This window comes from Sardina pilchardus, chromosome 14 (assembly GCF_963854185.1).
Source record: "Sardina pilchardus chromosome 14, fSarPil1.1, whole genome shotgun sequence".
Classification (NCBI taxonomy): Eukaryota; Metazoa; Chordata; class Actinopteri; order Clupeiformes; family Clupeidae; genus Sardina; species Sardina pilchardus.
The window spans coordinates 26,081,956-26,154,044 of NC_085007.1; the positions used below are offsets into that span (position 1 = coordinate 26,081,956).

Below are 72,089 nucleotides of genomic sequence, written 5' to 3' on the forward strand. Positions count from 1 at the left end.
TCAACAGTAGCGCGCTAACCCAAGCGCTAGCATGTGTTGTCACACACAGCAGCAGCAGCCAGCCTGCTGTATTAGCCGCGCTGGGAGGCGGATGCAGCGCTAGCCTGATCAGAGGGAGGCCAAATGCCCTGTGAAACGCGGCTGTGCGGTGGGCTGGGGGGAGCCAGGAGGTCCCTGTGGTGATCTGCTGCCATGCCGACGCCTCTGCGTGCCTGACGGCGTTGCTTAATGACTGCCAAGTTAATTAGCCCTGTCAGTGTCTGCCCCCGCACCTGACTGTGCCCACCGCCCGCAGACTGAAATGAGTTAAGCACCAGACGCGGCGGTGACATACCCCGCACTCGCACAGCACAGCAACACACAGACAAACACAAGCACATATAGGCCTACATAATACTCAATCCTCTGAGTATTCTGTCACACACTCATAACACACACACACGTACACACGTAGGCTACACACACACACACACACACACACACACACACACACACACACACACACACACACACACACACACACAGCTAAGCCTGTTTCCTATATTTTCCTCCTACTTGCGCTCTACTGCTATCTACTTGCTAATCTGAAGGCATGCTCTTTAATTGCACCATGTGTTTAAATGTCACAGATGCACAAAGCGCTCAGTGCCATGGCAGGCTGAGGTCACTCTATCCCTCTTGGTGAAAATAACAACAGCACAGTCTGTTGGCAGCACCAGGCCAGTCTATGTGTTATGTACGTGTGAGAATGTTATGTCATTTTGTTCCGAAAACAAGATTTGTACATTTGTCTATGAGTTTTTGCTATCCGCTAATGGACTCGGAAATCAATGACCCATCGATTATCTACAGTCACGCCATGCCACGCGGAAAAATAAATAAATAAATAAAATAAATAAAAGTAGACGAACTCATCTTATTGCTGTTTCTCTTTCTCTCTGTAGGTGATCCAGCATTCTGGGCAGAGGAAGGTGAGGTGAACACCTGGGCTGAGAAAAGCGGACGAGGCCAAAGAGAGAAGAAAGAAAGAAGAGACAGCCAGCGAGCAGCACCACCATGGAGAGTGCTAAAGTCCAGTCCTGGCCGTCTGCTGTCGGAGGGAAGGAGAACATGGAGGGGGTCAGGGGTGGAAAGTAGGACAAGCCAGGTGTAACACACCAGCTCGCCGTTACCCATAACCCCCTCCTACTAAAAGCGTCTCTCCCTCTCCTGCCTGGGATATATTTAGGAGCGATGTGCTAAGTGCACCCATCACACCTCTTTGTGATAGTCCAAACTCCATAAAGATTTTTGTTTTTTTCCCCTTTCCTTTTCCTTTCCCTCAACACACTCCCTCTCTATTTCTTTTGTCAAGGGATTATGTGGAGCGTGAGAGTCATAAAACAGCCCAGTGAGTGCCTCTCATCTCCTGGTTTTCTTAGCTGAGCTGTAATGCTCTCTGCAAGTCCAACTGCGCGGGGGGGAACATGACGTGTGTGCGAGCACGTGTGTGTATGTATGCGTGCGAGCGTGTGTTTGAGAGGCCGTGACCACTGTCGAGCTGCACCGTGACGCTCTCCGCTTCTTCGGGTTGACTCATGGGACAAAAGCTCAGGATGTGTCATATCCCACACTGCCCCAGAACTGCCCTGAAGTTGGCCATCCGTCACAGCGTTCTGCGTTGATTCGATTACTGTGGACATACTGAGGCTTCACAAACTCACACACACTGACACACACGCACCACTGAGTACACACGTTCAGTCATGTGACCAAAGCACAGGACCAGTCACACAGACTGCTGAGAGCGACTGGTCATCTTCAATGTGGTGTCAAGCCTCCACACTGTCACCATAGCAACCGTCGGTCATACAAAAAAACACAAAAAAAAAAGCGGTCACGCCGAATTTCTGTGCGTATGTGATGGTACTGGAGTTTTTTGTATATCATGTATGCAGGCTTGATGTTTTTCCGTGTCATTGTAGTACTAACGTGAGCGACACAAACATTCTGACTCACTTCCTGCCCTAGGTTCTGGGCTCTCTGGTCAAGAGACTGCTTGTCAGAGTGGAGGGTCCAGGGAGCCCGCTGGCGTCATGGTGAGCAAGGAGCCAAACTGCCTGCCCACCGCCAACAGCCACAGCAACGGCAATCCGGAGAAATCCGCCACCATGACCGTGCGCTCCGTCCTGCTCAACCGCAACTCGCCGGACATCGAGAGTCGCCTCAAGCGCCGTCGGAACCGCACCCAGCAGGTCCGCTTTAAGGACCTGGACGATGGGGAGGTGCCGGGGATTAAACCCGAGAGACGCAGTCCTCACCCCGGCCGCAAGAGCCCGACGCGCTCCACTGTGTCCAGCTGGCGGGATGAGGTGGCCAACGGGCCGTCGCTCGTGGGGTCAGTGCGGGGGGATATGGAGAGCACCATCGGCGCCGTGGAGGAGTTCCTGAAGAGGGCGCCGCGCCACCCTCTGACCCCGGGGCCGACGCGGCGCAGCTGGGCCCCGCCGAGGCCCTGCTCGCTCACGCTGCCTCTGCCCCGCCAGCCCTGCATGAGCACGGCCATCCAGACCTCGCCCAGTCTGCAGAAGCCTCACAGCCTGCCCCGCAGCCAGAGCCTCGGGAGCTCCATCAGGGCGGACTGGGACGAGGATGACGATGAGGAAGATCTGCTCATCGGCATCGTCACTCCCATGTCCTCCTCCAAGGATGGGGGCCGTGCCGCTGCTGACTTGGAGGCTGCTGGCTTTGCTCCACGACGCACACAGGGCGATAAGCCTCACTGTAGGTGCTCAGGTGAGGATTCTGCTGCCCCCTTTGACCTGGGGGAGCGGCCCTGCTCTTGCCCCACAGTTGCTCCAAAGTTAATACCCGGCAGGTACAGGGGCAGAAGGAGGCGTATCACCCGGACATCGAGTGATCCGGGACGGGCCGAATCGCCAGCTGTGTCCCCCGCTCGAGCTACGTCTCCCAGTGACCGACCAACACGTGTTGAGTCACCCAGTAGTTCTCCTCCCCAAAAATCCCCACTTAAGAGCTCCCCAACCCAAACTGACATGTCTGCTTCTGCCTCCCCTGAAAATGCTACTTCCTGTGTCCAACCAACAGCTGATTCCTGTGCCCAGGTAACAGCAGCCTGCACCCCACAAGAAACTGTGCCCACATGCATTGCTCCAACTACCCCAGTTTCACATAATATACCCGTTCCAAGCATGCCCAACTGTGTGCCCTCGCCACAGAGCCCTCCATCCTCTGATGCTGTGCTTCCACTTAGCAATGATTCAGCTGATTCGTCTACTTCCCCTGTCCCACCCACTCTCATGACACCAGCTCAAAAACTCAGTTCAGCAGCTGAAACTTTGCCACATTGCACCAATCTGACACAATCTGTGCCAGCGTGCAAGACTCCAAAACAACCTGTGCCATCTTGTCAGACTCCCATGCAGCCTGTGCAAGTTAAGACACCTACACAATCTGTGCCATCTTCTATCCCCGCTGCTAAATCTGTGCCAACTCCTCAAAACAATATAGAAACTACACCACCCTCAGTTGCCCTTACACAATCCTTGCCAACTTGCGAGACTCCTAAACAAACCATTGCGTCTTGTGAAACTCCCACGCAATCTGTGAAAGCTAAGACCCCTAAACAAACTGTGCCATCTGCCGTTATTGCTATGACACCTTTGCCAACAAGCCAAAATCCTATGGAGACAATGCCACTTTTAATCACCTCCACACAAACTTTGCCAAATGCAAATACTTCTGTAAAGCCTGCACCAGACAGCACAACATCACAACACACTACACTTTGCAAATCTCCCACACAGCCTATGCCTGTTTCAAAGACTCCATCCAAGCCTGTGTCAGTTTGTGAAACTCCTGAGACAATCTGCAAGACTCCAACAAAAACAGAACCAGCACCATCTCAGAATTTTGCACAGACCATACCACGTTCTAAGACCCCTACACAAATGGAACCATCTTGTAAAACTCCTGTACAGTTTGTGCCAGATTGTATAACTCCTTCACATCCAACACAACTTATTCCAGTTTGTATGTCCCCAACACAAGCTTGTACAACCACACCTTCCTTGTCAGATTGTACATCTCCCACACAACCTACAATGTACAAGACCCCAATACATATGGCACCTACCACACCTAAGTCTCCTACCAACTCTTTGTCAATTTCTAATACTCAACCTGTGTTGGATTGTACAACTTACACAGAAATGGCAGGGCCTTGCAACACCTCTGATAATACAGGGCCATCATATCCAGTTGTTGCACAGGTAATGTTGCCCTGTAATGCCATTACACACATGCCTCCATGCATTTCTGAGAGAAAACAAGCACCGTCTTGTCCATCAAACACACAGGCTGTGCCACATTATTTCAACACCACACACAGTGTTCCCCCATATGTAGCCCCTGCTCAAATCATGCCACCCTCTGCTCCTGCTACTAATACCCTGCCAGCTTGCATCATCCCTGAGTCCGCTGTGCCCCCTTATGTCACTCAACAAACAATCCAAGTTTGCACCTCCCCTTTTAAAATGGTCCATCCCGGTATTATGCCCAACCAGACGTCATCCCCAACTATTTGCGTGCGGCAGGTGGCCTTCTCCCAAACTGTGATCCCAGCTTCCTCCCAGCCACCGTGCCCCGCTGCCTACCTGCCCCACGCGGCGCCCCCCTATAGCTCCTCTCCCAGAGCTAGCCCTGCTCCCTCTCAGGCCCCTCCTTACACTACTCAGGACAGGAAGCTCCCTCCCCCACCTCCGCCCCCTCCTCCATACACACCCCGCAAGGAAGGAGCTACTGCCACAGGGCAGACTCGCCGCCCACCAACCCCAAAGGCCGCAAGCACTGAGAAGGAGGCGAAGGCGAAGGAGAAACAGAGGCTGGGGAACGGCGTGCTGATGCGGCAGCTGGCTGCAGGCGGACACATTTGTGGGAAGGGAGCAGGGGGAGCAGGGGGCGCTGAGGGCGGAGTGGGAGTCGGGGTGCCATGTGTGCCCCCCAAAAACACTGCTCAGGCTGCCATCAAAGCTGCCACTATGGGCGCCCGCAGGGCTCTCTTCTGCTCCGAGGCCCAGGCCTGTGCCTCCCAGTGCCCACGACCCCGCACCCCCTGCGGGCAGCAGCAGAGCTCCTCTGCCCAGGCCGAGGGCCAGGCGGACACGCTCCGGCACGTACAAGAGCTGTTGGGGGGGCTCATGTCTGGCGCCAGGTGCAAACTGGACCTTACCCGGGCCAAGGAGAAGCTTCTGGGCCCCAACGGCCCACTGTATGACATCAGCAGCCTGCAGTCGCAGCTCCACAGCCTGGAGGGAGTGCTGGAGACGAGCCAGAACACCATCAAGGTCCTGCTGGACGTCATCCAGGACCTGGAGAAGAAGGAAGCTGAGAGGGATGGGTGAGTGTCCGGCACTGCATGGCATGTGGCTAATGGCTAGCAGCAGATATGTTCACATCACACACTATACAAACTTTACAGGATGATGGGTGTCTTTGTAGCTTGTGGTTGGAGAAGTGTTGGTGAACACTGATGTGAAAGGCCAAATACCAAGCAATCAAACCGAGCTGATGCACCTGTGTGGTCACTGTTGACAGATCAATTTCCCTCTATTAAAGACTTATGCATGGCCCTGTTTACACTTGGTTTTCAATATGCGTCTTAGGTGGTAGGATTTAAAAAACGGCTAAGAGTGTCATGATCCTACCCAATCAATCTTACATAGTGTACTATCAAGCGCTCCAGGTGGGCATTGGCAATGTCAGAGACTTCATTCTCTGTATTTTAAGTCGGTGAAGCATCAGAATGATTTTTTTAGCCAACATACTGTACTAAGATAAAGGAACAACATTTGTTGCACTGAGTACTGTCCTCTTGTAACAGGATCTACGATGCTCAGAAGTTACAGGTGAGATTTGCGGTCTCTCACACAGCAAGAGCTATACTGAAAGTCACCTTAAGATGTCTTTGCCTTGATGGAATTGAGTTTTACACCCATTTCAAAATGGCCACCGAGGTGACACCAGAGTTGATTCCAACTTTCAAGATTGCCTCCCAGCCAAGCACATGATTCTATTAAGTCATTCGAATATCATTTTAAAGCTGTTCTTCCGCAGCACATGCAACAATTTCACAGCAGAGGTCAGACTGCTAATCACATTAGCAATGATACAACAGAGAAGCATATTTGTTGGGCAGCAATATTCACAACATGAGCACGCTGTACTTCTTTTGTTTATCCATCATGCACAATTTTCCACAGTGCATTGAGCTAGTGATGAAGTCAGTCACCCCAAATGAAAGGAAGCTTAACCAATTATGTTCCCTGGCAGAATGAAACACCAGTGGAAAAACAAAAACGTCCCCAACAACTAGCACTGATGAATAAAAAATGTATGCGGCAACACTCCTTTCATAAACAAATGCCCATGCCAATACCATTCACATGCAGCCTACAGATGTAACTCCTTTGTTGGAGGCTCAGCTCAAAATTCAGATGGCAGACAAAGGGGCGCAATCAAAGCTTGACCATTGAGGTGGATGTATAAATCGTATCAAAGCCCCCGAGAGAAATGAGTTTCCCTATTCATAGATACGGCTCTGCTCATGAGCAAATAATCCTCCCAGGCTTTGTGGTTTTGTTTTGCCCACTGAATCGTCAACAGAAGTTTTTTTTTTTAATGTTTTATTCTTGCCTGTTTGCGCCTGTTCTAAGTTTCTATTTATATCCATTTTGCAGTGTTGCAGGGGTTTTTCGGCATCCGTGTGGTGCAGAACACAATGTGAATTTAGAGAGCCAAGGTATCGAACAAGGCAGGGAATACATGAATTGATGTGGTAAACCTCCCTCCCACCCGACAAGCATGTAAATTGCAGGTTGTTGGAAGTATTTTCATTCCCCCCTCAAATTGTGCATGCTTGCACAACAACCTCTCATCCCAACCACACACCGTACCTAAACTCACACAAACACACACACACACACACACACCACTTTTCAGCCGTGGGAAAAGAAAAAAAACATGAGGATTTTCAGACTCTGCTAGCTTTTTCCACTAACATTGATGAGGCTGAATATGTGAGCATCCCTAAAGGAGGCGACAAACATTTTCTAAACTTAAGATGGCTGTAAACATCTCCCGCAGTGGCAGCTGAGATGGTCTTACCTTTAGCCTGTGACAGGCTGTCATGGGAATCCCAGTGTGCTTTTCACCCTTTGGTTCCATTCTCTTAGCAGGGGCATTTTCACAGTGAATGTGTTGTCTGCTCCATGCAAATACTGTCACCATCTGAGGTGGAGGTCTCATTAAGAGTCCTGACAGCCACAGCTTGCTGTCACAATGAAGATAGTGGCGACTGACTATGAGGAGTGAGTATTTGGCAAAGCCACTCTCATCCTCTCTAGTCATTCCTCCCGCCAATCATGCAGCATCAAGACGGTAAAGGCTCAAAGCCGAACCGGACAGTAGGTTTTTAAACACACCTGTCAATCCCAATCCACCACCACCCCCGGCCCGGTTGCCAGGTCATCCGTCACTGTGACTGGAAGGGAGCCAGATTTCTTGCGCCGGATAGCAAACAAACTAGCTTTTCACGTCTCCCGGGGAATGTTATCGCAGGTACTGACGGCGAGTCGAGTGAATGAATGCCGGGAGGCTTTAAACACAACACAGAAGCTTGAAATTGGATACCAGTGAATCGGCAAGGTCTGGCCCTTGCATCCCTCGACCTGGGAGCGGATCCCAAGGGACTTGCATCAGAGAAGTGAGGAGCGATTCGTGGCCTACTTTATGGCATCTCTCATCTCGCGGGGTATTTACAGAACTGCAGAAGTGGGCCAGAGCTCAGGAGATGGAAGAACGCCTGTACACAAGGAACTCGCAAACCACGCCACTCTTGCGAAACGCACATCTAATTTTCTCGTTTCCTTGGACTCTCACACACATACACGAATATGCATGTACGTACACACACACACACACACACACACAACAAACTTTCTGTCTTTGTTCTCCGTAAATAGACCTATTTTTGTATGTAAAAATGCATTCCCACAAACTCATATATGCCCCACTGAGTACACATCTGATTCATGTAAACATTCACTTGAGGTTTGTTCTTGTTGTACATATACAATATAAACTGGGATTTCAGATGTATTGGGATCACCAAGATAATTATTTCTGAGATCTTATTAATATTCTGAAACAGTGGATTTGAATGAAGATATGGAGAGTTGTCCCCTAAAAAAAACCACATTAAAAGCAATTATTCTTCTTGGCCTGTTTATTTTGGCATATTCAATTCTGGCATGTGTGTTAATTTTGTTCTGTATAAGTTTCAGTGTTTTAGCTTTTTCATCAAACACCAACCCACAGGACTGTGAGGTTGTCAATAGCACATTGACGCCAGATTCTGCCGCAGGAGGATTGTGTACTGGTTCATTTGAATCAACTCAGTCACACAAGAGACTGTACAGCAGTGGCCATTACTTCAGACATGCTGCTCTAGAAAAGTAAATATGTTATTAACTATTGGACTCTCCAACTTCTTGTGCTGTAACATGTCATGAAGTTTCAATCCCTTGCCTACAACAATTTCAGTGCCTCCAACTTGGTTTGTGTTCAAACGTGATGTCAGGGACTCTCACAGTAAATCTATTTAGATTAGCCTTTTGAATGTGGTGTTTTTGACTGGGTTAACAGATAATTCAGTACGTAACAAATGACTTCGATGTGCTTGGCTCTAAGAGACCAAAACAAAGAGAGACCGGCGGAAATAGAGCGAGCAAAGGAGCGAGAAAGAGATGTGTAGCACTGCGGAAATATAATGTATATGCTGCATTTATTCCTTGTAACAGCTTCCTCTCCTTGGGCATAGCATGCCGTTTGAGAATTTGAGGACGGCTCATTAAAAAGAGGGTGGGGTGGGAGAAGATGGGGGGTGCAACACAAACTCTGAGCCTAACCTCCAGCTTCCCAGCTCAGTGCAAAGGGCCCCTCTCATTCCTCTCTTGAAAAGAGCTGGATAATCCTCTGCCAAGAAATGCACCAAAATGATATTCAAATACAGCACATTATGATTCACATTAGAGCGTGTGGCGGATGCACCGTCTGCATCTCAGCCCCAGAACATTTCTCTTGGGTTGCAAATCAATTTCCTTCCTTTTCTTGGTTGCCATGTTTTTTTTTGTCTCTCAACCCCCCCCCCCCCCCCCGCCCCCCCAGTTTGGTCAATATGATCGCTTCATTCAAACACTAACTCTCACTGCCAACTGTTATTGTTGTGTTTGCGTCTCTGAGGCGACTAATATGGACACGTTAACAATCAACATAGGCCTGTTTTTTTTCCTTTTTTTTTTTTCTGCACACCCACATTTTTCCCCCCTCCCCTCATGGGTAAGTCTGTCCTTGGAAACAAGAGGAAAACACAGATGGGCGTGGGAGATGGAGAACCAACAGCAGGCCGGCGCGGCGAAGTCATACCGCGTCAGAAATCGGCGCACACAAACAAGCCCTGTAACCGCGGAAACTCCCCATGCCCACGAACGGAGGTTTACTGCCTGTACTCCGGCCTAATAATAATGCAAAAGCAACGATGCTATGAAGTGTGGCGCTACCAGAACGTGACGCACGGAGACAGCACCATGAATTGCAATTCATCTCTCCGCTGACTTGACTACATCTCTATTATGTCAATCAACAGATGGCACTTACATCAAAACTATTTCTCCGTGTGGATCTGAACAAGTGACCTTGATGGCATCACCATTACATTTTAATAGCTCAAATGCTATCAGCTGCATTGATATGAATGCGAAATCACTCGCCAGTTTACATAATGTTCCGGTGCGTGACAAGAGGGCAGAGACGTCTCGGCTAATGTGAGCCGACGCAGTGAGTGCTGTCTGGTCGGGGGTAGCGGCTGAGGCTGCATCCCCACACCATATGGCCGAGCGTAAGTCTCTCTCCCCTAGTCTGTAATCATTACACACGCTTAAATGCCATTCGCATGCTCTTAATTTAGCATGACTCTCAGCCAGAGCCAAATAAAGGCAATAAACAGCCCAGCTCCCCTGCCAAGTGAGATAAACCTTGCCCGACGAGACTATTCTGCGCCGGATTTTCATGATGGGCACTCATGCGGAGTTGTAATTCCTGAAGTGTTTGGAGCGGAGCAAACGAGAGCGGAGGGGAGAAGTTTTACAGCCCCCAGGTGATGGCCGGAATGCTGATGTCACAGCTAATTTGCTAATGGGGCCGTTACGGCACGACAAACGACAAGATCCCACCCCGAGCACACAATAGCCACTAACCAGACCGCAAGACTATAGAGGCGGTCCTTTCTGATTCTGAAAGGCGGAGTAGACAAAAAGACCAAAGGAAGGAGAGACTTCATGGAAATGAAAGGAGACGAGGACTCGAGGGGGCGGGGGATGGGGTGCTGCTGTCATAGATCTGAATGTCACCTCACCTGTCACCTTACCTGACCAGCGATATGAGCTGGAAGAGGGAAAAACAAAACAAAACAAAAAAAAAAACAGATCACATCAAAGCAGCACAAGGAAGTACATGCTCCGGGGCTGGCCTCCAAACAGTGTCACGTTAACGCGGGGCAGCAGAGCAAAGAGGGGACCCAGGTGCAGCCGAGCTGAGCTCTAGAAGGCCCTGCTCAGGAGCAGCAAGCCATGCCCATTAGGGCAGGTAAGGACAGAGGAAGACGGATAAACAAAGACAAGGATGGATAGAAAGAACGAGAGAGAGAGAGATGTAGGCAGCATGCCCCTGTACCTTCCTTCAGTGAACACCACCAGATTAAGTGATCAGGATTCCCTGATGAACACTGAAAAACAAAGAGAGAGAGAGAGAGAGAGAGAGAGAACAAACAGTCGAGGTGTGTGGCTGTATCGCCCACAGGCAGGTCAGGTGTGGAAGGATAAACATAGAGGGAACACACACACGACACTTTGTCATTGTACCTCGCCATGTCAGGTCAACTAAACACAGAAGCCTCCTGTAGTATCAGCTGGGTGGAAAGTTACCCTGCGTTCCCACTCCCATTTGCTCCCAGTGTAAGACTCACGCATGTATATCTGGCTTACATGCGTTTCTGTGACTGAATTAGAGGTGTAACGAACCGTAGCTGATCCGTGACGCACAAGGAGCCGCCCCCATAGTTTGGCAGGCATGCGAACTGTGGATTAATCAATGTTTAACCATAATTGTGTGAAATACAGTTGTGTACTGCCGATGTTGCATGTCAAGGTAATGATTCCTTACGCTTTGATGCTGTTGCTGTGGAAGATACAGATAAAGCAGTTGATCATGCCCACATGAATGGGGCATGTTAAAAGCAGTTAGCAGCGAAGACCAATGTCTATTTCTGCATTGAATCTATATTGTACGTACTGCATTGGCTGGCAGTCAGTGTTAGTGGTAATAAGTTACATTCCAAGAAATGGAAAGTCATTCCATTACTTTTCTATGTAATTAAGTAATGCATTATAGTTCAAATTTCAGTAGCTACAGTTACTGGATCAGAGACTAGCTGAAAAGTAAAGCAATATTGTATATCTAAGAATCTAAATATCCACTCTCTAAGTTTCTTTTCAGATGGAGAAGCAAATAGTAATGTCATTACAACTTAAAGAAGTTACTGGTAACTATTTTTTCAGTAACTATGCCAACACCACTGATGTTTAATTATCATCAGATCATTCAGAAAACAGTGTCTTTCTCAACACAATTGTTCAAGGAATTTGTTCCGCAACCTTTGTTTTGGTTAATTGCAAAGCTAAGCAGACACATCGATGCACTTGTATAAATGCTCTCAATGGAGTAAGCCACTTGCGTAGCCTCTGCGTAAAGTCAATGTACAACTGTAACTCAAGCTGGATCCTACTGAATAGTTCAGTAGAAGTTCAATTGAAAAGCTTCCTGCATTATTTGAGTAGTATGGGAGACCTTTGGCTTCAGCAAAGCCCACAATTTTTCAAAAGGAAGAAGGTATCATCATGTGTCATACTGCACTTCAATTCAACAGTCGTTGAATTTTTTATGATCTGGAAAATGGTCCAATTTGTGACTCAAAGTATGTGCCATGACACAAACCATGTATTTTGTGATATATTGAGCCCCTGGTGTAACTATGAAGAGACAAATATGCCTGCTGTGCAAGTGTAGGACATGCCCATTTGAGATGCGTTTATCTACACTGCGTATACAAGAATCTGTGATTGTGTGTGTGTGTGTGTAAATGTGTGTCTCTGCATCTGAAGAATACCTCTAAAACAGTGTGTGTGTGTGTGTGTGTGTGTGTGTGTGTTTGTGTGTGTGTGTGGGGAAACAGAGTGTGTGTGTGTATGTGTGTGTGTGTGGGGAAACAGAGTGTGTGTGTATGTGTAGGGAGAAACTGGTAGATGAATGTAGAGCCGTGGCATCAACCCTTTGGCCCATAGCGTGACTCAGCTGCCCGTTTCAGCTCCAAACCTCAGCCAGTGGGCTGCTCTGAATTCACTTTAGACGTTTAAAAGCCTGCACCTGCAGCTCAGGGAAAGCTCTCTGTGTGCTTCCCCTCTCTCTCTCTCTCTCTCTACTCTCTCTCTCCTCCTACACAAGTTCTCTTTCACAGGACTTTTTTTTTTTGGCTGCACTGCTCTCTCAAACGTCTCTGGCAGTAATGAGCACAATAGCCCCATCTCTCCACCCATCCAACAGAACAAACTTTCCGAGTCGCCTGACCCAGAAGAGGGAGGTGAGGCAATCCAACACAACTACTTTCCACTGACGAATACATGAATACTTAATATAAGCGTTCTTATTAGTCAGCTAACTGGGTCGTTTTTAGTTGAAAGCGTTCGGCACGCCGTTTTCTGGAGAAATTTAAGACAGAATAATATAACACAAAGACATTTTCTCATGCAATTTACATTAAGGTGCGCAGCCAGATGGTACAATATTTTTAGAATCCAAATCTCCATATAGGAGAGATTCAGAGGGATGCTTCTCTGGCAAGGTTCTCCCGATATGTTCTATGACTAAAAGTAGCTTGGGAATTTCCCTGAGCGTATTTTTATTTTTTTCCTCTGCTCACTGAAACACAGCATCCTTATCTTTGTACGTGTGACAGTTTTCAATGACCCCTTCCTTTTAAGAAACTCTCTGAGAGATAGATGACTCATCGTCAGTCCTGTTCAATTTGCAAGGGGGACTCAAAAGACTGAAATAAATAAATAAATAAATAAATGTAATTGGACGACGAGGCAGACAGGCCAACGGACAAACAAGTGCGGCGAGAGCAGAAGGGGAGTGCTGTTTGTTGATGGCTCCCTGTCCCTCTGCCAAACGCATGATAACTCTTCCGAGCGACAGAAGGTGTATGAGGTGGGTGGGGGTGGGGTTTGGGCGCAGAACTGGCGAGGAACCCAGAGAGAGGGAGGAGGGATGGAACGAGAGAGAGAGAGAGAAGAGAGAGTAGAGAGAGTGGAGAGAGAGAGAAAGAGAAAGTAGTGAGAGATGCGACATATTGTTATTCTATACCTCAAGTAGACTTCATCGTGCTCAATAAAGGTGGTTTGTCTTGTTATTTGTTTTGTAGTTTTAAATATACAATCACACACCAAAATGACACCACATATGGTGTGTGGCAGTATGGAGGTTGTGTGAATGTTTGTGTCTGAGTTGGAGTGGGTAACAGAATTGGATAGAGAGAAGAGGCAGTGAGAACAGATATTTTGGAGTGAGAGACAGAAGAAGAAAGTGAAAAGGGCAAGACAATCTTTCACATTTTCTTCATTTACGTCTGTAGACTTGCTCACGCTCAGCAATGTGTTTCCAGTTTTCTCTCCACATTATAGCCCACTTAAATACTTGCAAACTCCGGCTGTAGCTTCGAATACACCACCCTTAATCATTCCTCTTGTCAGTTTTTTGTGTATTCTCTTACATTTGCTTCTGCTCACAAAAACACCATTAACATTTCTAAAACTTACACAAGCAGTAATGGGGTACAATGCTATGAATTATTGATCATCTAGCTGTTTCTACGCACATCTTGTTAAGAGATGTCTCGAATGCCTGCCTGGTTTGCCTTGTGGTTTATGATGCACACAGCGAGCATGGTACCCTTCATTGAGGTTGGTTTGAACTCTTGCAGAGCAGGGAATGTCGATATATGGAGTGACGCATCCAGGAGGCGGGAGTGGGAGAAAGAGATGAATGGGAAACACGGTATAGACGGAGGGAATGTGAGAGAAAGAGAGGAAACAGGGGAACGTGAGCGCTCTGAGACCGCTTTTATACGGCTGACCGGCACCCGTGGACGGTTACATCGCGCCAGAGCTATTTCTTCGGCCCTCACTCCTGTTTACGCGCCGCAGAGAGAGAGAGACAGAAAGAGAGAGAGAGAGAGAAAGAGGAAGAGAGAGAGAAAGAGAGAGGGAGACAGGAGCAAACGAGGAGGCCTGCTGCTCCCAATCTGTCCTGTCACCACTCTGTCACGCCGCGGCTATATTTACCTCCCATTGTAACCCGGCCGACCCACACACCAATTACAATGTCACCCCGTTCGCCAAAAAGGACTAGTCATTTTTCAATCTCATAAGTACTTAGAGGGGTTTTTAACAAGCAAGTACACTAAGACAAGATTGTTTTGTTCTTTTTTTTTTTTAAAATGCTTAATGCTTTGTCACGTAAGATACAGCGACTGCCGAAGTCCTCTTTTTAGGGGATTGTTTTCTTTTTGGACATGGTTTAGCCTGTGTACAGAACACAGAAGCCAACACCGATAATCCCTCTGGGAGTAAAGCCCCTGCCACTAACAACAGTCTCCTGACTCCCACAGATCCATTCTGTATAGGCTTTGGCCCCGGAAACTCACTTTGCACTCTCTTGGGAGAATAGTTATAGCCAGCAGAGAGGTTGGTCCACAAAGCCAGATCGCAACTCTAATCAGCTTCTGGAAACCAGGTGCACCATTGATCCGCATTTTCTTTCTTTTTTTTCCGGGGAATTGGAGTGGGGTGGGGTGGGGATGGGGGTGGATGTTGGGGCTTGGGGTTGATTCCACTCCGATTCATTTCCCACCCAGCTCTGTTTGCTCGAGGTGTGAATGGTGTTTATCTTGTGGCTGTCAAACAGAGTAATTGGAGGGTATTCTGGGACGCCAAGAAAGGTGCATGGAGCCCGAAGTCAATTACAGGAGCACCTTGACACCCGGGGGGGAGTTAGGGGACAAGAGAGATTTATTTACCTCTAAGTGACTCGTTAATGTCGGCAACAACTCAAAAGACGTGGGAGAGGGTGCGCGACAATTACCACGCGTCTCAATCTCAACAGTGGTGAGTAAATAAAGCTGTGATCTGATGCAGGGCCTGGGTCGTGTAATTGGGTAAGAATTGATGGTTTTCTTGGGGAAAAAGGCGAAGGGAGCAAGGCCCGTGTTTGCATTTCAAAGGGCCTGACACTGTGCTGATCTGGCCTCCGATGCTCCGTGCGCACGTCTGGGCTTTTTTTACATGATGGGTTTAGAGCACAAATGGGTTTTGGATCAGCTTTTCTTTTTGCTGTGTGAGTGGGTCCTAAAGTCTAGTGCCAAAAGATGACCTAATGGGAAATGGACCAGTAATGGTCTCCTATGGATGATATATGCCAAAGAATATTCAACGCGCTGCCTGAACTATTCTTGCTAATTGCTTTTTTTGTGTACTTTGCTTTTTAAAAATTATTTTTATCTTTCCTCACGAGAGCACTAGACCTGTGCTTTTCAATCTCCCTCTTGGCGACCAACAACACTGCCCATATTAGGCCTCTCCCAGGCCTCGCTTTTGCTGAGCACAACTGATTCCGCTAATCAAGAGCTTTATAATTGCCGTATCTCGCGGGCGCAGTGAGGTGCACCGGACCAAAGGGAGACCTAAAACAGTTTGGGTGTGTTGTGGGTCCCCAACGACGGCTTTTGCGTGCAGGTGCACTACATTTGAAAAAACGCAGCTTTTCAGAAGGGTCAGCTTGCAGTGGCAATGGTTGTTGTGGCTACGTTTGATGTAGGGAGTTTAGGGTTTAGCAACGTTTTTTAGAGGTTTGAAGCCTCTCCACAAATAATTGATGCTCAGCACAAACAACGCAAAAGAGAGGGCGTGAGTGAGTGAGTGAGTGGCGAGTAATGGAGGCTCGTGATTGGCTGCCTTGTTCCACAGCAGTACATGCGCAGAGAGTTGCTGAGTCAGACAGGAGCCAGAGGACACGCCAAGCGTCCCGCCCCGTCACTGTTTGTCTTTCACTCTTTCCCCCTGGCTGTCGCGTGTGTTTCCTATCGTTCAGCGCCGTGGCAACAGTGGCGCGGCAACAGCGGCCATGGCAGCATGTCTCACGCTAGAATGCTGATGGATGTGGATGTGTGTGCCAAGAGAGAGGCAGACGCAGAGGGTGCTGTCACCCACCACACACACACACACACACACACAGTAGATACATCGACACCCACAAGCCTATACACTGATTGAGGTATAGTGACCCTTTTACACCCATACACACCACCTGCTATTGCCAGAACCCCCCCCCCCCTCCAGCACCATTCACACCACCTTTCCTGGTGTATGAGAGGAAGTGGGAGGAGTATAGAGCACTCTCCAAACAGCCTGTTATTAGTAGCTGCCTATCTCTGATAGAGTTATTGGAAGGCTTTGGGTTATATCAGGACAATGCATTCCAGTATCCCCAATGGACAAAGGCGCGCGCGCACACTCACACACAGACAGTCATAACCATTTAGACGCTGAAATGAACACGATGCAGGAAACTTAGCCTTTATTTACTACATTTAAAAAATGGGCATTTCTTGAAAGTACTTCATGGTCTGCAGGAACCAAGGCCTAAGCCCGGGCTTTGTGTATGTCTACTACATACACACACACACACACACACACACACACACACACACACACACACACACACACACACACACACACACACACACACACACACACACACACACACACACACACACACACACACACACACACACACACACACACACACACACACACAAGCAGAGACGGGCGCTCTTCGATAGACTCACCCTCCTAATGCGGAGCCGAGTGTTTTCCCCTCAACCCCCTGTGGTTCCCTCTCATCATCTCCGCTCACCCTCCACTGAACAATACAGCCTGATGAAGCCTCATATCTTAGCAATACTGACAAGGGGATTTGGAGTGTAATAAGAGTACTGCTGCTCGTCCTAATATCAGTGGATGCTTGTGGTTGTGAGCGTCCTCTGCAAAAACGATGCAGACTTTGCCAAGGATGCCATAGTGATTGTGTGGAATCGAATTAATGAACATTTAGAATTATTTATAGCTATTAAACAGACTAAACACTATATTTATTTGCGGGCTTATCGTTATTTCGTGGCCTGTTAATTGACGACTTGGAAACATTAGCTAATTAAAAATGGCACTTTATTTATCTCCTTACCTGTCTTGTTTGTGTTTTCTCTTCGTTTGCGCACTACTTCTTGCGTCTCGCATCGATACAGTTCAATAGTGAGCGGAGCGGAGCGGCGGGCAGGAGTCAATAGCATCTCTCTCGGCCCCTTTCCCCGCACTGACAGCTCCATCTCCATTCACCTCCTTCCACAGTGACCAGGTGGCTGCCGCCCTGATCAGAGTGGCCGGAGGATCAGGCTGTTTGCATTGGCGCGCGCCCGGCTGCTTATTTAAACAGGGGAATCTGTGTCTGCCCACCTGGAGAGAGCGAGGAGACAGGCGATGATAGGGGAGGGTGGTGGCAGAGGCAGAGGCAGAGCCCCGTGCACTTTGTTTGCCTATATGTTTAAACTCAGGGGGGCCCCATTTGAAATGCAGATTTTTCAGCCCTGTGCTTGCATGGCTGCTGGGGGATTAAATTGTCAAAAGTATTGATTTTCAGAGAGGGAGGGGGGAGAGAGAGAGAGAGAGGGAGACTCTGCAAGCCTTGTTTGCAATGCCTGCATGATTTCTGTTAAATACTAGGTACAAAAGGTTCACACATACACACAAGCACTTTTTTCCATACACACAACTGCTTATGCATGCATGCTTTCCTTTACACATACAATAAAAACTCTCATGCACGTACACACACACACACAGAGAGAGATTGGACATTCTCATTTGCACATGCTGAAAAGCGCACACACACAAACACAGAGGTAGCAGGGAAGAGTGTAGGGGGCCCATGGGATGTTGAGGTAATGATGAATGACTCGCTTGTCTCCCAGAGAGGGAATTGAGGTGAGAGTCTGAAGGGCCTATAATGAGAGTGTTTCCATGTTAGAAATGAGCAGTGTATATGTGTGTGTGTGTGTGTGTGTGTGTGTGTGTGTGTGTGTGTGTGTGTGTGTGTGTGTGTGTGTTTGTGTGTGCGCGTGCATGTATGTGTGTTTGCATTTGTAGGTGCATGGCTGTTGCGAGGGAACGGAGGGGAGGGACAAAAAGACAAGTAGATGACCTTTACCAACCCTTTATCCAGCAATGACACACACACACACACATACACACACACACACACACACACACACACAAAAGCCCAGGATGCGCAAAACATGCTCCTCATTAGACCAATGTTCCCTACCTTGAACTGGAAATCACCTGAACAATTGACAAAGGAAATAATGATGAGACACTGCAGTAATTGCTGAAAAAAGTCTCCCACTTTCCAGGTAACTGGAATGAAGGCGCTAAATTGTGTCAATATAATAACCGGCAAAGTGTTACAGTCTATCAATTTTGTTAGCTCTATTTGCGTAGCTTTGATAGGGGGAAAAAAGAGAGAATAATAGAAGACAAGATGCTAATTTGCGGGAGTGATGCGCTGTTGATTTTGCAATCACCTTGGTGTTAATGAGGGGCTAATGATAGACCTCTCCCCCACACTCCAGTTCAAAGCACTGCAGAGGTGGGGCTTAAGTGTGGAGTGAAAATTAACGTCATCTTTAAGAGTAAACCTCAACACAAACACACACACACACACACACACGCACACACACTCACGGTCTTGCCACGAGTGATGCTCATCAGCCAAATCATTAATCCCCTTTGCACATTCTCCATCTGCCTGAGGAGATCTTTAAAACGGAGAAATAAAAATAACAGCACTTTTTTAATCCATCCCGGCAAACAGAAACGAGAAGGGGGTTTTTGAAGAACCTTAGTGGCGTGCAATTAGGATTCCATTGTACTGTGTTTCTAAACTAGGATGCGCTGATAGCAGGTATTGTGTTGCTGTTGTCGTCGTTTTTTTTCTATCTTTCTTTTTTTTTTGAGGTTGAGTTGGAATGTGTGGAAGCGCGTGAATGCTGTCTGATCAAGGCTCCACTCTGCAACAACCCCCACTCCCAACAAACACACACATTCACACACACACGACCCGACCCCCCCCCCCCCCCCCCCCAACCTTAGGAAAAACCCTGGCCTGATATACTAATGAGAGCACACTGAGAAGGGTCCTACATACCCACACATACATAAATAATACTAAATCCCCCAAAGATCAAGTGACTCACACTTATGTAACTGTCAGTGGAGCACAGAGATCATTCACAAGAATCAGGCCATTAGAAGAACAACAAAAAAAACAACTAGCACTGTAAGTCATTTCTTGTCCTGCTACTTCAGTGACAGTAATTTGAGATGATTTTATGTACCCAAAACGGTGCTGGTGTACTTCTTTGAGACAAATGAGCCTGCACGTTGTGAGTGGCACGGCTGAGTAGCTGTTTTCAAAAATTCGTATTAGAGGTGTTATCTCATCGTTAGTCATGTCATCGACTAGAGGAGGTGTTTTTTTCGCAGGCTTGTGCTGACGAGGTCACTGTGACTTTTTCGTTTTGCAGGAGGCACTCGTACCGTACGGGGCAGGACATTGAGAACTGTGGCACGTGCCGAGACTGCGCTTGTATCATCTACAGGTAAGACCCCTGTTATAGCAGACTGCAGGCCCGGCTTAGACTCATGTATATGTATGGTGCAATGTTATCATGCCCCAAGTGAACAGTGAGGAAATAGGTATTGAGCGCCTTCAGTACATGGGCCCAGATTTGGATGATTTGCAGGTGCAAACCTAACATTACCAACAAAAAAAGATTCAAGTTCATGTGATGGGAGAGTATAAAACGATGATATACTTATTCCATTATTATATACACATGATATTTTGCAATGCTATGGTCACGGTAGGATGAGTCACGCACCTGTTTTTGCAAAAGAATTGAAGCAAGGGCGCTGATGTTGTAAAATGAATATATATTTTCAAAGCTTTCACAGCTCATTGCGGTGAGCAGGCTCTTTAACCAATACAATAAATTAGTCAGCAAACGTATGGAAAAAAAAGGTAAGAGTCATCTAAAACAGAAAATGGAACCTGGGAGAGTAAGAGCAAAGCTGATCGGTGGGAATATGTCAAATCAAGTCACGGACAGTTCATCAAACGCTTTTATCTTGAGAGAGAATGCGAAAGAGAGGAGAGAGAAGGGCACTCAAGCATTCGCCTTCCTGACACCAGCCAACTGGCCGTGGGCACCTGCTGTTCTCGGATGCCACACTCGTCTCCTTCTCCACCCACGCCCTCCTCCACCCAGCCCTCAGACTTTTGAAAAGGGCTTTGTGCCTGACCACCAGGGGCACAACGTGATCTCACTTGCTCATAAAAAACACAAATGAGGCCTGATGGCTTTACGACCTCTGATTACAACACTTGGATCAACTGGGGCTGATATTAAAACAGGATTTTTGAAGAGTATGAGAGAGATGGAGTTGGAGAAACAGAGAGGAAAGAGACAGACAGAGAGAGAGAGAGAGAGAGAAAGAAAGAGAGCAAGCGAGAGACAGAAAAATAGAAGAAAGTGTGGGAGGATGGCCTGCATTGGACGTGCTAGAGGATTTGAATGGTGTCTCAGACCTTGAGGTAAATCAGGCACCTCAGGTGAAAGGCAGCGCCGGAGCTGAACAAAGGTTTTTCTGGGGGCTGCAGATGTTAGGATATTGAAATCTTTCCAGCGGGCGGACAGACTCGGCCAGTCTGTCACGGGGACTGAGGATGCAGCCTTTGTGGAGCGTTGCTCTATATTGAGCGCACCATTGTTCTGCAGTCAAATGGCATGTCGGGCTGTTGTCCGGCAGGGCCGGTGCGTTGGACTTTACAAGGTAAAGGCTCACAGTGCTGCTGAACGCTGGGATGTTAACAACTTCTGGTGGAGAGGTCTCAGCTCGCTCGCATCTCTAGAGTGGCGAGCCCATGAGCCCTGTTTGCCAGGGTTTGTATCTGAGCAGAGCTGCAGCCGTACAGTAGATGCTTATTCTCACTCAACAAGCAAGATGAGCACTCAGCACTTGGCCACTTCGTTCCCCCTCCTGCCCCCCCCGGATGTCCCTCCATCTTATCTTCCTCCATTTGGCATCAGGGAGATGGGTGCTACCTTTGAGCTGGACTCTGTTAGATGTTTCCCCCATTTCAAAGGAAGCATTCCCAAGCTCCAACCACTTGTTCTTGAACACTGAAGCAGTGGTGTACTGTAGTCTACGTGATACGCAGGACTACACAGTATACCCACTTAAAAAGCATCACCATCTCAGTATACCCATCAAAAATAGGCGAGGATACATATCAACATTTGGGGTTGATCACAGTATATACACTACAGCAAACTACTACATCACAGTATATCCACTACAGCTAACTAGACTACACCACTGCGCTGAAGCATTTTGGTCTGTGTTTGAACTGAATTTCATCAGACTAGATGGATCTGTTTGTCCACTGCAAGAAGGTGAAGAGACTAAACAGATGGGAGTTCTGCTGTCTCACTGGTCTAAAGGACATTCACAGCATCAAAGGTCAACAGAGGTCAATGTGGGGTCAACAGAGGTCAACGTTGTCATCAAAGGTCACCATCACTTTGAAAGAGCAAAAGCAGAAATCGCAGCGAGGCTTTGGTAGCAGTGTGAGAACAAACAACCGGTTACGTAAACCGTGGCAAAGAAAGTATTTCAGGACATTCCTCTAACCATATTTTTACATTTTATTAATCTACAATACACGAACATGAACATTTACTGTGCATCTAGCATCCTCCGTCTCCAGTCAATCTCCAAATTAGTGCCGGGAATGTAGCCAGCTGTTTCCCCAGTTTCTGCAGAGTTCCCAACTGTTGTTTCCGATCCTGGAATTCTGCCCCGCGAGCGTTCGGCGGCGGCGTTGTTGTTGTGCCGGGTTGTTGTACCAGCTGTCTCTGTTGTGCTTAGTGTCTGAGAGGTAACAAAAGTTCATCTTTGTTGAGAGCGTGTCAGGCTCAGTGCTAGACCGGGCCCCATTTGCACCAAGCAGATGCGTCACGCCAGCACATCTGTGGCAGGTGATTGCCTGCTGCTCCTGATGGATATGAGGAAACACTTCTACTTTCCTCCACACATTTGTTTGTGCTGATTTTGAAAAGTTTTTTTTTTATTGGAGAATTGAGGGGGTTTTTTTCCTTCCCTTGCCTGCTGGCCTATTTTCTTGACTTATTATCATATTTACACAGGCATGTTGCCAAAGGCTGCAATCAAAAGTTGCGGGTTATTGCAGAAAGTTGTTTCACAAGGTAGACTGTGGAAAAACAAAAACACATCAACAAGAAAGAGAGATAGAAGAAAGTAGAGAGAGAAAAAAATAAGATGTCACAATGAATTACACCACAATACGCTTAAAATAGAGGATTGTCGGCTGGAAACACTTTCCCCCAATATACTAAATCTTTCCAGCATCACAGACTTGTTGTTTGCTTTGCGGCTTAGAGGCAGTAGTGTAGACTCCTGTAGTTCAGTGGAGAGAGCATGGTGCTAACGATACCAAGGCCACAGGTTCAGCAGCTGAGATAGCTGAAGAAGCCGCTGATAAAATGCAGGCTCGTCACACTGTAAGCCCTTGGCTGAAAGGCTCCGTTAAATATGATATATCTGGCATGCTGAGGCACTTTCCTCAGACACAGCTGTGTAAAAAAAGAAAACAAAAAAAAGGTCCTTCTATTCCTCCTAAGCACCAGTGCCGCTCCATTAGCTGTTAGTCAGACATGTCTCGTCTGGACAGTTTGCTCTAAAAAGAGCTGTCTGCAGCTACTAGAAAACACTGTGGCGGCGGTGATGGCATCTGGCACATCGAGATGCTCGAGTGTGCCGCCCCAGAAACCGGCGGGGGCCACGTTCGCACCGGACGGCCACCGCACGGCCGTCGCACTGGGGAGCTGAAGTGGTGGAATATCGACCCCTCTCAGCCCTGCGATGCCTTGAGATTTCACGAACCGCAAGACATGACAACGCGCTCGTTCTTCATTGTTTGCCGCAGTGTTTGCAAAATAGAGGCCTGGCCTCGGTGAGGTCAGCGTGTGCATCAGAGAGGGGTCCATACAGCTCAGCCCCTTGAGAGAGAACCGCGTCCCTGACTGAATAAGGGACCCTCATAGCAGAAGAATGTGTCATGCCATGAAAGATTTTTACTGAAAGGAAGTGGGCCATTTCCTGCAGTCACCGTAGATTGCTGTAACTGTATGTGTGTGTGACGGAGAGAGTGACTGTGTGTGTGTGTGTGTGTGTGTGTGTGTGTGTGTGTGTGTGTGTGTGTGTGGAGGCTCGGTGATTCAGCAGTCACAGCAGCGCAGCATATCCAGGTGGACGTTTGTGAGGCAATGCCTCGATGAGCCAGCGGCACTGTCTCCCTTATGTAAGAGCTTCCCCTTGTTCGGAGAGAAATTAAATCAATATCAACAGAGCACGTCACTTGAGATATTCATCCACTGCCATCAACTGGATGGTGCGAATAATGTTCCCAGAGGAGAGGAAATAAGAGCATGCTTATGCGTGCGCACTCACATACACACACACACACACGCTAACCAACGAACACACCTACTCACACAGATACATGGAGGCCCACTATCATAACCACATATATACAAACACCTATAAACACACGCACGTACTGTATAGACAATGGGTGGGTAAAAGGATACTTAGTTGATACTCAAACCTCCTCTTTCTCCTCCTTTGAGTGTATCAGAAATATTTGCAATGAAACCAATCAATTAGCGAGTACAGTAACAACAACAACAAAAAAACAGATTTGTCAGTTTACAGTAGGCTGAATAAGGCAGCCAGGCATCAGGGATTACTGCCGAATGGAAATCCTCATCTTGCGGTTGTAAATGTCAAAAACGTGCATGAAAAAAAATATATATATGGGGGAGTGCGAAAGGCAGGCAGAGAAGCCAGAGGAAGTAAGGCCTGCCAGGTACCTGCTGAGATCAGAGGAAGAAGGAGAGGTAGAGAGTGAGAGCGAGGGAAGTGGAGACAGAGAGAGAGAGAGAGTGAGAGTGAGTGAGCGAGAAAAATCAGGTGAGGGGAGGGCTGTGGGCAGGGAGACAAAGAAAGGAATCCTTCCAAAAACCGAATGCATCTCCATCTGCGGACAAAATCAAAAAGTAAACCTAAGCTTTGAGGTGGTGGACGGGTGGGGGCGAAGGAGGGAAAGGGGGGGGGGGGTGATGGTGCTAGCAAACCAGGAAGAGCGGCGGTGCGGGCAGAACAGAACGGCGAGATGGAGGACAGATAAGCGCCGAGATTAGGGGCGATATTTTGTCCTCCTGTCCTCTTGGAAGGCGGCGTAAATATTAATACCAGCGAGCGACGTTGTTTCCAGTCACGGCGGCGACGGCCTGCCAACAGCGCGAGCTGCCGTGCGCGTCGTCGGGCCGCCTCCGCCCCGGCCCTGCGCCTGACAGCAGCTTTGCGGCGGGGAGAGGAAGACCCGTTTCCAGCTCTTTGAAGCTTAGGTGAAGCTGGCACATGGTGGGGCAAAACAGACGGAGCAAGAGAGCGAGTGGGGGGGAGAGAGAGAGAGAGAGAGAGAGAGAGAGAGAGAGAGAGGGGGGGGGGGCAGAGATGGGAAAAAAATGAGAGGACAAGGAAACGAGGGAACAAAAATAAGACGGAGAGCAAGAGACGCGAAGGAGCAGACAAGGGTGAAAGAGAAGCCAGCGGAAAAAGAAGGGGAGAGCGCGGGTGGAGGCTCAGTTCAGCTCCTCTCTGCTCTGTGTGCTTTATGGTCGTTCCTCTTAATTAAGTAATGGCCGCTTCGGAGAGACTCCTCCGGATTTGGCAGCGTTCAGGCCACGGGAATAATAAAATGATAAAGCCCAGTCTATTAACCTCGGCCACCGCAAACTCACGGCTCTGAGCCTGTCCCGGGGCCTGTGAGCTCATTCCTTACCTGGGCCCGAGCCTTAGTCCCAGCCTTCTGCTCCAGTCTTCACACTTTTTTTAGAGCTCACGGAGACTCTCGGAGCATTGGCATTAGGAGCAAGTCTGTAGTTTGTTCTCGTCTCGTCTCATTGCTTCCAGCCCAGCACGGGTGTTATTGTTCAGCGTCCACGCCGCCTTCCCTGCATAATAATCCCTCCGGCAGTGGTGAAACAGGCAGAAATGTTAATCAATGAACACAACAGTCAAGGAGAGGACATATTTATATGGGAGGGCACTCTCGGGAGAAAACTCCATTTCCCACGAGGCATCGGTAAGAGGCCGCCTCATCAGATCATTATTCGGTGGAGGCGGTGAGGGAGCCTCGGCTTCTCCCAGCCCTCTTCGCAGAGGGGCCACTGGGGAGGCCAATTGGCATTGCATTGCCCACCTCGCCCACATCCCCATCCCCCAAGCCACCGCGAGTACGTGAGGAGTGTGTGGCCGAGTGCAGTGTTTTTGACCTTGTCCTTCCTCACGGTCAGATGGCTGATGCCTCTCTCTCTTTCTCTTCTCTCTCTCTCTCCCTCTCTCTTCTCTCTCTTTCTCTCTCCTGCTTTCCACACACTCCCACCCTTCTCTAAGATGGCCACACTTCACAGCCTGAATCGAAATGTGTCATTTAGCAAGGAAACCCACATCTTCCTTAACGCCCTTGGGGCATTGCCCTCTACACTCGCCCTTTGGTCAGAAGGCTGCTCCCGGCCTATTAATTATGCAAGCAAATATAAATGCTTGGGGAATCACAGATCCAGCTCGATGCTTTAGCACTGATTGCCCTCTCCCTGCGGCACACAACATTCAGCAGCTTGTCTTGTGGACTCGGGAAGGAGATGTGTTACTCATATGTTTATGATGCGGCATTTGAAAGGCATTTAAGGAGGCCACAGCCGAGCTGCCTGCGCATAATGACACTGTAAAAGGAGTGTGAGAAAAAGACGGATCGCTAAAAAAGGTGTGATACTCGGGGAGATTCCTGCCCAAGTCCCCACTTTCCTGCCAACGCTCCTGCCATCTCCCTCGTCTCTGCTGAATGATGACTAAGCAGGTTCGCAGGACGGCTGGCCATAGGGTGGCCGCGAGGTTAGCGCCGTGGAGAATACACCCATCTCCCACGTGTCAGAATGTCAGTCTATCCCTCTCCTCCTCCTCCTCTCCGTCTCTCTTTCTCTCTCTCTCCTTATGTCCTCCGTCTATCGCTTACGCTCTCCCTGTCGGCGCAGAACATTAAAATATTCATCCGCATCAATTATTCATCAGCTGTTAAAAGATTTAAAAAAGTAATAATAGAGGTAAGGGCACGAGAAAAAAAGAAGAGAAAAAAAAGCCCTGCACATAAGTACCGCTCTCAGGGCTCATCTGAGGTAGGTACGAGGGCTCAGGCAGAGAGAGAGGTAGAGAGGGAGAGAGAGAGAGAGAGAAAGAGAGAGAGCATGACTTATGAAAGAGTTTCTTTTCTTTCCTCCAAGTTTGTTTTCAAAGAGTGAGTGTGGAAAGACCCAAACATTGTGTTTGTGCTGTGTTTATCTGTGTGAGTGAGTGAGGGAGGGAGGGAGGGAGGGAGAGAAAAAAGTGAGTAAGGGAGAGATAGTGAAAGCTTGAGATGGGATAATATGAAGAGAGAAGGAGAGATGGATGGCAAGAGAGAGAGAGAGAGAGAGAGGGATGGGTAGGAGAGGGAGAGAAGCAGCAAAATTGTCAAAGAGATGCAAAACCTCGAGGCTGAAAAGTTGATAAGTGGGTTATCTTTTTTGTTCTTGTTTTACCCCCTAAAACATGTGCTCCAGCTTGTCTCCTCGTCTGTTTTTCTAGAGAGGGATTTGTCGGATCCTTGGGCCTGACCTTTCTCTAAGCGCCCTGTCAGAGCGAGCCAGGGCACGCTTTACGGGGGGCTGCCGGAGGTGGGAAGGCAGACGCACTAAAGGCCAACGGGCCCGGCATCCAGCTCCAGCCAGTAACTCATCCAGAGAGAGAGACGGAGGGAGCGAGAGGGAGAGAGGGAGAGTAGCCGGGGAGTGAAGGTAGGAAGTGAGAGAGAGAGAGCGAGAAAGATAGAGTGGAAAAAACACTATGTATCTTTACCTTCGCCCCTGAGGAAATAGCACTGGGCTCTCTGACTCAGGCAGCTGAAGAACTACGATGTACCACTGGGAGACTGGGAAATAATGGGCTTTGGTAGGAACACTGTGAGTCATTTCAACTCTTTGCCGCACTGCAAACACGGCCGTACTCTCTGTGTGTGCCTTTCTGCAGCATATGTCCACATTTGTATATGTTAAAGGCTGATGCTCACAAGCAAAGGGCTACAGAACTTGGTGCAACGGCGGATTTGTTGAAATGGTGAACGTTGGATGTGGATTATTTGAATCATTTATCTATTATCCTTTAAAAATAGTTACTGGGCTTCTTACCTGATGGACTTAATTAAGGTTAAGTATTGATGGCCTCTGAATCTCTTATGCATTCTTGAAAATAATTACGGTCTTTAACAGAATCCATTTTCTGCGTATTTACAGTTAACAGTGCTGGTGTCGGTAAAACTTTTACTTTTAGGTTGTATGTGCTGGAGGGCTACATCATTGCAGTGGTATGCGCAGGATACATCCATATATTCATGGAAATATTCTGAATCAAGTAAGGATAGATAGAGGGAGAAAAATATCATGGATTTCTCTGCAATTAAGAGAGAATTGAATGTCATAGAAATAAATTAAATAGAGCCTAATTTGTATGGCATTCATCCTCCTAAAACGTGAGCTATGTAAAAAGGACTACGGTGCTTTGTTCCGCCCTTTCTTTCAAATATCAAAATGTCACCCGTAGCTTGTAGGCCCCGTCTTCCAAGGAGAACAAAAAATGTAGATGCACAGCAAAGGCCTGTGGTCTGCCATCACTGTGACGTTGCCGTGACTTCACCACCAAGCATCCCACAGTCTTGAGATAAGCTCTGATCTGTGCGTGCCCCTTGGAGACTGAGATACGGCTGGCAAAGAACAGTGAAGGGGAGGGGGGAGGGGGGGGGGAGCGTCATCTCGAGCTTTAAATATATATTATAATTGCGCATGGCTGCAGAAATGTTCTCTCATGATGTACTGCGCTCTCTCATTTAAACCCCAGTGCCAAAGGGCAATGAGGATCCCCTGATAAGCAGTTTGCAACGCGTGCAAAGAGCGCGGAAAGTGATCGCGCTTGCTCTCGTTCTGGCCGCGACTTTATGTATTTACGGCCCGCTTCCTCTGAGAACGTCAGAGCTCTGCAGCAAAAGAAAAGCGTCAGAGAGCGAGTGAGTCGAATGTTCTGCCTGGGGCCCTGGAAGTGCATCGGCCGGCTCTCATAACAATTAGGTGCTCCTGAGAGCAGGGATTGCGCAGGTAGTGTTGGTTAGTGTTGGGTTTCTGGTCCCCCTCACAAGGGCCCCTCATTTTGTACCAAATGGTGACTTCTTATTACCCCAGGCAATAAGCCAGGCACACCAAAGGTAGGAAGAAAAAAACAGATCACCTTTGATCAAGCCGTCTCCGCCCAGTGACTGCATTTCACCGGCTGTCTTCAAAAGGCTCAGACTCTAGTCTCGAAACTGTTTGCTTAAAAGAGGCCCGTAAATTGCCAAGTTTAACTTTGTGCCGTCCTCATTTTTCTTGTTTAAAAGGCACTTAATGATGATCTCCTGTGTATAGAATAACAAAGGCGAAGGGGGGCGGAAACAAGACAGGGCTGCATGGACGTCGATAACACTCGCCATTCTGAGGTGTCTTTGGGAGAAGAGGGGATAGAGGTGGAGAGGGAGAAAGAGAGAAAGAGAGTCAGGGAGGAAAAAGCTTCAGAAGGACTGACAAAGCTCTTTGCCTCTCCTCTCTGCAACGAGAGCCACTAATCATTCTCCCCTTGCTCGGAGTCAGCACCTCTTTGTGCTCTTTGAGCCTTTTAGTGCGGCGGTGCTAAAAGTGATACGGATTGTCATTTTGCTCATATCACAGGCACTGAGTTAACTGCGGTGTGTTACCATATCTTCAATCATCGCCGGCGGAGAGAGAGAGACCTTTCGATATGCCATCAGTCACAAACAAAATGGTACAAACGAGCGGGATTGTCATGATATATAAGTCTTTTTATGACTGGCTGCTCATGACATTATTCTCCCAAATAGTCAGTTGGCTCGTATACCCAATTACAGAAACTTAATTGAGACAGCCCAGGGTGGCAAGTGATTAGCAGCTTTATTGCGAGGGAAGTGCGTTAATGGCTCTTTCGGCATGTTCTGAGTGTTTAATTTTTACACACTAAGAGTCAAAGCAGTTAAATTCTATGTCCCGTGGGTGTTGTGAACAACATGTTTTCCCGTCTTGGTTTACCCAAGTGGTTTGGCCTGAGGTAAATGCTCCAGATCTATGAGAGATGTCCCAGCACTATTTCCTGTTGCTGGTGACAGAGTGAGCAAACATCCTCCGAAATGCAAGTAGTTGTATTTGTGTCTTAAAGGTGATCGTTTTGTTAACACCACTTACTAAGGATGATTCATCCTCTAAAAAGGCATAACTTGCATGGGCTAACAAACTACTCAAAGACACTGATTTACAATACTAAGCCTTTGGTTTCTACCCAATGTCTTTGAGAATATTTCTTAACAAAGTAACAAAAACACTAAATGCGTCTGTTACAATACAGGGGTACCACTTCCTTTTACAGTCCCCTAATTACTAGGTATTTACCAGGTAACAACATGGTAATATTAAGTAATTATGTGGTAACTAATATAGGTAAAAAGAGGGTAACTACAGAGTAAATATAAAACAATTACATAGAAATGTCTTAACTATTACAAAGAAACTATTCTGAATTAATGTTTAATTACTTCTGAGAATGTACAGGTTACTACAGAATAATTATGACACAATTACTACATAAAAAGAAAGAAATTATGGCCATGTTCCCTAGTAATATCCTTCAATATTTCAGCCATTCCGTTACCTACCATGTAATTATGTGGTAACTATACTGGTAAAAATTAGGGTAACTACAGAGTAAATATAAAACCATTACATAGAAATGTCTTAACTATTACAAAGAAACTATTCTGAATTAAGGGTCAATTACTTCTGTAAAATAAAGGTAACTACAGGATAATTATTACACAATTACCACATAAAGAATGAGAAATCATGGCCATGTTATCTAGTAGTACCATTCAATATTTCAACCATTCAATTACTTATTTAATATGTAATTGTGCTACTTTGGCTGGTATTAAAATGGTATTTACTGGGAAAGAACAAAGTTGTTTCTAAGAAACTACATTCTTTATTTCCCTTTTATTTTGCTGTCATCACCAGCACATAGGCCTATACCCATTTATCATGCATGGGTTTATTCAGTACTTACCTCATAACAACAACTCCATCAGGGTCCATCTTCCTTATTACTGGGTCATTGTACATACTGATTAAAATGTACTTGGTAAATACATGGTTGTTTCCATTGTACTGATGTCCGCACCTAATTGTCACCATGCATTTTCTGCAATATTACCTGATTAAACTGCACTAATTTCCAGGTAAATAAGATGAAACTGGACTGGAAAAGAAAGCCTGAATTTTTACCATGTTTTTAACAACCACTTACCAAGTAATTATACAAAGACATTCTTTTAACTCCAACCTACCATGTATACATTCTGCAATATTACCAGGTTATAAATAAGTAAATAAGACGAAACTGGACTGGAAAAGAAAGTATGAATTGTTTCCATTTTATTAACAGCTTCTTTCTAACTAATTACACAATGATCCATTTATTTTTCATTCCATCCATTCAAGTTATGATCATGCATTTTCTTCGGTGTTACCAGGTTATTCACAACTATTTTCTAGGTAACTAAGACGAAACTGGACTGGAAAAGAAAGTATGAATTGTTTCCATTTTATTAACAGCTTCTTTCTAACTAATTACACAATGATCCATTTAATTTTCATTCCATCCATTCAAGTTATGATCATGCATTTTCTTCGGTGTTACCAGGTTATTCACAACTGTTTTCTAGGTAACTCAGACGAAACTGGACTGGAAAAGAAAGTATGGATTATTCTCACATTGTTAACAACTGCTTTCCAAGTAATTACACAATGATCCATTAATTTTTCATTCCATCCATTCAAGTTATGATCATGCATTTTCTTCGGTGTTACCAGGTTATTCACAACTTTTTTCTAGGTAACTAAAACGAAACTGGACTGGAAAAGAAAGTCTGGGTTATTCTCACATTGTTAACAACTACTTTCCAAGTAATTACACAATGATCCATTTATCATTAATTCCATCCATTGAAGTTATGGCCGTGCATTTTCTTCAGTATTACCAGGTTATTCACAAGTATTTTCTAGGTAACTAAGATGAAACTGGACTGGAAAAGAAAGTATGAATTGTTTCCATTTTATTAACAGCTTCTTTCTAACTAATTACACAATGATCCATTTATTTTTCATTCCATCCATTCAAGTTATGATCATGCATTTTCTTCGGTGTTACCAGGTTATTCACAACTATTTTCTAGGTAACTAAGACGAAACTGGACTGGAAAAGAAAGTATGGATTATTCTCACATTGTTAACAACTGCTTTCCAAGTAATTACACAATGATCCATTAATTTTTCATTCCATCCATTCAAGTTATGATCATGCATTTTCTTCGGTGTTACCAGGTTATTCACAACTATTTTCTAGGTAACTAAAACGAAACTGGACTGGAAAAGAAAGTCTGGGTTATTCTCATGTTGTTAACAACTACTTTCCAAGTAATTACACAATGATCCATTTATTATTAATTCCATCCATTGAAGTTATGACCGTGCATTTTCTTCAGTATTACCAGGTTATTCACAAGTATTTTCTAAGTAAGTAAAATGAAACTGGACTGGAAAAGAAAGTCTGGATTATTCTCACGTTGTTAACAATTACTTTCCAAGTAATTACACAATGATCCATTTATTATTAATTCCATCCATTCAAGTTATGACCATGCATTTTCTGCAGTATTACCAGGTTATTAACAACTATTTTCTAAGTAATTAAGATGAAACTGGACTGGAAAAGGAAGTATGAATAAATTCACTATTTAGGTTATTCTTATTTACACATTCATCACGCATGCATAACACTCAATCTTCAATAGTTTTCAATAGGCTAACTTTCAGTTTCAGGTAGGCTATCGAATGTAATACAACCAACATCCAAGCAGTAAATAAATCATACATAAACATTGCTTTTGCTTTGCATTAAAATAAAATACCACTAGCCTATAGCCGATGTAACGTTGCTAGTGTGCGTTGAAGCCTAAAACCAAAACGGCTCTTTCACGCCACTCCAGCAGCGCAACAGACAACTCACTGTGCAGGCTAGTTATGGATGGACAGACGTCTTCAGCGAGGCTCGTGGTCTTTGGAGATTCGGAGAGAGGAAAAGTGCGAGTGGCAGTGCAGGCTATATCACACAAAGTCATTCGTGCTAACAGCTAGGTCTTGCTGACTAGCTGAAGAAGGCTTTATACTCACGGGAAACTCTCGGTCGCAGTCCTCGAAATATTCACTTCCAACACAACTTCACCGTCTAGCAGTAATGTTTAAGTGAGTCTTTTACCCACTAAACACAAAGGCTATACATGTGTTAGGCTGCAGTAAACTTCTCCCTCTAGACAGTCGTTCTCCCTTCTTCTCACCGTGCTTCTCCGTGGTGTCGTTAGTTTCTCCCTCATGTATTTCCTGACCCTTGACCTAGCTCAATTTTCATTGGCTCAAATAATACAAACGTAGGCCTAACACAAAATACACATTTCCATTCTTTTCACTTTTAGAATCAAAACATAATATATTGACAACATTTCAGTAACTATGACATTATAAGCAAAATATTTTCAGCCTACCCATACTGAAAACGTTGACTCTTGTAGGCACGCAGTCATGTTTGTTGAATTTCATGCATTGGTTTAGATGAAAATATTTTGTGTATAATTTCATAGTTACTGCAATGTTGTCAAGATATTATGTTTTGATTGATAATTAAATTATATTTTGTTTATAATGAAATTATAAGCAAAATATTTTCAGCCTACCCATACTGAAAACAAGACAAGAGTCAACGTTTTCAGTATGGGTAGGGTAGGCTGAAAATATTTTGCTTATAATGTCATAGTTACTGAAATGTTGTCAAGATATTATGTTTTGATTCTAAAAGTGAAAAGAATGGAAATGTGTATTTTGTGTTACGTTTGTATTATTTGAGCCAATGAAAATTGAGCTAGATGTCAAGGGTCAGGAAATACATGCGGGAGAAACAAACTACACCACGGAGAAGCACGTGAGAAGAAGGGAGAACGACTGTTAGAGGGAGAAGTTTACTGCAGCCTAATGTATAGCCTTTGTGTTTAGTGGGTAAAAGACTCACTTAAACATTACTGCTAGACGGTGAAGTTGTGTTGGAAGTGAATATTTCGAGGACTGCGACCGAGAGTTTCCCGTGAGTATAAAGCCTTCTTCAGCTAGTCAGCAAGACCTAGCTGTTAGCACGAATGACTTTGTGTGATATAGCCTGCACTGCCACTCGCACTTTTCCTCTCTCCGAATCTCCACGGACCACGAGCCTCGCTGAAGACGTCTGTCCATCCATAACTAGCCTGCACAGTGAGTTGTCTGTTGCGCTGCTGGAGTGGCGTGAAAGAGCCGTTTTGGTTTTAGGCTTCAACGCACACTAGCAACGTTACATCGGCTATAGTGGTATTTTATTTTAATGCAAAGCAAAATCAATGTTTATGTATGATTTATTTACTGCTTGGATGTTGGTTGTATTACATTCGATAGTATACCTGAAGCTGAAAGTTAGCCTATTGAAAACTATTGAAGATTGAGTGTAATGCATGTGTGATGAATGTGTAAATAAGAATAACCTAAATAGTGAATTTATTCATACTTCCTTTTCCAGTCCAGTTTCATCTTAATTACTTAGAAAATAGTTGTTAATAACCTGGTAATACTGAAGAAAATGCACGGTCATAACTTGAATGGATGGAATTAATAATAAATGGATCATTGTGTAATTACTTGGAAAGTAGTTGTTAACAATGTGAGAATAATCCATACTTTCTTTTCCAGCCCAGTTTCGTCTTAGTTACCTAGAAAATAGTTGTGAATAACCTGGTAACACGGAAGAAAATGCATGATCATAACTTGAATGGATGGAATGAAAAATAAATGGATCATTGTGTAATTAGTTAGAAAGAAGCTGTTAATAAAATGGAAACAATTCATACTTTCTTTTCCAGTCCAGTTTCGTCTTAGTTACCTAGAAAATAGTTGTGAATAACCTGGTAACACCGAAGAAAATGCATGATCATAACTTGAATGGATGGAATGAAAAATAAATGGATCATTGTGTAATTACTTGGAAAGCAGTTGTTAACAATGTGGGAATAATCCAGACTTTCTTTTCCAGTCCAGTTTCATTTTATTTACTTAGAAAATACTTGTGAATAACCTGGTAATACTGAAGAAAATGCACGGTCATAACTTGAATGGATGGAATTAATAATAAATGGATCATTGTGTAATTAGTTAGAAAGAAGCTGTTAATAAAATGGAAACATTTCATACTTTCTTTTCCAGTCCAGTTTCGTCTTATTTACTTATTTATAACCTGGTAATATTGCAGAATGTATACATGGTAGGTTGGAGTTAAAAAGAAATGTCTTTGTATAATTACTTGGTAAGTGGTTGTTAAAAACATGGTAAAAATTCAGGCTTTCTTTTCCAGTCCAGTTTCATCTTATTTACCTGGAAATTAGTGCAGTTTAATCAGGTAATATTGCAGAAAATGCATGGTGACAATTAGGTGCGGACATCAGTACAATGGAAACAACCATGTATTTACCAAGTACATTTTAATCAGTATGTACAATGACCCAGTAATAAGGAAGATGGACCCTGATAGAGTTGTTGTTATGAGGTAAGTACTGAATAAACCCATGCATGATAAATGGGTATAGGCCTATGTGCTGGTGATGACAGCAAAATAAAAGGGAAAAAGAATGTAGTTTCTTAGAAACAACTGTGTTCTTTCCCAGTAAATACCATTTTAATACCAGCCAAAGTAGCACAATTACATATTAAATAAGTAATTGAATGGTTGAAATATTGAATGGTACTACTAGGTAACATGGCCATGATTTCTCATTCTTTATGTGGTAATTGTGTAATAATTATCCTGTAGTTACCTTTATTTTACAGAAGTAATTGACCCTTAATTCAGAATAGTTTCTTTGTAATAGTTAAGACATTTCTATGTAATGGTTTTATATTTACTCTGTAGTTACCCTAATTTTTACCAGTATAGTTACCACATAATTACATGGTAGGTAACGGAATGGCTGAAATATTGAATGATATTACTAGGGAACGTGGCCATAATTTCTTTCTTTTTATGTAGTAATTGTGTCATAATTATTCTGTAGTAACCTGTACATTCTCAAAAGTAATTAAACATTAATTCAGAATAGTTTCTTTGTAATAGTTAAGACATTTCTATGTAATTGTTTTATATTTACTCTGTAGTTACCCTCTTTTTACCTATATTAGTTACCACATAATTACTTAATATTACCATGTTGTTACCTGGTAAATACCTAGTAATTAGGGGACTGTAAAAGGAAGTGCTACCAATACAGGCAGTGCCTGTCAGGCACGCTATTAGGCTAGCAAACTGTTGTGAAACAGCTGAAAATGAGCATTATTGTAGGACTGAATTTAGACATAATGTATCTAGCTTTTATTAGCGATAACAATGCAGTTGGTGTTTGCAAGGCAAGTATTTGGTTAGCAGGAGGGACATTTGATACAGGACTAACACAAGTAGGCTAATTCTAAGACAAATAAACACTGATTTATCCAAATATTCTACCCTTTCTTTGCTCATAGAAGTGGATAAATTCTGGTTTGTGCCTGTAACGGCATAGTCGCATTTCTGCTGAGTAGAAGCAGTCGGACTTCCTCCTCGGGAAACCTCCCCACCGGTCAAGCTGCTGTTGCAGCCTGGCTCCTAATTTGATATGATTTGCGGACGCTTGTCTTCTATTTTTCCCCCCCTCTCTTTTCTCATTTCTAATGTCTGTGTTTTAGGCAGGTTCTTGGCATGGGCTGTTGGCGGACGGCTGAGGAAAAAGAAGTGATTTAGGAAGGGAGGGTGGGGATGTGTGTGTGTGGGGGGAATCGATGGCGGAGCTCTCTGAGATGAGATGGGCAGGAGGCTCAGTGGAGGAATACAAGGTGAAGTGGAGCGAAGCCTGACCAGGAAATGGCAGAGGGGAGGATGAGGTGCCCAGGAGTCAATTCTTCCCCTGATCGATTTGATTTTGTCAGGGCAAAGAGACACTTAAAGGCAATTAGTTTTAGCAGCAGTAAACACAGTCCGATGGACAGCTTGATACAAAGCGAGAGAGAAAAAGGGAGAGGGGAGAAGGGAGAACGAGAGAAATAAACAGGTATGAAAGAGAGACTTGTCTGTTTTTTTCTTCTTCTTAGGGGCTAAAATTAGGTTGCATCATTACTGTCGTATCTCTCTATGTGATATGTGACTTAAACCTACACTTCCAATTCTCTGTGGTTGGACAATGCAGATGATAAGGCACTGTGCGCTTTCTGTAGTTATGTTCCCGTGACTTTCCTATGAACTGATTGGCGTCATCCGTCTTTGCATATGTCAGTGATCCTGTTCTGTGCTTAACATACTAAGATATTACTGAAGGCAAAAAAAAAGAGAGAGAGAAAAAAAATTGGTGAGTCATCCCGACAGCATTGGGGAGCAGATGCAGCTTCTCAAGAGTGGCGGAATCTAATTTAAGCTCATTTGACCTATTTGGAGCCTCTGTGGCTCAGTGGGGAGAGCGGGGCGCTGGCCAAGGCGGACGGGGGGGTTCAAGGGGTCATCTCCCGAGGGAGGGTACGCGTGGAGCGGCGTTACTGTACTGCGCCCCACTGTACGGCCGACCCGCGCGAGATGAAAGTGTCGGCGAAAAGGCGATTTGTTACGGCAGAGGTCGTATTAAATCTGCGCGCGTGTCACGGCGGAGTCGACTTCATTAGCTACATTTCTGCGGCTCCCGGGCAGGGCTCTCAAAGCCATTTTCAGACGTCAGTGTTTTCTCATTGTTGCTGCCGCCACTGCCGCCGCCGCCGCGTCGAAACAACTTGGGATGTCGCCGCTCCCGGCCAGCCGGCCGGCCGGATCTATAAATAGCACTGTTGCTGCGCTCAGGTGAACGGCCACGGTGCCCTTGCCCTGGGACTGCCCGCCGGGTTCACCTCCAGCCACACGGACGGTGCCCTCTGCACGGCAGGGGACGTGCCACACCCGGCTAGCGTCTGAAAGATTGGCCAGCGAGAGACCTGGGTCAATACTACATTAAAAAGAATGCGAAAATGCTACAAGAAAAAAAAAAAAAGAATAACTGCTTCAGGAACAAAAAAAAAATAAAATAAATGTATTCTTCAATATTAAGAATGGATTTGGAAAGAGATTGATTTTTTACCTTGTGATGATTGATGTATTTGAACCAGAACAAATATAGGCTTTGAAACTGGAATAAGTATTAAACTTAGTAGACTTAAGTAGAGTCTGTGAAGACTGTGTACGGTGGTAGATTCCTTAAGGAGTGTGTGTTCCGCAGGCCAGGTGGAAGCTGGGGTGTGTTCAGCAGTGAGCGCACGTCGTTAAAAGTTGCAAAATCAGGCCAGCTTGCAGCGTGGATTGAACTTTTTTTGAGGAGGTGACTGTGTGGGCTTGGACAACAGCAATGTTTAGTTTGGAGTTGGAAGCGCTTATCTGGCGGCAGGTTAGCTGTAGTTCGTGTGAAGGCGGGCTCGTAATGATGCTAGTCACTCCGGGGGCTGACATCTTATTGTTCATTTTTAATGACTTCCTTTTGCTGAGGTTCGTCTTTTTGCTTCTGTGATTAGAATCAGCGATTCTTTCTCTCCCTTTTTCTCTCCCTCTCTCGCTCTTTTTCACACTATCTCTTTTACCTCTCGGAGTCTCTTGCTCTTCCTCTCTCCCTCTCTCTCTCTCCTCTCATTCTGACCCTCCAGGGAGCAGGGGTGGAACAATAGCTGCGATGCGTCATTTCGCACATAGCTGAGAGCCTGATACTTTTCAAAGTGCCTGGCGGTGAGGGAGATATCACAGATCTTGTTTGAATGCTAAAACTCTCTTTAATTCATTTAACGTGCTTTGTAAAAAAAAAGACCGATGCATTTAGTATGCAGATGAGTTCGCTCCACACATGCGCATGCAGCGTGAGCGCGCTGACATGGAACGCCGGCCCCGCTCGATGTGACCTCTGCACACTGTGCGTGCGCCATTAACTTTCAGCTCGTTTTTTTCCTCTTCTTCTTCTTTAGACACATCCAGTTCTCTTGCTTTGCCATGCATACCGACAAGCTGCCTTTCATTTCCCCATCAAACAATACCTATTCTCTTCAAAAGGCAAGTTTAATCAAGTAGCCACGTCCACCTGCTTCGTCTGTCACCATCGCTGTGATAGGATGGAGAACCTAATCTGTGTGTGAGCATGTGTGTGTGTGTGTGTGCGTGTGTGCGCAGTTATTCCTCAACTCCAGGTGGCCGTGAAGTGTGACTGCAGTAACGACCACGGCATATTAAACAGGGCCGTGGAGCAGGACAGATGCACGTGTGGAGGATGTCTATTTATTTATTTTCTGCTGCAGTGTTCGTTTGCTGACCGGCCGGCCGCACAAGGTCGGGGTGGGTGTGTGGGGTGTGTGTGTGGGGGGGATGTGTGTGTGTGTGTGGGGGGGGGGGGGGGATGGGGGGTGACTGATCAAGGGTGTTGAACACGTAGCGTGTCAGTACAAGCCCTGGGCTGAGCTCTTTTACCAAGGCTCCGGCATTTCTCACTCACACAGATTGATTGTCACCGACTTCATAACTCTGTCAAAAGCCATTATTTTTGCAGCATTTGTGTGTGCGCGTGTGTCGTGTTCAGCGAGTTCAGAGTGGCAGAGGCATCACTAGCGAGCACAAGGCAGAGACAGGAAGAAACCTATGGGAATGCTCCTTTGGGAATACCTTCACCCACTTTTGCCTTCCACATTGCTGGGACTGAAAGAGAGAGGAGGGAGACAGGGAGGGAGACAGGGAGGGAGGGGTGGGGGGGACGGGTGTGGGGGTAAGAGCATTACAATCAGTTTTAAATTACATCTCAGTCCGCAGAGATTACATGCCTGCTGCTGGGCGTGAGAGTGTGGCAGCTTTGTCGTGACTTCCTCTTCCTCCTCCTCATCCGATCTAGAACTCCTAGTCTAGTGCCACACTCCTCAGCCCCTGCACCCCTGGATCTGGGAGAGGTGGCTGCTGCTTGGTGTATGGTGGCTGGAGGGGTGAGGAGAAGCGTGGGAGCGCGTACGGGTGTTTTTGGATGCGGACGCGGGCAAGGTACTAATTGCTAATTGCGCATTGCATGATGCAGCCAAGCAAGAGAGTGGGGCCAAATTAGCACAGGGTGATAAAACGCCGCCATAAAACAGCGCTGGTGTTTCTCCTCAACGCTCAATTGAGCTGGAGACTCGCCGTTCAGCTGAGAAGGACGCCGGTGTGTGGTGGGGGTGGGGTTTAGCCGATCGCCCTTGCTCCACGCCGCCCCCCCCCCCCCCCTCCCCTCCCTACCCTCAGTCCCTCACGCCTGCTGCCCACCCTCCGCTGTCTATTTCGGTCGCCTTTGTTTGTCGCGTGGGCCGCGACACAAACTGACGGATCATCCGAGCAAACGTTTGAACTGGCTGTTGATATGACGATACGAGTGCACATAAATAATCTAATCTCGCCGGCGCCCTCTCAGGAGAGACAGAGAGGGAGTGACAGGCCAACGGCTTCAGAAGGAGAGAGAGAGGGAGAGAGAGAGAGAGAGAGAAAGAAAGAGAGACGGAGAGAGAGGGAGAGAGAGAGGGAGAGCAGAGGGGGATTATAGACATATCTCACTTTGATCCTGATTACATTGCCTGATCAATAGCAGTGTCAGTACGGCCAAATCCCCGCGCTGATAGACTGCATTACCCCTCAGGAGAGACACTGCGGCAGGGCCAGACCTTGCCCCGCCTGCAAATTCCCCAACCATTACTAACAAACAGATAACCACAGGCACTATGTGTGTGTGTGTGTGTGTGTGTGTGTGTGTGTACGTACATCTTTACTTCTGCTTTAAATATGTTGTGTTTCATGGTGTTGAAAAAAATAGTGCATGAATATTGAGTGTGTGTCCTTGTACGTGAAGGAGACTGGGAGAGGGAAGGTTGCTGTGTGTGGACGTAGGTGTGGATTTTTTTGTTTTGTTTTATGCCTTTTTATGTATGTATCAGTCAGTGAGTGTGTGTGAGTATGAAGTTGCTAAATCAGTGCAAAGCAACAGAGGCAAGAATAACAGTAGCATAACAATAGGTTGACTTCTTAACGTCTTTTCAGCGCTCTTCTGGAAACAATGGCACTCAAGGCGAGAGGAAAGCGGGGTCTTAAGATAACAGCATAAAGAGGAAATGGGAGGAGGAGCGCTTTCTCTCTCTCTCTCCCCCTTTCACCCTATCTCTCTCTCTTTCTCTCAACCCATCCGCATATATTGATTGCTCCCGCAATTCATTCCCTTACATCACGACAGTAACCTCAGGTCTATGGGAGAAGATTCACACTGCATGTAATTGGCTGCAATGCCTGAGACAGGCTTGTTTGGTGTCACCGTTTACTAAAAATGTCACCGGAGAGAACTGAATAGGATGGGAAACGGCGTGAAAATCTCTATATTTCCGTGTGCGAGTGTGTGCATTAGTGTACGTGTGCATGTGTGTGTGTGTGTGTGTGTGTGCGCGCTCTCTAACGCACACTCTAAATCCGTTACGGGTTCACCGTGACCACATTTCTCCCACGGCAAGATTTGTTTTTCAAGATGCTTATGTTAAGCAGCGGAGGGCGGGGGGAGGCAACTGCTGTTTTTAGAATGGGTGTCAAGCGCTGCCACATTTCTATTCTGACTCAACGCGCGGGCCTGATTTATAGCCTATAGATCATGGCTCGTTTTATCCTAATTCTCAGGCCAGCTCTTTGATGTCGGCGCCGTTCCTCTCGGTCTTTAATCTCCGCAAAGGTCTCGGACCAACAGCTTGTCTTGTTTCTTGCAGATTCTCCCGTTTTGCTTCCTAGCACACTTTTACTCTCCTCCCCTTCCCCCTCCCTCTGCTCTCCTCGCTCTCTCGCTCTTCCACCTGTGCCCACGGGCCTGACTTGACATTAAATCTTAACCAGCACGAAATAACCCCCACATGTTTGTATGTGCTTTACATGTGCGAGTGGGAGAAATAAGCGCAACGTGTGCGAGTCAAACTATTTTTTTTTTTAATATGGTCGACTGCAGTGACCACACAACCTTCGCACAAGTTTTATATCTATCTCTCTTTTTTTATTTCTCTCTCTCTCCTTCTCTTTTCAATGTATTTTCCTGTCCAATCCCCCCACACCTCTCCCCTGACCCTCATCACTCTCTCTCCCCGTCTCTCTCTCTGGCTCTGTCTATCTTTCCTTCCATCTATCCTCCCTGTTCCCCTCATCCCCCACTGCTCTCCTCTGACCTCCTCCTCCTCTCCGCAGACATTCATTAGTGGGCTCCTTCCGCTCTGGCAGCCATCACTCAATAGTCGCATCACTCAGGCCATCCTCCATCCTCCTCCTCTTCCTCCTCCTCTGCAGCCCTTCTCCACCAGTCTGTTCTGGTCAACACACACACACACACACACACACACACACACACACACACACATACACACACACACAAAAACGAGTGCGCATTTACAACAGGCTGCATGCTGAATTCGCCATCAGTCTGTCCTGGTCAACACACAAACACACACACACACACACACACACACACACACACACACACACACACACACACACACATTTACAACAGGCTGCATGCTGAACGCATTCACAAACATGCACACACACACAACACACCAACATGTGCTGACGCAGTCTCCCACAACCAGATGAGCAGTAATGCTGTGTGTTTTGTTTGAGCGCTGTTGTCATTCGTTAGGATGCAAATCCTGTTTTTGGAGAATACACTCGCTCGTTGTCATGCAAATCCTTTTTAATACACTTTGTGCTAAAGGTTCTCTCCCCACCTGGTTAGAGTAAACATGTTATCTTGCTTACAGCGCTGGAATGGTGATTGCATTGGAAGATTATAATCTTGTTCTTTTATCATTCTCATCCTACGTAGTCTCCAGTTCTCTTGTCATCCTTGTTTTAAGTCTTGCATTATTTATAACTACTGGACTGGCCTTAGGACCTAGCCTGGGTTTTCCCATACTGCCTTGCGCGGTGATTTCAATCCCGCTGCTAAGCCAGTCTGGAAACTAACGCCCAAATGTTCGCCTGATGTTGGCGAACCAATCACAGAACATCCGAGAAGTTTCCGTTGCCTTCTTGCGTCTACATTCGACGCCAAAGGATTTACGGCAGCCCTTAGCGTTGCATACGAACGAGTTGGGTGAGCTATGCGCATTTGATAGACATCCGTGGCGCCCAATGAACGGATCTGGGCATTTTTTCAAATACGAGAAAATGAACGTCTGGTTGCCAGACCACGTCTCATTTGAGAAGTGGGAGGCGTTAGCCAGGCTACTTAGGACCCCAAATTTTACAGAATTCTAGCCATAAACAATCCATAAACATATGGTCTACTTTTATCCACTAGCTTAAAACTGACAGATTTCCCGATTTCCCTTAATTTTTTTAAACCACACAGTGAAGGAAACAATAGGCTATATAACATGTTATATGCTTCATTAAATTATCTTGTTATACACACATACTTGACAAGCGATAACCTGGTGATATAGCCACAGCAATTAGCTTAACACATCACACTGACTCTCATGCTGAGAGTTCCCTTTCCCTGAATCTTGCATGAGAACCACATAGACTTTTTTGTTCGTGTTTCCCCCCCCAACAAAACTCATTAAAGTTCTGTAGGAACACACACACACACACACACACACACTGCAATCCACATTTGGGGTTGAGAAACACAGATTTAGAACTATTGTTTACCTCTACGTACTGTACGACTGTGCTGCGTGATTCCTGCAGCTTCCCCATCTCCCTTGTGTTCTTACCATTGGTTGAGATGATTGTTAAATCAGCGTGTTTCCGTTCACAAATACCTTTTCCTCATAATCACTGAGACAGAAACAAAGCCTTGTCTTTTATTCTGGATGCTGATCCGAGGGAAGCAATGCTTGAGAGATTCTTTGCTTTTTTAAGCATTGCGCTGCTATTGACTCATCCATCTGGTATGAAATGTGTTTGACACAGTAAATTTTTTAGCACCACATCATTCCTGTTTCCCGAAATACAAAAATTGCCATCCTCACATCTATCAGGGTGTTCGGCATGCCCCTATTTCCAATGTTTCATCAGATCTAACTCATTTCCTGATGTGTACCCTCTGTGTCTCCAGCAGCAGGGTGGTCGGGGTTTTTTTTTTTTGGGGGGGGGGGGGGGGGAGTCTGGCGACTGGGCTCTGGCTTCTCTCTCCTGCCATCTTCAAATGATTCCTTAATGTATTCCCCACATCACCTGTGTTTGCATCCTGGCGCTCCCTATCTTCAGTGTTAATGATGTTCTCCCTCTCTCTCTCCCTCCATCTCTCTCTCTCTCTCTCTCTGTGGTTTCTTTTTCCCTCTGGTGAGTCTTTTGATCTTCTCATGCATCAACGTGAAGTTCCCCTCTCTCCTGAGATCTTCCATCTCTTCACGCTGTTGCGTAATCTATCTCCCTCTTGTCCGCCATGCGCGTTACCCCCCCCCCCCCCCCCCGTTACACCCGCGGATCACCAGATCTCGCAGCTTTGCTTATTTATCCTCTCCTTTGCTAGTTATGCTAATAGCAGTTATCTGCACCTTTTCCATGTATTTTCAAAGCTTCTTGTAGGCTTGAAGGTCCAATCTTCCAGTAGTGGTTTTTACTTTCAGATTGTATCAACTCACTGGCTTTACACGCCTTACCTGTCCTTGGGGTCTGTCTTACTTCTGAGCATTTGTAAAGGTCCAGTTTAGTTCTCTGGTTGTTTCTGGCCAATTTATTTGATTGTGCTTCTGGCTGAGTGATTGCAAATATGTGATTGCTGGCAAAAAAAATCTGTTGGAGCTGTCTTTTGGAAAACTATCGTTATAGATATTTACAGTTTATCGGCATATACCATCTTTTTAGAAATATTTTGATAATTATAAATGATAAACCATGGCGCTAGGTATTTCACAAGGTGGCAAAAATGGGTGGAATTTCTCCTAATCAGGAGGGACACAAATATGTGTAAATTCTATACAGAGGTAAGACACGATTTCTGACGATTTGATTGCTGAACTGACTTGACTGCTTTTTGTTGGGTTTATTTGTGATCATTTTACGGCAATATTTCAAATGCTTGAAGTATACACACTATGGCTCCAAGCATTTAAAAAGCATTACTGAATGTATTTTCACTCTGGTCAACAGCATTACAAATAAACGTATAAAGTGTCTTTGTTCAAGGTCACACAATACCTGCTGCTCACCTGCTGTACATACTGTACACAAGCATAGTTGGGGACTATATGCTTCACATAAAACCCCAAACACTTTCACACTACCACATTGCTGTGTGAATGGCTCTGACTTTAACAGTCATAATTATGTAAACATCCATACAAACACCCAACTAGACTCCTATACGTAATTTTATAAGTCATACATGTATGTAAACATCCATACAAACACCCAACTAGACTCCTGCTGTATACGTAATCGTGTAAGTCATATGTAAACATCCATACAAACACCCAACTAGACTCCTACTGTATACGTAATTGTGTAAGTTATATGTAAACATCCATACAAACACCCAACCAGACTCCTATACGTAATCCAGAATAACCAGAGCCCACTCTGAGACCTTGAGGCACGCTTCACTTCTCCTAAACTTTACTCCAAGAGTGCAATTTCAGTTTTAATCCGGACGGTTGCTTCCTTCTCACCCTCTCTGTCAGATCTCCACCCACCAAAGCCTTCTCTTCATACTTCATCAGCTATCTCTCTCTCTCCACTTCTCTCCAAGCCTTGCTCTCTGTATATGTGTGATTCCTGATGTTTGTGTGTGTACTTTTGTGTGTTTTCAGAATGGGTGCAGTCAAGTATATATTGTGTGTGCGTGTGTGTGTGTCTTTCGCTCGGTGCTTTGTGTGTGGACATGCATACTTCTACGGGAGGTGTGTGTGTACATGTGTGGCTGTATGTGTGTGTGTGTGGGCGCATGTGCTATCTGTGTGAAACCTATAAACACCTGATATATGACTCCAACCAGGTTCCCCTGCTTGACTGACAGTCTCATCCCCTGGCTTTTCACAATCGCATGGCCGCCTCCCGATGATTCAGGCTTCGGTGAGACGTCAGAATGGGCAACTGGCGCCATAAAAAAAAGCCCTTGCCAAGCCAGGCATGGCCCTGCCACGTGCAAAGCAGCGGGCATTTATGACACCAGACAGAGGCTCCCAATGGCCTTTCACTCACCGAGACCCACAGGAGTGTGTGTGTGTGTGTGTGTGTGTGTGTATGTGTGTGTGTGTGTGTGCGTGTGTGTGCGTGCGCGTGCGTGTGTGTGCATGTGTGCGTGTTGATGCGCCAGACTTCAGGTTGGGGCTATGATTGTCTTGGGTGTACACAGAGGATGAGGTGAGCCCGTGCCACTGGCCTCTCTACCTCGGGGGGACGGGGACGGGGACGGGGCGCGAGGCTCATGTGGCTCATGGCTGGGTGTCAGATTGGAGCTCCGCCGTGGAGGATTGGACGGAGGAGGAGGAGGACGCGCACATGGAGGAGGGAGGCTGAATTGCCTGTGAGCGCACATATAAATTCCCTGAATCTCCATCTCATTTTCTACAGCTCTGTCCCCCTCCCCTTCTCTCATTTCTCATTCGTTCAGTCTGCTTCCCTCTCCCTCCATCTTTGCTGCTCTCCACCATTCTCTCTCTCTCTCTCGGGCTCTTGTACTCCATCTCTCCCAATCTCTGTCAGCTATGTTCTCTGCTTCACCATCTCCCTCGCACTCTTTTCTGACTCTCCATCTATTTCCCCCCCTCTCTCTCTCCCTTCTCTCCATCTCTCTCATTCTTTCTCTCTCTCTCTCTGTACTCTCCCTCTGTCTCTCTCTCTGTTTCTGTCTCTCCCACTTCCCCTCAGTCTCTAACTTTATTACACATTTAAAGGTCAAGTGAAAGGTCCACTGCCACTTCCGTGCAGCGGCACTTGTTAACACGCGATGGAGTGGGACATTTACACAGTGCAGACAAGGCGGCCGTCCTCCATCACCACCGCAGCCATTTCCATACAGCTAAATTACAGGAAGACAGAACCAGAGAGAGAAAGAAAGAGAAAGAGAGAGAGAGAAAGAGAGAGAGAGAGAGACGGAGAGAGACTCAACCCTTACAAAGGCGTCCTGCTTCAAAAACTCTCCGTTCTGTTTTTTTTTTAAGCTTGAACTTTTTTTTTTTTAATCAGATGACGGAAGCACGATGCGGAGAAAAGAAGAGATTCTTGGAATGTGCGTTTGGGGTTTCTAGTCAGCCTAATTGGATGAATCACAGACCCCCATTTCCATTAGTGCAAAGTGGTTGAGTAGAAATATGAAACTCATGTCATGCACTATGATGGCATTCGCCACTTGCCGAGCTCGGATGACAAGACGCCTGACGAATACATTAATGCGGTTTGATGTGATGGGGACTGGCGTGTGCTCCGTGCACATCAATAACATTAGCGGTGAAATGGGAGATGTCACAAGTGGATGGAACACCTGCTGCGGGGTTTTGCGAGACTCGTTTTTGTTTTGAAGAGTCCTCCTCGCTTTCCTTTTTTTTTTTTTTTTTTTAAAAGTTCATGTTCTATCAGGGAAGATACAAAACTTCCGAAAGATTTTTCAAGATCAGATGACAAGAGACCGAATCATTGGGAAAAAGTCATGGGAAGAAGCACTGGCAACAATCTTTAAAACATTCAGCTCACATTAAAAGAAACACAGTCTAAAATAAAACCGTGTTAGGAGAAGATTAGATGAATCACGGCGACTGCTTCGGCTCATGTGGATGTGATCACACGCTCCCCCTGGACAGACACGCCCTGCCAAATTTACCCCACACTTCCCCCTGGGGAGTCATTTATTGAGACTCGACTGCTGGGAGGACGTTGCGCCATCTCTCCTCTAATCCCCCCTTTCAGTGTTCTGTCTGCTCATGCCCAGTCCCTCCATCTGAGATGCAGATCTCCGCCATCTGCAGCCAGCCCGGCGGAAGCCAACATCGACTCGAGCCTCGCGCAGCGGGGCCTCCGACGGCGCGCCGGACCTCTGGCGCAGCGTCCTGTTGTGGCGCTATAACGTGTAATTAACGCTTTATTAACGTGTTACAAACGCCCAACCAGGTCGGCGGAGTCTGGCGCGTGAAAAACGAGCTCACCTGTTTTCACGCGCCCTTAGGTTTCATGGACGGGCTGATAACGATCGGCGATACGCTGGTGCAGGATGGTTGTATCCGTGGTTGTTTGATGAGATGGCGCGAGCGAGATAAGTGTGCAGTGTGTGTGTGTGTGTGTGTGTGTGTGGGGGGGGGGGTGCGATGTAATAGCTTTCTGCCGGAGGTGCGTGTTCCTGACTGTCCCCAGTTAGGAGCAGCTGTTGTGGGGTATTTTAGTGTGGAGATGAGATTGCATCAGGTCATAATACTGCCTGTCTCTGCCCAGTAAACAAATAAACACATGGACACCAACACACACACAGGCACACAGGAACACACACACACAGGCGCACACACACACACACACACACACACACACACTTGTTCTTTATGCCTGACACACACAGTTGCTTGAGCAGAGTTAATTTTTGTGCCCGTTCTCTCTCCCTGTGTGTGTGTCGTGAGTTGTACTGTACTATTCTTGTTTCTTGTCTGTGTGTCCAGATATTCTCTTGAGCCTGTAGCTTTTGAAACTTCGGAGCTCTAGTCATAATAAAAACATGACTGTGGCACTGGTGCCTTCACGGGAGGCTGTTCTTATTCCCATACTTCATAGCTTGACAGAATTACATTCGGTCCCAGAGATCTTCAGCAATACCTATGGCTTTACTCTGCTTGCATAACACAAAGCCCTCTCTTAATGCTGTGCTATGTTTACTGATGAAGCTGAAGAGACCATGTGGTTCACGCAGTAATAAATGCTATACCCTAATGAAAGCAATAAAGAATTACCAAGAAGAAATGCGACTGCTGACACACACAAACACACACGCACACACACACAAATATATATGGGTACACAAAGGGTACACACACAAAGACATGCATGCCTGCATATATCAACACAGAAATGTGTACATAGAAGTTGTGCCTTTCTTATATGAGTGGTGTTTTGTCTTTCTATCTGGATAGACAGAGACGAAGCATGCCAGTGATGTTAAGGGTAGCTCTTGCTGTTCCCAAAACAACTTTTACATTTTCGATTACAGTCCTTAATATCTCTGGCAGTTACACAGGGACACTCACCTGCCCATATAGCCCTCACTCTTAAACAAACACACAAAAACACACACACAGACACACACACACACGCACATGCACACACTCACGCACACACGCGCACACAGCATTTACCACCTTAAAATAAAAATAGACTTTCATGTGGAAATTAATGCCCTCTCACATCTGATAAGAGTGACATGAACAGATTTTCAGATTTGCATTTCAAAGCAAAAGAAAAACAAACTTTGTACAAATAAACTGGAAGTTGGCATGACTGAGGTGTTTACAAATCAACTTAGATGGCCAAGTAATTCTTACTCCCCTCCCCCACCCCCCACTTATAGAAGATCAATGAAATTGACCCCGGGCAGCAAAATAATTGCTGAGGTGGCCAAAGAAACATGTAGCGAGTTCAACCTTTTTTTCCCACACAGAAACACAGTAACTCGCTGTAATTAAGCTGTTTTCAATCCACCACACAGAAGCCGAGGCCACTCTCTCCCTCTACTACAGGACTCTATAAAAACAGCCCTCCACTACAGGATGAGACACTATTTTATGCATCGCTCAATAACCGTGTTCGTAGTTAATACTAGCAGCTGTCTTAGTAGCAGAATCAATAGCAGCGGCAGTATAATGCCCAGGGAAGTAATAACAGCAATATGGGCAGTATTCCTAATAATGTTATAATAATAATAAAAGATGTAACAGTATAGCAACAGCAATGAAAGCATAATTGCTGTAGAGTGGTTATTGCTGTAAAGCAGCATGGTTATGAGCCGCGGTGGTGGTTATCTCGCCCGTGTTCAGTGAGACGGTGCTAACTGCAGAAGATCTGGAGTGGGGGAGTGCGGCGGCGCTGGTTGGAGCCTGACTCATTCTGTCGGAGCAGAGCACTTTTTAAATCGTGTCTTGGAGGCACTTGTCCTCAATTCCGGCAGATGTAAACGCTGCCATAATTCCGCAGATAAACGTGAGCTCAACGCACTCGGTTTACCGTCTCGCAGATTAGCGCCAGAGATTAGCCTTTGTCGAACACCGCCTCCCTAACTCACGGGCATAAACAAAGACTCGCTTCCTGAAGGACACGAGAGAAACATGCCAAAACACACACAGAACACATGGACACACACATACACACTTTCTCTTACACATAACACATAGACACACACTCACACATACACACTCTCTCTTTCACACACACATAGACACACACACACACACACACATACACACTCTCTCTTTCACATACACATGAATACACATGATAGAAACTGAGCTTCTAAGATTGTGTAGTCTTCCTCACTAACCTACAGGAACATGTGACTCCGCTACAGCCGGAGACACCATCAGATTTCACTCTCATTTGTCAGCTCTCTACTGTGAAATCAAATGAAGCCTTCCCCAGCTACAAATTGAAAGCGCAGAGCGCCGGCTGCTTTTCACTTGGCCCAACGAGGAGCCCGCACGGTGATTGGCCCTAGAGACGGCATTTCAGCCGACAACCTATTACGGCTCGTAGCCTTTTGAAATGTGACAGCACAGCACCCCTCCCCTACCCATACACACCCACATCCACTCAAATCTCGCCGCATGATCCGGTCTCAATTCTCTCGGTCAGATCCTGCTCTCAAAAGCGCCGCGGCGAGATCCACTCAAAATCCCCCCATGCAGGACTCCATAGAAATACTCCCCCTCCCATCTGGCTCTCACTGCCTCTAGGTCTCCTCCGTCCACAAGTCTTTCCCCGCCCTCGCCTGGCATGTCTCTGCGTGTGACACTGCAGTCTGACACATGCAGAAAGTGTGAAGATATTTCTCCTAACTGCATGCAAGTACTTTCAAAACGTGATGCTCTACCTGTTCCAAATAAAAGTAAGCAAGCACTAATAGGCAAATTAAATACAACACATGCCAACATACCTGAGTCCCATACCAGACAAGCGGTAATATAAGTCGAGGAGAAAGAAACTCTTGACATTGTAAAATCTATAGGCTTTAGTGCAATTATTCAGTACACCTCTTGTAGTATTACAATGGATCAAATGCTATTTCTTAATAATTTATTTTCAAACGATTGTACAGTATGTACCAGCATACAAACACAAACAAACAAGCTGAAACAACAGCATTCTAAAAGACTTTTAAAGATGTGTCCAAGGTAATAAAATATATATAAAGCGCATAAAAATATCCGTTGGTCTTGTTGCCCTGGGCGATGTTTGTTTTCAGCCTTTTTTTGGGTAGTTTATTTTCAGACATGTTTGTGCCGCCATGCACTGCATTAGTTGCAAAGGCATTTTGGGACACTTGACTTTGTGACCAAAGTCACCTCGTCTAAATAACTGTCCCGCTGAAAATTCAAGCACTTTCGCTTCAGTTGCATTACCATGCAGCGCACATCCAAGTAGATGTCTGTTTTTGCGGCAACCGCAGCGTCGCCATCTCAGGCTGCTTTTCCCGGCTTTCCAGAATAAAGGCATGGTGATTTTCAATCATTGCAGCACAAGCAAATAGCTGCCATTTGGCCTAAAATGCACTTAAACATCACGAAAAATATGCTTTGCATTAACAACAGCAGTAGCAGCAGCAGCACCACCACAGATCATGTCTGGCAGCAGGTTTCATTAAACATAACAAACATTGTGGTTCCTGACAGCAGTCAAATCTGACACAGCTGCTCAGCGTCAGACTATCCAAGACATGTCTTGTGATTGTGTGTGCGTGTGTGTGTGTATGAACAATATGCAGAGAGGAAGAATGATGTAGAGTAGAATGAGAGAGAGAGAGATAGAGAAAGAGATGGAAAGAAAAAAAGAGAACGAGAGAGAAACGAGTGAGCCAGAGAGGGGATGAGGATTGTGCTTGCAGAGCTCGGAGCTGTGATAATTAGGACTGGGGGGGCTGGGGGGAGACGGTGGTGGGGCAGGGTGCCTTGATCATGCCGGACCCCCCCACACCCCCTAGACTGAGGTGATTTATCACAGAAGAACAACACTGCAGAAATGAAGCCCACCAGGGAGATGGGCTTTGTGCAGGACAGTGGAGCGCGGGCTGGTGGGGGGGTTGGTGTGGTGGTGGGGGTTGTGCGAGGTAAATGACAGAGGTTGTGTGTGTGTGTGTGTGTGTGTGTGGGGGGGGGGGGTTGGCAAGAGGGGTTAAGGGCTTTAGTCTGCTCGCTTGGTGAATACTAGGCCCTCCCTCACAGTAGGTGCTCACTGTGAGTCTGTATGCTGCAAGCGTCTCCACTGTCAGCCTGGGCCGCTCGCCTTCTTTATGCCGTGTTGTTGCATGGGTCATTTTCAGACAGGATTTATCGGGTTTATTTCCGCGGGCTGCGAGGGAGAGAGAATTTAGGGAGAGCGATCTCTTTTTTTTTTCGGTTGTTGTTGCCGAGGAGAAGAAGGAGCGCAGTATCTCAGTGTGCTTGTCTTCTCGGCGGGTGTTCTTTGTTGTATAGACGTTTCTCTGTGCCAATTTTTTGGCTAAAGATGTTCTCTACCCCGTGGTAAGAGCTGGCGGTGGCAAATGCACTGTGTGGGCTCAGCTTAAGAACTTCCACCGAACACTTCATGTTCAAAGTTCCCCTCAAACAGACAAGTGTAAGCTGCGCAGGTCTTATCAGATGTCGATGCACAAGGGGAACCAAGACTAATTTGTGCATGATGCCCCCAAGGTACGTCTGTTGGGGTTTTCACTGTTGTAAACGTCAGAGGATCGACGGAACATTCAGCTGTCTGCGTTTTGGGGCGGAATATGCTCTCTCTCTCTCTCCCAGCTGGCATTTCCCTTGTCATATTTCATAAGCTGGTCTCCGCAGAACATCTGTGTTAAACTTTGTGTTTAATGCTCTCTGTCTAACACTTGGCTGCTCGAGCCTCTTTGTCAGACATGACTGCAGATATCGGCTGTTAAAACATATCGGTGGCACGCTTTGAAGCTTGTGCACTGGGGGCCAGGGCTTTATTTTGTGTGTGTGTGTGTGTGTGTGCGCGCGTGTGACACTGTGTGTGACACTGTGTGTGTGTCAGATGTGCACAGAGCTGTTTGTTGTCGCGCGTGTGTGTAAAAGCTTTTGTTGAGCGCTCCCAGTGTCAGGCATGACTGGAGGATCTCGCTCCATCAGCTTTGGCTGCGTGGCGTTTTTTCCTCTGCCTCTGCAGGCAGGCAGGCAGGCAGGCAGGAGCGTGAGAGTCTATCAGCTCAGAGAGGTGTTCTCCACCCACACGCTCTCAACTAGCGACGCTGCGCTCTACTGAACTGGATGTATCTATAGAGTACATCTGTCTACAGGGCCCTCAATTTGTATGCCTGTGTGTGTGTGTGTGTGTGTGTGTGTGTGTGTGTGTGTGTGTGTGTGTGTGTGTGTGTGTGTATGAGAGAGAGAGCATGACTGTGTGGGTGTGTGTTTGTGTGTGTGTCTACATTTTTGTGAATTTGTATGTGTGTCTGGGTGAGTAAGGATGTGTGGGTGTGTGAGTTTGTGTGTGTACATACTGTCTATATATCTGTGTGTGTCTGAGGGAGCGAGAGTGTGTATGTGTGTGTGTCTCATAATCTGTTATTCAAATGTTTGTGCTCCTTTCACCACTGCTTAGCACTCACTGTGGTGCGGTGATAGCGCTGATGTTCCTGCTCCACGGCTGCCCTCTCCACCTCTCAGCAGAGGCAGTCATCTTCAGCCCTCATCTCCTCACCATCATCATCATCATCATCATCGTCGTAACCATCATCATCATCACCATCCTCCTCCTCCTCACAGCCAGAAGTAGGCCACTGCTTCATCAGCAGCAGTCGTTCCGCAGCCACTCAGAGTTGCTGACCAACTTTAAGAGCACGAGCACCAGATATCCACCCTGCGTGGCAGATCATACACTCGGGCCAATTATTTATTCATGGCATATTAGCTCAAGACACTCTCCTTCACGGGGTGGCAGCACAGCATGGTGGAGTGGTGGAGGTGGGGTGGTGTTGGATGTGGGGGTGTGCGTGGGCGACTACAGTGCGGAAAATGTCAACATAAGCACTGACGTAGCAACTTCCTATCTTTTTTTTTCGGACTCTAACCGCCTCTTCTTTCTTCTGTTTTTTCACCCTCTCTCCACCTCTCTTTTCATGTCCTCTCCCTCCCTCTGTGTTTGTCCTCCCCCTCTTCTCTACCTCCTCCACCTCCACCTCCTCCTCCTCTTCCATCGCTCCTCTCCAGCGTGGAGCACGACTTCCGTCTGCAGGAGGGCCAGGTGACGCGCGCCTGGAAGGTCCCCGAGCCGCAGGAATCCGAGCAGGGCTCCCCCCAGACGGTGCTGCAGACGCCCCCGGGCCGCAACCAGGACTCCCCGCAGTCCGTCAAGAAGAGCCGCAAGAAGTGCTTCTGGTTCCTCTGAGGAGAGGAGGAGCCGGCAGGGCGGCTGGCGCCGGTGTCCCCCGAGCGGGAGACGGACGCAGAGGTCCCACGATGACCGCTGAGAGACAGCGGGACGGAGCGGAAGGGGAATGCTGTGGGTGGACAGATGGGGATGCGGGGACAATGACAAAAAGGATAGACGAGGGGGGGAGGAGAGAAAGGAAACGGAGGATGAGGGGCGGGAAAGGGAGGAGTGGGATTTATCGTCATCACTTTTTGGAACTATGAGGGTCAGAACACCAGCTTTTATACTTCGAAATAAAAACTAAAAAAAGAGAGAGAAAAAGAAATTCATCTCTTTGAAAGAAAAAAAAAGGACTATTATTACACTTCCTTAAAGCTTTTAAAATGATCTCTTGAATTTCACTAACATGACGTGCTGCCCCGATCCATTACAGGCAAGCATTATGTGAAGAAGCCAGATAATAAAAATGTGTACATAACAGAGAGTTCTACAAGTTTGTGAATGCTATATTTCAGAGGAAAAAAAGTACATTTACGGCTCTATAAAATATTTTACTACACAAATAATCTGTGTTGAAGTTTCTGTCTCTCAACTTCACTTTGAAAACGTTTATTCAAAAATGTCCTCAAAAGATTATGTTAATATAGATACTCAATATCAATATCGCCTAAAAAGCTTTGACAAGCTCATTTAAACAGATTAGAACAAATTTATCTCATATAACCATTAAAATTTCAAGGACATGGATTGGTCTTTCAGTCTGCCAAATCTGTGAACACACTTCAGTGAGCTTCATGGTGCAGGGTAAGGTAAGAGAAGTTTGGCGAGGAGCTTTGTTTGTGGCAGGGGACAGCTTATTTAGTGGTGTGTTACGGCTTCAAAGAGCAAACTAAATCTCTTTTGACACAAAGTCAATGTTTGGTGAAGGTCAATCACTTACAAGGCAGTGTCCTATAGTGTAGCAAGTACTAATAAGCTGATCTACCCTAACATGGGATTTAGGTCTGTTTTTTGCCATTTAACACTGGCTAAGCTTTGCTTGACTATTGATAAGCACTGTGATACCCAACATTGAGATAACGTGTTCCACATCTGCTCATTTCTTTCATATCAAGCCAGTAAAGGTTGAATTTCTTACTTTTCCTTCATGAGGTTAAGCTGTTCTTTCAATGTGCCATGCTAGCCAGCAAGCCATTTTTGCTTTTCTACTTTGTATTTCTGTCATACAATTTTATGATGATTAGGTGGTGTGGCACCATAGTCCACTTGGTTACAATCTCAGGCTGAAGTAATCAACACACACCAAAAAAGTATTGTTTTTTTCTAGTGGAGTAACTGGTAAAAGAGCTAGCTGATATGAATATCTCCTTAATTCTAATTGGTAGCTCAGCAGATCTGAAATCAGTATCTCCCGAAAATGCCTCTGCTCAGCTGAAATGCATAAAATAAGACCTGCACAGAAAAGGGTAGATAACTCTCTACTGTAATTACTTATGCAGCATATACTGTTCTGTTTGGAACAGTCAATAAAACTCAAAGGAATATAACAAACAGACAGAAGCAGGTTGAGAAAAGAACTTTTCAGAGGCTTTAAAAAAATTCTTTGCTTTGCATATTACATAAACGCCGCAACCTATTTTCTCTCAGTTAATGTCTGAGAATCCGACTCGGATTCTTTTTGATCTACCTGTTCCAATTCCCCTCCACCTCCAATAATATCAAATGGGTTTCACCTGGAGGGCCCTTACACTCTCTCTCTCCTCAACATTCGCACCTCACTCTAATCTCCCCTCTAATCTTTAGATGCAGGTGCTGCAGCTTTTTCTTTTTATCACGTTTGCATCGATGCAGGATTGCATTTCCTCTCCTCCTGCCGACTGCTGCGGACCTGCTGCCGCATCAGAGTGGGTTAGGCTGGGCAGTCAGCAGACAGCTGCCGCTGTGCCCGGGCAAGGGAGCAGGCGTGCGGGCGGATCGGTAGGATGAAGCGCCACATGGTCGACGCTAGAATAGGCACAGCGCTAAAAAAAAAACCCCCATCTGACTCAATGACCATAAGCTAGAAGAACTGGCATTTTTATTAGGGTATGAATGTGCTAATTCAGTTGAAGATACTAGGAGTAGGGGGACTGCAAACTGCTGCTTGACATTCTGAGATGAGTGATTCCAGTAGATACAGTAAGTGCTTCACGTCGAATGTTACGATTTTGAGGCACTTTGAGCAAGCAAGCTCTTTTTATGAGCGGTTTTATAGAGTCAAACGCTTCATGGAATACATCTCGGTGAGATCAGAGGTGCTCAGGCTGAGAGTGCTTGTTTTGGGCGAACAGAGGTATACTGTAGCTGTGAGGTTAATTCCAAAGGAAAAGCAGGCCTTGCATAAACCTATGTGTAATCTGCCCGGCGACCGATGAATCAACTGAGATTAGGCATAATTTACATGTGCACTCGCATGGGCAAAGAAAACAGAACTACTCATACACACACACAAACACAAATGTCACAAAACTTTCACCAGTGCGCTGCCTTATGTAGTTCAGCACCAGCCTACGGCACAGCGAGACAAGGGAGCTGAACTCTGCCTCCAGTCGCAGTCCTGTCGGGAGACAAAAGAGCACATGCTCGCATGTCTTCCTGCCATGTTCTCACCGCTTCTCTTTCTCTCTCTCTCTCTCTCTCTGATACAACAATCTTTTCTCCCTTTCCGCTCTCAATTTATTCTCTCTGCTCCTCCGCCACCTCTTAATCTCTTTGTCTTTGTCACAAGGCGGTTAAGATGAGCGCTCTCGCCCACCCACTTGCCCTACCCCACCCCACCCCACCCCGACGCCACCAGTCGCTCTCACTCACCCAGCTTTCTTCTCTCATACAGAGGGAATCTCTCTTCCTGACACACACACACACACACAAATAGAGACACACACACACACACACACACACACACACACACACACACACACACACACACACACACACACACAGAATTACGCCCCTCTGCACCCCTACTGGCCCTGCAGTGACAGTGTAGCAGCCGTTGGGTGGCGAATGGGCAATAATCAGCCTAATTGTGTACACCTGAAGGAGTGGACAAGAAGCTCCTGAGTTGGCCTTCAGGGCTGCCATTTTTTTACCACGCCAGAGCAAGCCATGCCCTTGGTTGTGTGTCTTTTTTATATTGAACCCCTATTTTTTAAGAGAGTATATTTATTTATTGCAATAACATATCAATATTTTTGATAAACCCTGATGTCCGTCTCCATATTGTGTTGCGGCTTCTGAGCTGTCAATAACATAATTGGGGGCTCGTCCGGGATATGAACCCGGGACCTCTCGCAGCCCAAGTGAAAATCATACCCCCTAGACACACACACGCACACACACACCATTACTTTCTCCTTGCTTTCTCAATCTACAACACCTCCCTAGCACAGCTGAGTCAGTCTTGCACTTCTCTCTTCCCCACTTTCTCTCACACTCACACTTGTTCCCCACCGAACCCCCCATCTCTAATCCACTCTTCCTCCAGCCTTCACTCACCCCTCTCTGGTTTGGTCACTCGCCTTCTCTCCTCTCCACTTTATTGCTGTTTTCTCTCATTTTCTAGCAGACAGAACTCCTCTATAACACCCCCCTCTACTTTCTCGCCCTCCCTCTCTTTCTCTCTCTCTCTCTTTCTCGCCCTCTCTCTCTCATTGTGAGATCGGTGGAGGTGTCTGTCATTAATCTGCCACAGCTGCAGCTGTAATCCTGACGCCAGAGCAGAATTACGGAGCCGAGAGGAGCTTAACTTCACCAGCACCAGTGCACACATTCGGCTATCTCCCTCTCTCACACACACACACTCACAAAACACACACACACACAGAAAAATACACACAGGCCTTTTCACTGATATGTGTGCACAGAAACCACTGTGCCAAACTGATACGTGCCCCAGCCCCCCCATAATCACACACGCACGCACACCCCCCCCACCACCACCAACAGAACCCTCATTGCCTCATCTCCCTGATTTGCAAACTCTCTCTCTCTCTCTCTCACACACACACACACACACACACACACACACACCCACCACCATCAAGACCAACAGAAATCCTCATTGCTGTCTGATTTGCAAACTCACACATCAGGGTTTGTTATTCAGAACCAGAGCCAGCCGGGACCAGCCACCAGCAGCAGCAGCACCACAACCACCAACGCCACCAGCACCCGCACCACCAGCACCACTATCACCACCACCACCACCAGCACCAGCACCGACAACACCAGCACCAGCAGCAGCACCAGCAGCAGAAGCAGCAGCAGCAGCAGCACTTCAGCCGCCACATGGCACGCTCGTGTGTTTAGAGAGGTGCGTGCTGCTGCTGACGCTCTTTTCAATTAAATCCAGAGCCAAAGGCACGGAGAATTAAAATATAATGTCACCAAGGATGGTGGGGAGGGGGTAGTAGGGGAGTGGGGAGTGGGGTAGAGAAAAAGACTATGTGGTGCGCTTGAGGATGGAGGGGGGGGGGGGGGTGTTGGTAGGGGAGTGGGTAGAAAAAAGACTATTCCGCGTCTCTCTCTCTCCCGCTTGCCGTCTCTGGAGGGGAAGAGACGCATTATGTGAACACAATCAGCCTGACAGTCAGCAGGTCTCGCCCGTAATCCCGAAATATGTTTGCCTAGCTGCTCCTTTATGCAGAGGCGGGAGGAGAGCAGGAGAAGCAAGCAGGCAGGGAGGGAATGAAAGAAAAGAAAAGCGAAAGAAGAAGAAGAAGAAGAAGAAAAAATTGCGCCAGTGTTGTCACACGCGGCCGTCGCATGAATCATTTAACGAGCGCAGGAGCTGAAAAGTCATCCGGGCCGCCTGATTGGTGGAGGGGATATCCAGTTTGGAATCTTCAGCACTTTTTTTTTTCTCTCCTCCTCTTCTCTCTTTCTTCTTTTCTTCAAACCGCAGTGGCGTAGACGTGAGCTGATTTATATTTTATTGATCATTTCACCTGTGAATAAATTATGCACAGTGCAAAAAGAGGCCCAGGTTTCTGCCCAGCTGCCTTCGCTGCTGAGTAAGGACGAGAATTTATTTTTGTGCTGCTTTGCATTTCGTTCAGAGACAAAAAAGAGGTCATTTTCAGACGGAATCCTTTTATAATGAGATAAAGACGATCTGCCGGAAAAAACTGACTACGTCCTCACATCTACGCACGCAGAAAAGCACACATACAGTGCATGCATATGCATTGTAATCATTTCGCATTAGCAACTCCAAGACTCAAAAGCAGCAGAAGGCTTACAGACGGAAGGGGCACTTACACATGCGTATGTACACACTCTGGGAAGTGCGCATACACGCCCACTCACAGATTACTGTGTTCCACTACAAAGCATAGAGCCTTATAATGGTCTTGGCAGCAACATTTCAACATCAGTCGCAACATTTCTAGAGCCACTTCAGTAATGTACTGTGGGCCCCAGGGAAAGCCCTTGGCCTAGCTGTTCCCTGCCTTTGTGTCAGTCCGTCTGGGATGGAGAGGGGAGGATTAATGGAGGGTTACAGCCAGACTCGGGATCCTCCCAAACAGCTTCTCCTTTGAGAATCCCTCTCCTCTTATCGTCCTTACGGGAAGGAAACGACGTGACAAGTTGGCTTGTTCAAAGAGCACAGAAACTTGCAACGACAGCACACACACACACACACACACACACACACACACGCACACACACACACACACACTCACAAACCTCAGATCCTATACTAAAACTTAAAAACAAACAGACAAACACACACACACACACACACATATATATATAGACATCTGTCCAAACAAATTCTGTCTCTTTCCTTCAAATATTCATATACACATGTCAAAATGTACTCACATATGCACTCACACACACACACACAAAAATGTATTTTACACACACGCACACACTAACTGTCATATGCACACTGAATCAGGGCCATTTCTACTACACCCCTTGCAGCTGTAGTTGCCCGATATCAAAGGCGAGCTGAACCTCTGAGTCCAGACATCACTTGTGTCGCTACCTGAGATCTCACAGGGGAGCCTTGAATAATGGATCTAGCCTATCCCCCCAACCCTACACACACCCACACACACACACACACTCCTCTAACCTCCCCCGATCCAACCTTACATCACACCCTTACCGCTGACCTGCCTGCAAGTCTGCCTCGACTGCACATAAAACATGAGCTAAAACTCTTTCCATCCACCCCTACCCTCCTCTCCTCTCCACCTCTCCTCTCTATCCCACTCTCCTCCTCCTCCTCCTTTTCCCTGCTCATGGTTAAAATATCACCGCTCTGCTCGATACCACAATCAGTCAACACCTCCAGATGGATATGCAGCCGTACTTCCTCTTCCACCAGCTGAGAGAGAGAGAGAGAGAGAGTGTGTGTGTGTTTGTGTGTGTGAGGGAGAGAAAGGGAGAAGAAAAACGAGTGGAGAAAAAGAGCTCAGGGAGAGCGGAGAGGAGGATGGAGGAGTACAGAGGGATGAAGTGAATGAAGGAGGCAAAGGCAGAAGGAGAGAGGGAGAGAGGGAGGAGAAAAAACGGGCGATCAATTCATGCCTCCAGCAACAGCAACGCCGGAACTACCCAATAACTTCTGACAAGGTGCTTGTGTGTGTGTGTGCGTGCGTGTATGTGTGTGTGAGTATGTGTTTTTGTGTGTTGGAGGAGGGCGGCAAGAACCGGCACATTGTGGTGACAAGCCACAAGCCCTGTGTACAGAGCAACAACAGGTGCTTGTTCAATAGTTAATACCAAATCTCACACTGCTACAACTGTGTGGCAAAGTCAGATCAAATATTCAGGTACCCTCCACATACGCAGTATATATCCGTGACAACGCACACGTGTACAAGATTCTCAAATAAGCACAAACACCTACTTGATCTTAAAAGCTGGCTGGGCTACTTCAAAAAGACTAACCCAAAGATGACTTTCCACCTCTAAGCACAAACACCTACTTGATCTTAAAAGCTGGCTGGGCTACTTCAAAAAGACTAACCCAAAGATGACCGGAGCACTCAGATTACTTGACAACTTTTTATTGTGGTGCACAAAAGACTGACGTTTCGACGCACAGCGTCTTCCTCAGAGTCCAGTAGAGACCTACTTGATCATCTCACATGAATACAGTCCTCCTGGCTAGTGTTCTTTGATAAACACCTACTGTATAAAAGGCATACAATATACCCTCACACATTAATGACGTTTTCTAAACAAAGCTCGGGAGGAGCCCATAGGGTTGATTGACAGGCATCACTCACTCAACTTACAGTCATTGGTTATAAACCCCTCCTTGCTGCCCTTTATGTCATGTTGGAATGGCAAAGCATCCCACCTCCTCCCCTGCTCACCAATTTGTTCATATTGAACTCTATAATTTTGTTCATATTGAATGAACTTACAAGCTATTTTAATTAAATTTTGTCTACAATGAAGTAGAGCAGAACTTAATAACCAACTTAATAACCGTGATATTTCACCAAACTAGTAGCTTATCAAATTGAAAAATGAATTGAAATATGTTGTCCGACAGTATTTAGCTGTTTGGAAGCACTGTGGAGAAAGGAAATGGAATCCACCGTGTCGGGATTTAGCCTATATCGACGCGCTTCCAAAACACGACCTGCCGAACTGAGGTCTGGCATGTCTTCCCATTCCAGGAACATTCTGCGCCTTTTCAGTAAATTTTCTGTCAGAAAGAATAAGATGCGTCACCATTTAACTGAAGTATAATCATACCTTAGATCTGTCAAGGTTTCACATTATTCACAACCTTATGTGATAGGGGTGTGAATCTCTCCCTTTTAAGATGATTCGATTCGTATCGATTCATAAAGCTACGATACGATTCACAGCCGATGCGGTTTAATACAGAACGATTCAGTGCGATTCGATACGATGCGAAACGATTCGATACGATGCAGTAATAGGCCCCAAAATGCAATATAGTTCTTAATCTCATTTTATTTTCGGAGTGATTATTTGCACCCGGGTGTAAATAGTGGAATGGAGGCATTTTCTTATTTGCACCCAAACCGGAAATGCGTGCTATCCAACATAGCGGGACCATCTTGGCAGGAGATGGCCTACCTAAATCTAACAAGTTAGGATTATTAAAACTATATTTGAGATGGGAAAGTGGTGCTAAATTTCCACAAACTTTATTCAGTGAACGGGTAAAGCCGTCCGTTTGCAAGCACAATCAAGAAACACGATCTTTTTGTTTTGTTTACCGTTACCTAGCAACCCCAACAAGTTAGTCAATAATTAGTATTCTCCCCCTCCTCTTCGACGGGGCGTAGTACAGCGGTAAAGTAACTATGTTACCATGCTCGAGGTGCTAGGTTCGAACTTCAGATGATTTTTTTTTTTTTTTTGCCTGCCAAAGTAGCTGCTACGCACCATGACTTCTTTTTTCTTAGATGACGTTACCTCGCGGCAAATAAGAGTTTGTGCTTTTTGAACCTGTCAAAGATTTACTGGTTTTATTTCAGTTATGAGTAGAGTTAAGTAGAAGTAGGCTTCAGTAGTTGTTAGAAAGGTTGTGTTTTGACTTTGAGCCCCCAACGCTGCCTGGAAGGCGCTTAGGCGTGGGTTAAGGTTAAGGTTAGGGTTAAGGTTAGGTTAAGGTTAGGGTTAAGGTTAGGAGTAGGATTAAATGTTTTTAAGTCAACAGTGGCAGCGCTGCCTGGAAGACAACTCAGAAAACAACTCTTTAAAGTAGCTTGTCTTTGATGAAGCTACCACATGACCACTCATTACCCTAATATTTGTATAATCACTTCCAAGTAACCCAGACATGGCAAAACAGCTAAAAACTGTTCAAAACTATTAGGCCTAGCCTACTGTAGAGCTGGTAAATACACAGGCCTATTGACAGAGAACATGGATGTTAGACATCGGGTGTAAATAGTATTGTTGATTATTACACTATTTACACCCGGGTGTAAATAGCAATGTTGATTATAACACTATTTACACCCGGGTGTAAATAGTAATGTTGATTATTACACTATTTACACCCGGGTGTAAATAGTAATGTTGATTATTTGCACCCGGGTGTAAATAGTAATGTTCATTATTTACACCCGGGTGCAAATAGTCTCTGCCTTTTATTTTCCATACTGCAGTTTTTTTTTTTTCTGCTACTTTAAATGGTATGAGAAAAGTTACAATTGCATGTCATTAATTAAATTTTTTCCAAAAGACTTGATTGACTGGATTGAAAGACTGAACAAACATTTTGATAATAAGAACGTGGCCAAATGCCTCTAAACGAAATCACTCGGCCAATTAATAGAGATACATTCATATCACCCTATACTTAGCTGCTGAACCAATCACAATAGTTAAAAACGATGTGATGTAGCTGTAGCTCTTGGGAGAGAGTGTCTGTCTGGATTACCTTTCATAAATAAGGAGACTACTAACGCACGTTGTGAGAACCGCGTTCAACACATAACAGGTAGGCACTACCCTCCCTCCTCCTCAGTCAACTTTCAGACTTGCACCGAACATACAGTAAGGCACCGAAGCATTTGGGGAGACACGGGGAAAGGGGAATGCAGGAGGATGACAAAGGGTGTTTGTTGTAACCTATGAAGCTAGTTTTTTAGGATTGTGCTTACGACTGAATACTGTATGTCTTCGTTCAGGATACTGCAACACACGTTAACGTCAGCGTTATCTGCGTTTCACTAAACTTGACAAGTTTGTTGCTGCCACTGTCTAGCAATGATGCTACTCACCCTCGTTTGAGAAGCTAGACGCTCTGGTGTGTTAGCAAATCACGGTCGGTCTTATGATTTTGAAAGTATCATAACTTGTAATGTTAGTTTTCCGATTCGTCATTTTAAAATCGATTTATCTATCGATTCATAATACATTTAAACCGATCCAGGGGTTTGCCTACCGATGCACTCGCGTTGATAACGTTCCGAATGATTACCGATACGTATCGGTTAATTTTTACACCCCTATTATGTGACTGTTACCTTGCATGATTGGGCCTTCTGCCTCTTCTCTGTGTGTTGCACTTGTGCCGTCTACTGCTAAAAGATGAAGGGGATCCTGTTTATTGTCATTATTACTATTATTATCCTTTAGTATAGGCTGTTCATTTTGGTAATATAGCTGAAGGCTAACGTGAGGTTTCAATTTACCTTGACTTTGCACAGACTGAGCCTGCAGAGCTGGAATAAGGGCTGTTGTCAGTCTCCTGGCTTCAACTTGGACTGCCAAGCTTTCATTTGGTGAGAGCATCTTTAGGCTCTTGAATCGTGGGAAGAGGAAAGTGCCAATTTTATGGATAGGGGAGATGGTCATCTTGTCCTCAAAGAGCTCTCCAGCACGTCTCCGAATGTGCCGCATGTACAGTGGGTCCCTGCACCTTGGCTCACAGTGCTTTTGCAGCCTGTGGTACCATAACGAGTTGATAGTTGGATAGAGGTCTCCCTCCATGTCCTCAGAGGCATGTTCAAAGGGGGTCAAGAATTCGCCAACTGCACTGAGGACCTCCACCTGTATGCCCTCGAAACGATGTTCTTGACCCTTGTCTTCAAGTAGTTTTTTAATCTCACTGTGTTGCCTCGCGATTCAAGAATAATTCTTGAGTGCAGCCTTAATATTCGGGCCCTGGTCACTAACAATGACAACCTTTGACAGATTATCAGGGAATATGCCAACTTCTAGAAGTTCTTTGGTGATCTGTTCGTGTATGTTTGGTGCCGTTTTCCTGAGCGTATGGTCAAATTCCAATGTGGAAATCACTCGACTCTGCAGTTTCCAATCTTCAGTAACGAAATGACATGTTAGTACTGTGTATGACCTCATATTCCATTGTAGAAATCACTCGACTCTGCAGTTTCCAATCTTCAGTAACGAAATGACATGTTAGTACTGTGTATGACCGCATATGAAAGCTGTCAGTCCACATGTCTGTTGTGATGCCTATTCCATTTTCCATGGCCTTTTTGATCTGCTAGATTAGCCTCTCCTTTTCCTTCTTGGCCTGCTCTTTGGCCCTGTCGCAAATTGTTTGCCTGTGTGGTAGGACAGAGTTTATGTTGACTGATCCAAACCTTGCACCGATATTTAGAAGCCCTTGTGCCACACGCATAAATCCCTTTCCAAAGACAACATCAAACGGACGTAAGTCTGAGCAGCAGAATGCTACAAGTCGTCCACAAGTTTAGCTTTAGCTGCGAGTGGCACTTAGCTGCTTATGAATGCTGACATTAAGGGTTGTTCTGAATGAGCTTGTGTGGAAGACTTGTTAGGCTGTGGCGCCAACCTACGGCATGAATGCCGAAATGAATTGGATGTACCTGTTTTATGTCCGTCATATTCGTACAGTCCCTCACACTGAAAGCAGATAACGTAGTCTGCAACGGTATCATCGGTCAAGACGACTTGTCCAAATCTTTCCCAAACCTTGCTTTTTTGGTTTCGCCCTTTTTTAACTTATCTCTGATTAAGTCAGCCATGTCTGCGTCGAAGTCTCGCTTTGGCAGTGTAAACTTAAGCTACGGATACAATATTGGGATAAAAAATGCAAAACAGAAAAGCTAACCCTGCAGAAAAGTAGGCTATATCTCACTTTAAAAAGCAAAATATTTAGTGCAAAAAATGAGATTGAGACCCAAGACAGACATCTATTGGAGGCTATGTTTATTCAGCAGGCTATACCTTCAAAGAAAGGGAAGCGCCAGATTCAGACAGTTGTGCATGTGAGAGCGCTTTTGAGTGCAAGAGAGCTCTGCATGTGTGAAAGTGGTCATGTTAATTGCCTTTAAGGTCATAGCATGTTGCATGCGATTTAGAAAGTCTGTTATGTAAAATGTTAGCCTAATGCGTTGCACCTAAGATGTCAGAAGTTTCCAAATGAGAAATGTGCATTTTTGCTTTTTTGACCCTACCCACCCGCAATATTTAGAAAAAACTACTAGGCCTACCCAAATCTGCCCGACCCGCGGGTAAACGCGCGGATGTCCGTGGGTAATGGGCTGAACCGCGCATCACTAATAGAGGGTGTTAGCGGACATCACTCGCAAGTGATCTCCACCAATGCATCCCAGGACGGCCAGCTTCTAAGCCAAACTTGCCATAGACCTCTGAAGTTCGCCTACAAAAAAGCCACCATCTTTGCCCAAATAAGGAGATCCGGTATCTTGAGATTTTTTCTATGGGAAAATAACATGGGGATTTTCAATTATCGCACCTGTTAAACTCTAGCGGGGATGATGACATTGGAAATGCAGACGTTTTTCACTACATAGTTTTGTCCACTGCCGTCTAGTGGATACTGTGATATTCGGTAGGTGAAGATGGCACACTTTGATCTTTGCTACCCCAGAGCTAACTTACCATGCAACTTGCCATAGGCAGTTAGCTTCAATTAACTCCCGGATCTCCTTATATGGGCAAAGATGGCAGCTTTGGATCCTTTTTGTAGGCGAACTTTAGAGGTCTATTCTCTGTACTCACTTCAAGCAATCCAATGGGCGAACTAGTGAACATGGGTGTATGCAATGCATACAAACATACACACAGAAGGCACAAGACATAAATAAACACATACATAAGGACAAACATTCATCCATATTCATATGACACTCAAAAGCATTTGCGTATATATACTTGTGTCTATAGGCACACGTATACACACACTCATACCCCCCCCCCCCCCCTCACATTGACACATGTGTAAACAGACCCGGACAGGGCATTTCTCCAAAGGGCTCCGAATAAAAGGAGCCTTAAGAGGAGGCAGCGGACACAGAAGCACTTCAGAGACAGACTTGCCCCTCATTACACACGCACACACACACACGCACAAACACACACACGCTGAGTGCTGAGGCCAGCGGCCCGCGCACAGAGAATCTTAATCACTGTTTTCATGGCCTTTCTGTGTGTGTGTGTGAGAGAGAGAGAGAGGGCGAGAGAAAGAGACAAAGCATAAATGGTCCTCTCCTTCACCCTCAAAGCCAAGACACAGACTCTTTTTGAAACAACCCACAGTGATGAGCTCACCTGGATTTCACCTCAAACGCTTCACCCCCCCCCCCCACACACACACTACTTCCTCTCATCCCCCAATCCCCATCTCTCCGTTCAGCCGCCTACCGCTCCTGTTCACATTTTTTTTTTGCCAGAGATTAATAGCGGCATAAATCAGCCCTGTCGGGTCGGTAAAGTCTACACTCCGGGCTGGAAAAGACAGCATGTAAAAATTAAGAGTTGTAGAGGAGCGCTATAAATCTCCCCCTTCGCTCCTCGTCCACCAGCGCTAGCCTGGCTCCGCCGCCATCCCTCCTTCTCCTGGGGAGTAGAGAGATACGGTGACAAGATCCAGCGGAAGCTGTGGCTGTAGCTCAACGCCCCCTCCCCTGCAACCCCCTCCCCCTCAACACACACACACACACACACACACACACTTCTTCCAAAGCTTCCCTCAATCTTTCTTTTCTAATGTCTCTCTCTTCCTCTTCGTCTTTCTCTCTCTTTATCTCCCTCCATCTCTCGCTCTGTGCACTATTTGGCCACACATCCCACTCTTGTCTTTCACTCTATTAGTCTCCTGCAGACGCTTTCCCAGTCTCCTGCGGGATACCTTTCACTGTCTTTTTCATCTTTTCTCTCTCTTTCCCCCCTTCCCTCCCTCCCTCCCTCCCTCCCTCTACCCCTGTCTCTGTCTCTCTTGTTCAGCCTTATCAATGGTGACTTTGTGGCGATTTCCCCTCCTGTCCTGCCTTCTGTGAGCTGCATTCAGGCAACAGCGCCAGCAGAGACCAATTAATTAATTTGGGGGAGAGGTGCTCTCTCTACAAGGTGTTCAAGAACCATTCAACATCTAACAAAAAGACCAATCACACTCTTACACACACACACACACACACACACACACACACACACACACACACACACACACACACACACACACACACACACAGACACACAATAATGATGAATATTTTGCATATCAGGTGTGTAATAAAGGTGCGCGTGATGATGAGAGCGTTGAGTGGGCGCATTTCTGTAGGACGAGGTTTTATTATTCCTTCATGGCTTTCTTTCCATCTCCCACTCGTCTTTTCTCTTTCTATACTATTCTCTCTCTCTCTCTCTCTCTCTCTAACATGCTCAGGCCTATTATATTCCGTCATGGGTTTCTTTTTGTTTCCCACACCTCACTTTTCTCTCTCTCGCTCTCTCTTTGCATCTCTCGCTGTCCTGTACATTTTTTCGGCCTTATTAAATCTCGCACGCCGAGCCGCGTCAGGTCGGCTCTCTCTCTCCGCGAGAATCAGCTCACGCACAGGAGCGCTTTCGCAGGCCGTTCGCATCATGCCGATATGCTAATACAATCATCTGCCGCCCGACATCTGCATGCTGTTTGTTCCAGAGGAGGCAAGAGCGAGGGAGAGAGAGAGAGAGGGAGAGAGAGAGAGAGAGAGGACGAGTGGGTCGGCGTTCCTGAACCTCGCGCCGCAGCCGTATCCACTTAGCCCCGGAAAACTCTATCATCTCCCCGGCACGATTGGTGCCGGGCTTGGCCTGCCGCAGTCATTGCTTTCTCAAGGAGCGGCTGTTAAGCTAAATGCAATTCCCCTAACAGCCTTAGCCAAAATACTTCATCGCAGAAAACAGAGTGTGAAGGGGGCAGGAATGAAAAAGAAAAGGCAAAAAAGAATGAAAGAGGCGAGAGGGAGAGACGGTGCAAGAGAGAGAGAGAGAGAGAGAGAGGGTGGAAAAATGCAACAAAGGCAGCACATATACCCAGAAGGAAAAAACAATGTAACAACTCGAAAAAACAGAGCAGCATCAAAAGCGAGGGATGAAAGAAGCCTGTGAGCAGAGAAGAGCGATGAGCCTCGTTCTTCACATGAAAGAGAGGGATGGAGGGGGGGGGGGGGGCTGTAGAAGGGGCTGGGATGGAGTGGGTGGGGTGTGGAGGGGATCAACCGTGCACTGTTCCTCCCGAGGTGAGAAACACACATTAAACCCCAGCACGTGCCAGAGCATTGAACAAGGCACAAATGACAGAACAACACTAGAAGAAACACACACACAAACACACGAAAACCCATGCCCCACATGCAACTGCTCTTACATATATAATGTGCGCTTTACTGTAATTCACTAGCATAGTGAGCCACATAGACATGCACAGACATACCACATATGCTGCACACACACACCTTGTGCACTTTTATGATGAATAGTGATGAAGTGGTTTATGATAAATAGTGAAAGAAGCCTGAATGTTGCTTTTCATTCCCCAAAGGCAAGCCTTTTTTCTGCTTTTTTTTTGAGCTGCTAAAAGGGCCATGTGGAAAAGCAGGTGTCTTGCCTGTATGGTGTCTTGGCTCTGCAGAGAGAGTGAGATAGAGAGACTAGAGAAAGTGGAGAGAGAGAGAGAGAGAGAGAGAGAGAGCGAGGGGGAGAGAGAATGTGTGAGAGAGAGAGTGAGAGAGAGACTAGAGAAAGTGTAGAGAGAGAGAGACAGAGTGAGAGAGAGCGAGAGCAAGAGGAGAGAGAAAGAGAGAGATGGAGAGAGGGAAAGAGTTGTGTGAGGTGATGTGTAACATGAGTGCGCTTTAATTAGAGAGGAGTGTGCCCTTCCATGACAAACACAGGAGCCGGGCGGAAGAGCCGGGGTGAAAACCGCGTGCTCAGACATCGACGGGGAGGCCCGCGCTACGGGAGACTTCACTCAGGCCCTCACCTCCTGCACCTCACCACCGCGTTAAGGCTGCTGAATCTTTAATGCCGATCAATTTAATATTCTCCGCCCTCACTCAAAGCAAACGCTCGGCCAAGCCAACTCTGGTGTGGGGTGTGTGTGAGTGTGTGTGTGTGTGTGTGTGCGTGTGTGTAGTGCAACCCTGAGGTAGTTTGACATGTTTTGAACACACTCTTCAAAAAATCCCTGGCATAATCAAGAAGTGCTCTGAGAGAGATGTCTACAGGTAGATGTTTGATCTCCAGTTAAAAAAAAAATAAGGTTTTGGGAAAGGAACCCTCACCCCACCCCACTCCACCGCCCCACACACACACACACACACTCACACTCACACTCACTTCGATCTGTACTTCTTTTAAAAATCAAGTCAGACTTCAGACCACTCTGCAGTTTGGCGCAGCAGTTCAGCAGCAGTTTTAGCTGACTACATCCTCCGGAAAAAAAGAAAGAAGAAGACACACAATGACAAGAAGCGAAAGCGAACAAAAGCCTTTGCGTCTGAACCGCAGTCTCTCCTGTGCAGAACCTGACGCTAATTAAAGTGCTATTAAAGGCCATTGGGAAGTGGCAGGATAATGTGCAAAGGGCTAAGCGCTAACAGCGACAATTTTAGAAGGAGGGATCGCTTTGAGCGCAACCGCCTCTATTGTACTTCGATCTTTGCTTGTCCCACTTAGCGAAGAGGAGAGTGGCCTGACGAAAGCCACGAGTTTGGCTTCAGTGTTGCTCAAGGCTGCATGGTCTCCAGTGGAGGTGGTGGTGGCCCTAATGAACATTAAGCCCATTCAGGCGCAGGAAGATAAAAGCCCAATTGGGGGGGGGGGGTGGGGGGGGGGTGGAATGGGACAGAGAAGAAATGAGGGAAAAGGGGGAAAAACAGCCTTAATTGGGTGCTGTGCAAGGCGCTCGGAATGCAAAAAACATACACAGGCACGCACACAAACAAGGGCACATCTATGTACACTGCGACATACACAAACGCACACGCAAACACACACTGCTTACTTTGCGGCACAGGTAAGCATATGCAAATGCAGTCATGTCATACACATGCACAATCTTTCTCTCGTCCCGTAAATCCCGACGCTTGCACACACACAGATACAGACACACACACACACACACACTGAGATAACAGGAAACGAATGACGACCCACCGAAAATGCCCCAGTGCAGACAGCCTGTACTACAGCAAAGTACAGTCGGGTGCACAACGCATATTTGCTGACTATTTCCTTCAGTGCGTCCAACATTGGAGTGCTCCAAGCAGAGAGGGCGCTCATTTGGGTCCGGGGGGCACAATCGTTCTCTCCAATTAAATGTATTCATTTGATTGATGCCCGCACCGGATTCTGTATGTGTGTGTGTTTTCCGACTGTTATAACGGCGTTTATTGCCGTAAACAGAGTTTCAGTGGGGCCACATTCGGTTTAAAGGGTGATGATGAGTCACCCGATCTTTCTCCACCATCAGACCGTGTGATTCAGCTTGCATCTGGAGACCCTTTCATGTCAGATTTAGAGAGGTTTTTTTTTTCTCTTCTCCCTGTTTGAAATGCAGAAGCCGAAAGATCTTATAAGGCTGTCTCCTGAGTTTGCTGGAGTGACTTCCAAAGTAAACAGTCTGGTTGTGCACAAAGAGGCTCTTTGGCGTTACATGTTGACTACATTCAGCATTCGTTCTATTTGCACCAAGTAGAGCCGGCTCTGTCTCTTTGTGCACCACTCAATAGGGTGACATAGTTTAATTTCAGAGTTTTGTGGAAGCTTGATCACATACATGCTTTGCGTGTGTGTGTGTGTGTGTGTTTGTGTGTGTGTGTGTGTAGGATGTGAGCTGTTCATTGAAGAGCTTCAGCTCCACATCAGCATCCTCGGCTGGTTCCTTCTCATTGATTATTTGCAAGTCTCTCAATCACTACGGATCTACCACAGATAAGGGAATCAAATATTATCTATCTGGGAAGGAAAACACCAGATAGAAATGATCAATTGTCTGAC

General features: G+C 46.2%; 1 protein-coding gene across 1 annotated transcript; it reads left to right on the top strand.

The window, feature by feature from the left end:
- Nucleotides 1-1,336: 1,336 nt before the first annotated feature.
- On the top strand, nucleotides 1,337-54,846 carry LOC134101508 (mucin-2). The gene is made up of 3 exons (XM_062555233.1): nucleotides 1,337-5,398; nucleotides 19,868-19,942; nucleotides 54,152-54,846. Exons 1-3 carry the CDS (start codon nucleotides 2,076-2,078, stop codon nucleotides 54,327-54,329), a joined length of 3,576 nt encoding a protein of 1,191 aa, XP_062411217.1. The 5' UTR covers nucleotides 1,337-2,075; the 3' UTR covers nucleotides 54,330-54,846.
- Nucleotides 54,847-72,089: the final 17,243 nt, after the last annotated feature.

What these genes read in the sequence shown, in the direction of transcription:
- LOC134101508 (XM_062555233.1), top strand. Translation starts at nt 2,076, where the DNA reads ATGGTGAGCAAGGAGCCAAACTGCCTGCCCACCGCCAACAGCCACAGC. An exon ending in AAGGAAGCTGAGAGGGATGG is followed by an intron (nt 5,399 to 19,867) that starts GTGAGTGTCCGG and finishes TTCGTTTTGCAG; the next exon opens with GAGGCACTCGTACCGTACGG. An exon ending in TGCGCTTGTATCATCTACAG is followed by an intron (nt 19,943 to 54,151) that starts GTAAGACCCCTG and finishes GCTCCTCTCCAG; the next exon opens with CGTGGAGCACGACTTCCGTC.